We start from the raw sequence: 70,811 nt of genomic DNA, 5'->3' as shown, positions 1-70,811 counted from the left end.
GTTGCAACTTTGAGGGTTCTATGAATGTGGACCCCAAGATCTCTCTGTTCCTCCACACTTCCAAGAATCCTGCCTTTAACCCTGTATTCAGCATTCAAATTTGACCTTCCAAAATGAATCACTTCACATTTATCTAGGTTGAACTCCATCTGCCACTTCTCAGCCCAGCTCTGCATCCTGTCAATGTCCTGTTGCAACCTGCAACAACCCTCAACACTATCTACAACTCCACCAACCTTCTTGCCAGCGGCAAACTTATTAACCTACCATTCCACTTCCTCATCCAAGTCATTTATAAAAACCACAAAGAGCAGAGGTCTCAAAACAGTTCCTTGCGGGACACCACTGATCACCGACCTCCAGGTGGAATACTTTCCATCCACTACCATTCGCTGTCTTCTTTCGGCGAGCCAATTCTGTATGCAGACAGCGAAATCTCCCTGTATCCCATGGCCCTTAACTTTCTGAATGAGCCTACCATGGGGAACTTTATCAAATGCCTTACTGAAATCCATTGGAGCTGCCTTACTGAAATTTCATTGCAGCTGCATTCATCCAGGGGAGAGTATTCCATCACACTATAACTGGGACTGCAGAATTACCACCATATGACCTGTTCTTATGGCTGGTCCAGTTATGTTTTTGGCCAATATAACCCCCCCCCCCCCCGCACCCCCTTGCCCCCCCCCCCCCCCCCCCCAGGATGTTGATAGTGAACAATTTAGTGATAGTCAAGGGTAGATAGTTTATTGTCTTTTAGTGGAGCTGATCATTGCCTGGCATTTGTATGGTGCAAATGTTACTATATGATTAACCAGTTTTATAATGTGAGGCCATCCATTTTGGTAGGCATAACTGCAAAATGGACTATTATTTAAATGGTACAAAATTGCACCATGCTACTGTGCAAAGTTGGTTTGCAGGTGCAGCAGGTAATTAAGAAGGCAAATGGAATGTTGTCCTTCATTGCTAGAGGGATGGAATTTAAAAGCAGGGAGGTTATATTGCAGCTACATAGGGTGCTGGTAAGGTCACACCTGGAGTATTGTAGACAGTTTTGGTCTCCTTACTTGAGAAAGGATGTACTGGCACTGGAGGAGGTGCAGAGGAAATTCACTAGGTTAATTCCGGAGTTGACAGAATTGAAGAGAGACTGAGTAGACTGGGACTACACTCATTGGAATTTAGAAGAATGAGGGAGAATCTTACAGAAACATAAACAATTATGATGGAAATGATTGAAACAGAAGCAGGGAGGTTGTTTCCACAGGTGGGTTAAATTATGGGGAGAAGATTTTGGACTGAGTTGAGGAGGTACTTCTTCACCCAAAAGGTTGTAAATCTGGGGAACTCCCTGCCCAGTGAAGCAGTTGCGGCTACCTCGTTGAATATTTTTAAGGGAAAGATAGATTTTTGAACAGTAAAGGAATTAAGGGTTATGGTGAGTGGGCGGGTAAGTGGAGCTGAGTCCACAAAAAGATCAGCCATGATCTTATTGAATGGCGGAGCAGGCTCGAGGGGCCAGATTGCCCACTCCTGCCATTAGTTCTTATAACAAAGAACAAAGAAAGGTACAGCACAGGAACAGGCCCTTTGACCCTCCAAGCCTGCGTCGACCATGCTGCCCATCTAAACTAAAATCTTCTACACTACCGGAGTCCGTTTCCCTCTATTCCCATCCCATTCATGTATTCGTCAAGATGCCCCTTAAACGTCACTATCGTCCCTGCTTCTACCACCTCCTCCGGCAGCGAGTTCCAGGCACCCACTACCCTCTGTGTAAAAAACTTGCCTCGTACATTTCCTTTAAACCTTGCCCCTCCCACCTTAAACCTATGCCCCCTAGTAATTGTCCCTCTCTATCCTGGGAAAAAGTCTCTGACTATCGACCCTGTCTATGCCCCTCATAATTTTATAGACTTCTATCAGGTCGCCCCTCAACCTCCTTTGTTCCAGTGAGAACAAACTAAATTTATTCAACCTCTCCTCATAGCTAATGCCCTCCATACCAGGCAACATCCTGGTAAATCTCTTCTGCACCCTCTCTAAAGCCTCTACATCCTTCTGGTAGTGTGGCGACCAGAATTGAACACTATACTCCAAGTGTGGCCTAACTAAGATTCTATACAGCTGCAGCATGACTTGCCAATTTTTATACTCAATGCCCCGGCCACTGAAGGCAAGCATGCCAAATGCCTTCTTGACTACCTTCTCCACCTGTGTTGCCCCTGTCAGTGACCTGTAGACCTGTACACCTAGATCTCTCTGACTGTCAATACTCTTGAGGGTTCTACCATGCACTGTATATTCCCTATCTGTATTAGACCTTACAAAATGCTGTTCTTATTATGTTCTTAGCAAATTACACTTTCCTCACTATATTCATTTACAAACATATGAATAAGGAGCAGGAGTAGGCCTTTTAGCCCTATATCATGCTCCGCCATTTAATGGCTGATCTGATATTCAGCTCGATTCTGCATCCCGCATATCTCCAATAACCTATCGCCATCTTGCTTATCAAGAATCTACCTACTCTGAGAGATTCTATCGATCGGATTCTTTCAAGAGAGGTCTTCAGCTACATAGTTACCTAGAGCTGACAGCACTGAATCAAGCCACCTGGCCCAATCGAGCAATGTCAGTGTTTACTTCCTGTAACCCATCAGCAGATCCTTCCAATCGCTTCTCTCTCATGAGCTTATCGAGTTTCCCTTTCAAAGCACCTGGTGCATTTATCTCAATAGCGCCTCATGAGATGAGCATCTCTCTAGATACAGATAAAATCAAATTACTGCGGATGCGGTAATTTGAAACAAGAACAGAAAATACTGGACAATCTCAGCAGGTCTGACAGCATCTGTTGAGACAATGCTAATATTTTGTTTCTGGATGACTCTTTGTCAAAGAGCTCTGGATAGAAATGTTGTCCCTGAATTCATTGTTACATTCCTTGGAAATTATCTTATATTTACAGCCTTCGTTTCGGTCTTCCAAGTAGAAATATCTCTATCCCTACCGCATCAGATCGATTCATAGTTTGAAAGATCTCTTACCAGGTCATTCAGTGTTTTCTGGTATAAGAGGAAAAAATCCCAGCCTGTTCTGCTCCTCTTCCTGTGTTCTGGTATCATCAGTATGAATCTAGTGCCTCCATATCTTTTTTAGAATATGGAGCACAAAACTGGGCATACTAACTAATCTGCGTGTGGTTTAATCAAGGTTCATACAAGGTTAATGTTCATCTCTCTGCTTTTCAATTCTATCACTCCAAAAATTAATCCCTGTTAATGGTTTCATTTTTTTATGGTGGTATTAATCTGTGTTGCTACCTTTAGTGATCATGGGCCGCACGGTAACACAGTTGTTAGCACGGTTGTTTCACAGCGGCAGGGTCCCGGGTTCGATTCACGGCTGGGTCACTGTCTTATGTGTAGAGTCTGCACGTTCTCCCCGTGCCTGCATGGGTTTTGTCCGGCAGCTCCGGATTCCTCCCACAGTCTAAAGATGTGCAGGTTAGGTGGATTGGCCACGCTAAATTGCCCTTAGTTCCAAAAAGGTTAGGCGGAGTTACTGGGATGGGGTGGAGGTGTGGGGCTTAAGTAGGGTGCTCTTTCCAAGGGCCGGTGCAGACTCGATGGGTCGAATGGCCCCCATATGCCCTGTAAATTCTATGTTCTATGTTTTATCTGTACCTCTAGATCCCTTATCTCCTCTCCGCCCATGTGGGTGTTTTATGTGTTCTCCTTACTCTAACTACCATAAAACAACAACCCTGGTGCAATTCCAGCCTTGGGTGACTGTCTGTGTGGAGTTTGCATGTTCTCCCTGTGTCTGCGTGGATTTCCTCCGGGTGCTCCGGTTTCCTCCCACAGTCCAAAGATGTGCAAGTTAGGTGGATTGTCCATGCTCAAATTACCCCTTAGTGTCCAGTGATGTGACGATTAGGTGGGGTTACGGAGATAGGGCAGGGGAGTGGGCCTGGTTAGGGTCACTCTTTCAGAGGGTCGGTGCAGACTCGTTGGGCCGAATGGCCTCCTTCTGCATTGTAGGGATTCTATGATTCTATCTCATACACATGTATATGGAAATTATTTTCCTACCTATACAAGGATTCTACAAGTTTATTATTGTCTTCTGGTATTTTGACATAGTCACTAACAGGTTCAAAAACACACTCCTGAATGACCCTCTTATCGACTGACCTGATCTCCCCATGCATCTTCTCTACTGTGTTGCACTATACTCCGTATGCTCCACCCGATGTCTATGTCTATGTATTTACATTGCGAATCTATCATATGACTTATGTTTTGCATGTATGGAAAAATCTATGTGGACTCTACGCAGAACAATACTTTTCACCGTACCTCGGTACACATGAATCCAAATCCATACTAACATACGAACAAGGAGCAGTAGTAGGCCATTCAGCCCCTCAAGCCTGTTCCGCCATTCAATGAGATCACGGTTGATCTGATAGTCACCTCTAATCTGCATCCTGCCCCCCCAATAGCTTACCAACCCTTGCTGGCCAATAATCTATCCCGCTCCGCCTTAAATATATTCAAACACTGTGCTTCCACCACCATTTCACAAAGAGTTTCAAAGTCTCACTGTGAAACCTAAATCCTGATTTAACGTAGGTATATGGCATTAATTTGTATAAAATAGTTATTTTAAAATACCTGTGCGGATGGGCAAGGAGAATTCTCTTTTCTAATCTATTTCACAAGAGTCACTCTGGAAATATAATTCTGCGGCTAATATTCTTCCATTTATAGGTAATCAATCTCTGTAAAAATTAGAGAAGATGCTGCAGATATTTAGTTAACCATGTCCTTCGGGAAAAGAGAGATATACTATGTTGGAAAGAGGTGTCATCATTAATTTATTTTGTGCTATCTATTTCTATTTACAAACCCAGCAAATGTGCAGTAAGTGTTGACATTGTTAGTAATGCTTAAAACTCCAAGGAACTGGGACAACTCATTCCTTCAGGAAAAACACTAGTTAAGCATATTCAGCCCTACAGATGAGGAAATTAACCACCAGCTGATATTGTCTGTCAAAATATTGTTGGGCTGTAGGGATTTGCTCCACCAGAGTTAAGCAGCCCATATTTTAACGCAACTCCCTCCAGAGAAGTGGCTGAATCCTCCCTGACATCGGCAACATTAATCACAAAAATTATTCTCATGATGTAATCAGATTTGTGATGGTTAAATCCTCGCATTTTTTATTCATTAATGTTAATTGGACGCACATACCATAGCAAACTTACATTTATATATCGGCCGGCATTCTCCAGCTGATGGTATTCCCTGTTCTTCCCAGCAGGGCACCCCCATTTGCGGGTTTCCCAAAGGCATGGGGTGGCTTCAATGGGGAATTCCATTTACAAGCGGCAGTAGTAGTGAATCCCGCCACCAGTGAAAGGCGGGCTGCCAAGAAACTCACGCGGCTGGAGGACCAGAGAATCCAGCCCAATCATGTTTAACATAATAAACCATCTCAAGACACTTTGCAGATTTGGGGCAGGATTCTCTGATGCCCGACGCTGATATCATAATCGGTGATTGGGCGGAGAATCCTTTCCAATGCGCAAATCGGGGGCTGCACGGTTTGACGCGATTTTCGAGTCTCCACCCCCACCGAAATGGCATCACCATGTCGCGCGCCGCATGCCATTGCAATGCCATTGGCACGTCATCAGCAGGCCCTCCCATGATGCTCCACCCCCGATGGGCCAGGGTCCGTGCCGCTGGTCAGGGAGGGACTTCTGCGAGGACTGGGGGGACTGGTGGGGATGGCCAGGGGGTGTCCTGTGGGGTCGCAGATGCCGTGTCGGGTCCACGCACGACCGGCGCCATGTTGTATGGCGCGACCGCTGCAGGTCATCACCGTGCACAGGCGTGGCCAGGGACTCTGGCCATTTTCAGCACGGGAACCGGGAGTTTCAGACAGCGCCGCTGCTAGCCCCTCACCAGTCCCGGAATTGGTGAGCATTCGGTGCCAATTATGGCGTCATAAAACGCCCGCGAATTGGCTGTTACAGCCGGCACTTAGCCGCTGAAACGGAGAAGCCAGCCAGTTACATAAAAGAGAATTAAGAACAGGTGACCAATAGCTTGATCAAAGTGGTACGTTTTAAGGAGAATTTTAGAGCAGAGAGAAGTGAGGAGTTTTGGGACAAGGATTCCAGAACACAGACAAGTTTCTCCGTCCTACCGCACCAGATTTCTGTGCGGCACGCCGTTGGGATTATCTGTTTCGCGGCTGGTCAATGGGGTTTCCCATTGTGGGGCAGCGTTACACCATCGCGAAACCCCCTGTCATAATATACACCAGTATATCATGGTGCAGATACACACACACTGATGGACACACAGCGAGACCAATCAACACACACAACACCGCAGCCAATCACCAGTTAGAGCACATGCACTATAAAGACAGGCGGCATCAGAGTTCCCGCTCATTCGAGTAGCAGCTAGCAAAGAGGACAGAGCTCACAGCCTGCAGCACAGACATTCACCATGTGCTGAGTGCATCGACTGGTTAGGACAAGGCAAAGGTCTTTAGTTATAGCTAATATCGTGTTAACCCACAGTGAATGTTAAACAGTTAATGACTCAATAAAATAGTGTTGCACCATTTTAAGTGTTGGTGACCTGTATGTGTTCCACGGATCCAGAGCGCCCAACACAACATGATACCAGGAGTTGAGGGATATTAGTACTTCTGTGAACTATCTGCAAGTGATCTGCCTTCCGCCAGCATTCCGTCATCCTGCAACATGGACAACATCTGCCCGCCGCCGCCGCTCCGCATCACCAGTAACCTAGGGGCCAACTGGAAGATATTCAAACAGCGCTCCCAGCTCTTCCTTGAGGGCACAGACAGGGAGGACGCCTCGGATACCAGGAAGATTGCTCTCCTCCTATCCAGGACGGGGACCATGCCATCCACATTTTCAATTCTCTCACCTTTGCGGATGATGAAGATAAAACAAAGTTCAAGACGGTCCTCCTCAAGTTTGACACTCACTGCAGCGTAGAGGTGACTGAAAGTTTCGAGCGCCACATGTTCCAACAGCGTTTGCAGGGTAAGGGTGAACCTTTCCAATCCTTTCTCACTTACCTCCGCATCCTTGCGCAGTCTTACAGCTACGGGCCCACCTCCGACTCCATGATACGCGACTAGCTCATTTTCGGTGTTCAGTTGGACCCCCTACGACAGCAGCTCCTCAAAGTAAAGCAGCTCACCCGAGCAACCGCCATTGAGTCCTGTGTCCTACATGAAAACGGCACAAGTCAGTATTCCTACATCCAAGTGGTTGAAATGGCGCGCCAAGGTCCCCACGAGGCGGAATGGGTCCGAGCAATTGAGCAAGTCCAGGGCCTCAGCCTGAATGAGGGCGGCCATTTCACGTGCTTTTCGCGGACTCCCGCACTTGTGCGCTCCAAACGAGGGGACGGCGACGTCGAAGGACGTAATGCGCAGGCACGCACCACGCACGACCGCAACACGCATGCGCGGTGGCGTAGCGAACGTGCTGACGCTACGATGTGCGGCAACTGTGGCTCCGCCAATTTAAAACGGCAATGCCCTGCCAAATCTCGACAATGCCTAAGATGTGGCAGACTTGGCCACTATGCTGCTTGCTGCCGAGCAGCTCAGCCTGCCAATTCATATCGCTTTAGCCAGCCTCGTAGGAATGTCCGGGCAATTCAACCCACGGTCACCGAGTCTGGTGCGGTCCTCCCACACAACCGAGCACCCGAAGGCGCCTTTTCGAGTCGGCATTGTGACAAAAAACAGGGTGTCCCCGAAGCAAAGACACCAGCCGCTGTCGGTATACAGCCTTGATCCAGACGATGAGTGGTGTGCCACCCTGACGGTCAACTGGTCCCAAATATGATTCCGCCTGGTCACTGGTGCCTCCGCTAATCTCATTGTCAAACCAGCCATCCTTCCATCAACCTGCCAGCTATTGGATTACAATGGCAATGCCATTGATGCCAGCGGCTCATGCCAACTTGAAGTGACGCACAGGTCACGCAAAGCCATCCTTCCTTTTGAAATCGTGGGCTCCTCGAAAGCCTCCCAGCTTGGCGCACAGGCATGCAAGCTGTTGAACCTAGTTCAGAGAGTTCACTCTCTCTCTCTTGATGACACGTCTGCCTTTCAGGACACTGACTTCAGGGCGCAGCTCAACGCCATCATCGACCAGCACCACGACGTCTTTGAAGGCATGGGCACGCTCCCATACACCTACAAGATCTTATTGAAACAGAATGCCACGCCTGTGGTGCACTCACCTCGCAGGGTCCCAGCACCCCTTAAGGACAGCCTCTAGCAGCAGCTGCAGGACCTCCAGAACCAAGGAGTGATTTCCAGAGTCACGGAACCAACCGACTGGGTCAGTTCCATGGTATGTGGAAAAAAGCCTTCCGGCGAATTGAGAATTTGCATTGATCCCAAGGATCTAAATCGCAATATCATGAGGGAGCATTATCCAATTCCCAAGCTCGAAGAGATCACATGCGAGATGGCTCGCGCCAAGCTCTTCACCAAACTCGACGCCTCAAAAGGATTCTGACAAATCCAGCTCACAAATCCAGCAGGAAACTGTGTACATTTAATATCCCCCTTTGGCAGATATTGTTACAACAGGATGCCGTTTGGGATCATATCTGCTTCAGAAGTGTTTCATAGGATTATGGAACAAATGATGGAAGGCATTGAAGGTGTCCACGTCTATGTCGACGACATAATCATTTGGTCCACCACCCCGCAGGAGCATGTCAGTCGCCTCCAGCGCGTATTCAAAAGTATATGTGAGCAGGGCCTCCGCCTCAACAGGGCCAAATGCTCTTTTGGTCAGATGGAACCACATCTCCCAGTTGGGTGTGCGGCCGGATGCGGACAAGGTGGCTGCTATCACAGCCATGAAAACGCCAGAGGACAAGAAGGCGGTCCTCTGATTTCTGGACATGGTCAACTTTTTAGGAAAGTTCATCCCTAACCTCGCCTCTCGTACCACGGCTCTCAGGACCCTGGTCAGGAAGACGACAGACTTACAATGGCTCCCTGCCCATGAGCGCGAATGGAGAGAAATCAAAACCAAACTCACCACGACCCCGGTCTTAGCTTTCTTTGATCCAGCAAAAGAGACCAAACTTTCAACTGATGCCAACCAATCCGGCATTGGGGCAGTGCTCCTGCAATGTGATAAGGCCTCATCATGGGCCCCCGTTGCATATGCGCCATGCGCCATGACCCCCACGGAGCAGCGCTACACGCAGATAGAAAAGGAGTGCCTGGGCCTTCTGACCGGTGTGTTTAGGTTTCACGATTATGTGTACGGACTTCCTCAATTCACCATTGAGACCGACCATCACCCGCTGGTCAATATAATGCAGAAAAACTTGAACGACGTGACACCTCGCCTCCAGCGTATTCTTCTCAAGCTCCAACGATATGACTTCCAGCTGGTATATACCCCAGGCAAAGACCTCATCATTGCTGACGCTCTCTCCAGGGCAGTCAACACTCCATGTGACCCAGCGGGATTCGTCTTCCAGGTTGACGCCCATGTGGCCTTCGTGACCTCCAATCTACCTGCCACGGATGAACGCCTCGTCCAAATTCGCCGCGAGATGGCGGCTGACCCCTTGCTACAGCATGTCATGCGTCACCTAACGGACGGGTGGCTCAAGGGCCAATGCCCTCAGTTCTATAATGTCAGAGATGATCTGGCGGTAGTAGACAGGGTTCTTCTGAAACTGGACCGCATTGTCATCCCGCATAGCATGCGCCAGCTCATCCTGGAACAGCTACACAAGGGCCACCTTGGCGTGGAAAAGTGCCGCCAATGGGCCCGAGAGGCAGTGTACTGGCCCGGTATTAATGAAGACATAGCCAACATAGTGCTCAACTGCCCCACTTGTCAGCGCTTCCAGCCGGCCCAACCATGTGAGACCCTGCAGCCCCATGAGTTGGTCATGTCACCTTGGTGTATATTATGACATCGACCTGTTACACGTGCTGGGTAGAGACTATGTCCTGATCGTGGACTACTTTTCAAATTACCCGGAGGTGATACGGTTGCACGATATCACATCGTCTGCAGTCATCCGTGCCTGTAAGGACACCTTTGCTCGACACGGCATCCCACTCACGGTTATGTCGGACAATGGCCCCTGCTTCGCAAGCCAGGAATGGTCCAACTTTGCCAGACGGTACAATTTTGCCCATGTGACATCCAGTCCCCTGTACCCCCAATCCAACGGCAAAGCGGAGAAGGGAGTACATATAGTCAAACGGCTCCTCTGCAAGGCTGCCGATGCTGGGTCCGATTTCTACCTCGTCTTGCTGGCCTATCGCTCCGCCCCACTGTCCACTGGCCTGTCGCCAGCCCAGCTGCTCATGGGTCGTACCCTGAGGACGACGGTCCATTCATGTCCCAGACCTCGACCACGTTCCGGTCCTTCGACAGATGCAGCTGTCTCGTGCACAGCACAAGGCGGCTCATGACTCCCGTGCAGCTGATCTCCCTGCTCTGGCTCCAGATGACAATTTCCGCATCCATCTTCCGGATGGTGGCTGATCTGCAACCGCTGTTGTCCTTCGGCAGGTGACCCCCGCTCGTTCCTGGTTCGTCTACCGGGTGGCTCCATTCGGCGCCGCAATCGACGCGCCCTTCGTCTCGTTCCACGCTTGCTACGTGATCCTCCACTGTCGCCTCGCTCTCCTGCTGACCTTGCCATGGACTATGCAGAGATCCTGGTCACTGCATCCTCCTCACTCTGATGCAGTCCAGCCCACTCCTCAGCCGGCGGCTCCCGACCCACCCTTGAGGCGGTCAACCAGAATTCGTCGCCCACCTCAGAGACTTAATTTGTGAACTTTGTGGACTTATAGACTTTCTGAATTGTTTTGTTCTTCCGTTTAATCATTTCCAGGGTTTGTATATAGTGTTCATCTCGACTGTTTTTCTGCACCAGGCACCTTCCCATGTATATAGCTTAGTTCTCATGTACATATTCCCATAAATATGTCTTTCTCACACACGTAGTTAGGGACATTCTCACCATACACTATTTATTGCCACACATGTACATTCTTTTATAAAAGGGGGGATGTCATAATATACACCAGTATATCATGGTGCAGACACACACACTGATGGACACACAGTGGGACCAATCAACACACACAACACCGCAGCCAATCACCAGTTAGAGCACATGCACTATAAAGACGGAGGGTATCAGAGTTCCCGCTCATTCGAGCTGCAGCTAGCTAGGAGGACAGAGCTCACAGTCTGCAACACAGACATTCACCATGTGCTGAGTGCATCGACTGGTTCGGACAAGGCAAAGGTCTTTAGTTAAAGCTAATATCGTGTTAACTCACAGTGAGAGTATGTTAAACAGTTAATGACTCAATAAAATAGTGTTGCACTATTTCAAGTGTTGGTGACCTGTATGTGTTCCACAGATCCAGAACACCCAACACAACACCCCTGGGCTAAAAATGGAGAATCTCGACTTTGGACAATTAAGTCCTTAGCCACCAATGTTTGGGCAACAGGAATCGGGGATACACAACGTGCTAGAACTAGAGGAACACAGAATTCTTGGAGGGTAGTAGGATTGGAGAAGTTACAATGAGGAACATGGAGGAACATGAGGAAGTTACATGGAGGGATTAGGAAACCCGGATGGGAATTTTAAATTTGAGACATCGCTGGACTGGAAGCCAACATGGGTCATTGAGTACAGGGATGGCATATGAAGAGAATCACAGAATAATCCAGTGCAGAATAGGCCCTTCAGCCCATCGAGTCTGCACCGACGCATGAAAAACACCTGACCTCTCTACCCGATCCCATTTGCCAGCACTTGGTCCATAGCCCTGAATATTATAGCAGTATGTGAAGCCACCCGCCTCTACCACCCTCCCAGGGAGTGCATTCCAGACCGTCACCACTCTCTGGATAAACAGATTTTTCCTGAAATCCCTCCTAATCCTCCTGCCCCTAACCTTGAACTTATGTCCCCTCGTAACTGACCCTTCAACTAAGGGGAACAGCTGCTCCCTATCCACCCTGCCCATGCCCCTCATAATCTTGTACACCTTGATCAGGTCACCCCTCAATCTTCTCTGCTCCAACAAAAACAACCCAAGCCTATCCAACCTCTCTTCATAACTTTAATGTTCCATCCCAGGCAACATCCTGGTGAATCACCTCTGCACCCCTCCAGTGCAGTCACATCCTTCCCATAATGTGGTGACCAGAATTGCACACAGTACTCCAGCTGTGGCCTCACCAAAGTTCTATACAACTCCAACATGACCTCCCTGCTTTTGTAATCTGTGCCTCGATTGATAATGGCAAATGTCCCATATGCCTTTTTCACTACCCTATCACCTGCCCTTCTGTCTTCAGAGATCTGTGAACAAAGACTCCAAGGTCCTTTTGTTCCTCGGAACTTCCAAGTGTCTGTCCATTCATTGAATTCGTCCTTGTCACATTACTCCTTCCAAAGTGCATCACCTCACACTTTTCAGGGTTAAATTCCATCTGGCACTTTTCTGCCCATTTGACAACCCGCTTATATCTTCCTGTAACCCAAGACTCTCAACCTCGCTGTTAACCACCCGGCCAATCTTTGTGTCATCCGCAAACTTTCTGATCTTACCACCCCCCCCCCCCCCACATAGTTATCTATGTTGTCCATATAAATGATGAATAATAGGGGACCCAACAGAGATCCCTGCGTTTCCAGTCACTAAAGCAGCCATCTGTCATCACCCTCTGTCTCCTACAGCTAAACCACTTTTGAATCCACTTTATCAAGTTACCCTGTATCCCATATGCACTTGCCTTTGTTTTAAATCTCCCACATGGGACCTTGTAAAAGGCTGTGCTGAAATCCATGTAAGCTACATCAACTACACTACCCTCATCTACACACCTGGTCACACGCTGAAAATATTCAATCAAATTTGTTCGGCATGACCTCCCTCTGACAAGATGTGGAGATGCCTGCATTGGACTGGGGTGGGCACAGTAAGAGGTCTCACAACACCAAGTTAAAGTCCAACAGGTTTATTTGAAATTACAAGCTTTCGGAGTGCTGTTCCTTCATCAGTCAAACCCATGCTGACTATTCCTGATCAACCCTTGCCTCTCCAAGTGGAAATAGATTCTCTCCTTGAGAATTTTCTCCAATAGCTTCCTACCACTGACGTGCGACTTACTGTAGTCACTGTAGTTCCCTGGCTTATCTCTACTTGATGGAGGACTTGGTGTGAGCAACAGAGCTTTAGAGGACCTCAAGCTTAAAAAGGGAGGAAGGAGAAAGGCTGGTCAAGGAGGTTTTTGAGAAATCAAATCTGGAGGAACCAAAAGCCCAGCTGAGTGTTTATGCGGTAGTTGAGGTAGTAATGCAGATGGGTTATATCATGGAGGGGAATCTGAGGGCCTTGGTGATGAGGAGGACATGAGCTTGAAGCTCAGCTAAGGATAAATAGGATGCTGAAGTTACAAACAGTCTGATTCAGCATCACCCAGTGGCTGGAGGAAGATTGAATCTGTTGCGTGAGAATGGGGATTCAGGCAGGTGTGAAAACAATTTGATCGTCCCAAGAGTTGATGGGAAGGAATTTCTACTCATATAATACTTTATAATTAGTTAGTGTAGGGAGGTACCGACTAGACTCCAGATTCTGTAACTAGTTAGTGTAGGAAGCTACCGCCAGGACTCCAGGATCTGTAATTAGTTTGTGTAGGGAGGTACCAACTAAACTCCAGAATCTGTAACTAGTTAGTGTAGGGAGCAACCGACTAGACTCCAGGCTCTGTAGCTAGTTAGTGTATGAAGGCACCGACAAGATTCCAGACTGTAACTAGTTATTGTAAGGAGGCACATAGTAGACCGCAGGCTCTGTATCTAGTCGGTGTAGGGAGGAAGAGACAAGATTCCAGATCCTGTAACTAGTCGGTGTAGGGAGGTACAGAGTAAACTGCAGGATTTGTAACTAGTAAGTGTGGGGAGTGTGACAATATGGATAGTGTATGGTAAACGAAGGGTAAACAATTTTATGGAAATACATCTAACCATCAGATGGTGATCAAGAGCAGTCATGTAAATCACGTGACACCCTTGATTGCGGGAGAAGGTGTTTAGGCTTGAGGGACAATAGTCGTCTGTTGGACCTGTAGATAGTATTGTAGCATAGTTTCAATAACAAGCTTTGTACCTTAGTAAGACGTTCAAATCTAGTTATAAGTAGAGTTAATAAATTAGCTTTGTTCTTTGTTGAACACTACACATCAAAGCCATCCTTATCAAGAAAGCAGAGAACATCACAGGGAGGTACAGCCTAGACTCAGGCTCTGTAACTAGTTAATGTGGGAAGATACCAACCAAACTCCAGATTCTCCCATTAGTTGGTGCAGGGAGGCACAGACTAGATTCCAAACTCTGTAATTAGTTGGCAGAGAGAGGTACAGACAAGATTCCGCGCTCTGTAACTAGTTTGTGTAGGGAAGCACAGACTAGATTCAAGATCCTGTAAATAGTTAGTGTAGGGAGGTACCGACTAAACTCCAAGCTCTGTAACTAGTTAGTGTAGGGAGGTACCGACTAAACTCCAAGCGCTGTAACTAGTTAGTGTAGGGAGGTACCGACTAAACTCCAGACTCTGTAACTAGTTGGTGTGGGGAGATACAGACTAAACTCCAGATTCGGTAACTACTTAATGTAGGGAGCTACTGGTTAGACTCCAAGCTCTGTAACTAGTTAGTGTGGGGAGGTACAAACTAGACTCCAGGCTCTGTAACTCGTTAGTGTAGTGAGATACTGTCGAGACTCCAGGCTCTGTAACTGGTTAGTGTAGGGAGGTACTGTTGAGATTCCAGGCTCTGTAACTAGTCAGTGTACGGAGGTACAGACTGAACTCCAGACTCTGTAACTAGTTAGTGTAGGGAGGTACAGACTGAACTCCAGACTCTGTAACTAGTTAGTGTAGGGAGGTACAGACTGAACTCCAGACTCTGTAACTAGTTAGTGTAGGGACTTACCGACTAGACTCCAAGCTCTGCATCTAGTTAGTGTAGGGAGGTACAAACTAGACTCCAGGTTCTCTATCTAGTTGGTATAGAGAGGTACAGATAAACTCCAAACTCAGTAACTGGTTAGTGAAAGGAGACAGGGACTACACTCCAGGCTCTGTAACTAGTTAGTCTAGGGAAGTGCAGACTAGAATCCAGACACTGTAACTAGTTGGTGTGAGGAGTTACCAACTAGACGCCAGGCTCTGAAACTAATTAGTGTAGGAAGGTACCTACCTGATTCCAGGCTTTGTAACTCATTAGAGTAGGGAGGTACTAACTGTAGGCAGGCATGGTAGCACTGTGGTTAGCACCGTTGCTTCACAGTGCCAGATACCCGGATTCGATTCCCAGCTTGTCTGTGTTGAGTTTGCTCATTCTCCCCGTGTCTGCGTGGCTTTCCTCCGGGTGCTCCGGTTTCTTCCCACAAGTCCTGAAAGACGTGCTGTTAGGTGGATTGGACATTCTGAATTCTACCTCAATGTATCTGAACAGACGCCGGAGTGTGGCGACTAGAGGATTTTCACAGTAACTTCATTGCAGTGTTAATGTAAGCCTACGTATGATACGAATAAAGATTTTTATTATGATTATTATTATTAGGTTCCTGATTACTAACTAATTCCAGGCTCTATAACTAGTTAGAACAAAGAACAAAGAACAATACAGCACAGGAACAGGCCCTTCAGCCCTCCAAGCCTGTACTTGGTCAAAACCGTCAGCACTTCCTGGTGCCGCATCCCTCTATACCCAGCCTATCAATGTATTTGTCAAGATGCCCTTTGAAAGCCGTTAATGTATCTGTTTCCACAACTTCTCATTGCAGAACGTTCCAGGCACTCTCCATCCTCTGTGTAAAAAAACCTGCCTCGCACATGACCTCTAATCTTTGCCCCACGGACCTTAAACATATGCCGCCATTAATGTAGGGAGGTACAAACTAAACTCTAGTTTCTATATCTAGTTAGTGTAGGGAGGTACAAACTAGACTCTAGTCTCTGTATCTAGTTAATATAGGGTGGTACAAACTAGACTCTAGTCTCTGTATCTAGTTAGTATAGGGTGGTACAAACTTGACTCCAGGCTCTGTAACTAGTTAGTGTAAGGAGGTACTAACTAGGCTCTAGTCTCTATCTAGTTAGTATAGGGTGGTACAAACTAGACTCTAGTCTCTGTGTCTCGTTAGTGTAAGGAGGTACAAACTAGACTCTAGTCTCTGTATCTAGTTAGTATAGGAGGTACAAACTTGACTCCAGGCTCTGTAACTAGTTAGTATGCGGAGCGAAGGATCTCTGCGTCTATTCGTATACCTGTAATGCCATACCATATTCCAAATAACAGAAATTCAAGCATGGCTTCTTGGGTTAAAACAATTTGCAACTTTCATTTTGTCAGCTAGTAGTGTCTATTTGGTAAGCTTCAATTTTCAAGTACAAAATTTAGGACTTTCCGACTAGCCCTGCAGCAAGCTAATCAGAATGATTGTCTTTCGCAAATATAGATTGTTGAATTCAAAATACAAACACAGCTCGTGGTAATTTCTTCAAATCAAGATACACAGTACAAAAGGACTATGCAGTTTAAAATAGAATAAAATAGCAGTTTTACAAAGCAAGCTGATAGAATAGGTTTCAGAGGATAGGTTGAATTGATTCTAGAATGGCTTTCTCATCTCGATACCTGAACTTTTAAGTCGATTACTATTTTCAAAGTTTCGTCTTTTTTACATCTGTGATTGGGTTTGACTAATCTATAATTCATTGAATTCGGCCAAAGTGTCCGTCTGTCAAATTAAGAGATTAAAGATTTCAGTATTTTTCCATACTGAAACACATTTCCCACCAAAGATTCTCACTGTGAGATGACTTGTTGTTACCATGGACACGGAACTGGGATATCAGCCCAGCTCTCTAACACAAAGAGTCTTTCTGCCAGTTTGGCCTTGCAAACTCTTGCAGTTTGCTTATATCATCAATTCACAAGCAGTCTGCCTTTTCTTACTGTTATGGTTAATATATTATGTGAGAGTACTTTTAAGACATGGATGTTTAATCAATGTACCTTTAAGAAAACAGTGATGTCAGAGAGTGGGTGGAGCTGGGCTTTAGGTCAGCCATTTTGCAGGTTTTTAGCTTCAGTTTAGAAAGCAGTTTGTGTGTGTCTGTGTGTTTCCAGAGAGCTGCAAGTTTTGAAAAGAGCTGTGTGTGTGTCTGTGTTTTGCAGTGAGCCAAATCTCTCCCAGGAAAGACTATCTCTGGATCATTTGGGTGATTTAAACTTATAATAGTGAAGCCTTTAACCTGATGTGATTTTGTTTAAAGGTGTTAAGTCTCTTGGAAGTTTGAAGGAACATTTTAAGGAATAATTTACTGTTGCAATATTTTCTGAGTTAGCTTTGAAGTAAGGGATTGTTGCTTTTCCGGTGTGGTATTTTAGTTTAAGTGGGGAGAGAACAATGGCTCGTTCAGAGGCTCAGAAGTTTTTGGGGGTGGAGAAGGTCACACCTCGTACTTTACGGACAGAAACGAAAAACAGACTGTTAGATTTGGCAAGAAAATTGCAATTAACATTACCTGATAAAATGCGAAAAGATGAGGTAATTATGGCGCTGGTTAAGCATTTAAAGTTGCCTGAGATAGAGTTTGACTCATTCGAAATGGCAAAAATTCAATTGCAAATTAAACAAATGGAACATGAGAAAGAATTAAAGCGGCTGGAATATGAGAGTGAGAGAGAGGAAAAAGAAAGAGAAAGAGAGAGAGAGGAAAAAGAAAGAGAAAGAGAGAGAGACGAAAAAGAAAGAGAGAGAGAGGAAAAAGAAAGAGAAAGAGAGAGAGAGGAAAAAGAAAAGGGGAGAGAAGAAAGGAGAAAAGAAAGAATAGCCCAAGCAGAACAAAACGAAAAAGAAAGGGAGATGCAACTTCAGAAAATGGCCATGAAACATGACAATCAATTAAAATTGGCAGGTGTAAAGGGAAACGTACAGTTGGATGAAAGTGATGAGGATAATGAGAAAGAGGGTCATAGTCGAAGGCTTGGTGGGAATCTATTTAAATATGTCCAAGCATTGCCAAGGTTTGACGAGAAGGAAGTGGAAGCCTTTTTCATTTCATTTGAGAAAAGGTAGCTAAACAAATGAAATGGCCACAGGACATGTGGGTGTTACTGATTCAAACAAAGCTGGTAGGTAGAGCTAGTGAAGTGTTTGCATCACTACCGGAGGAGGTATCTGGGACGTATGAGGAGGTGCAGAAATCCATCGTAAGTGCATATGAGCTAGTACCTGAAGCTTACAGATAAAGGTTTAGAAATTTAAGGAAAGAATTTGGTCAAACATACATGGAGTTTGAAAGGCTCAAACAGAGTAATTTTGACCAAACGTATGAAGGTCTCAGAGAAATTATACTTTTGGATGAGTTTAAAAATTCAATTCCTGATGTAGTGAGAACTCATGTGGAAGAACAGAGGGTTAAAACTGCGAGATTAGCAGCGGAAATGGCAGATGATTATGAATTAGTTCATAAATCAAAGATTGGTTTCCGACATCAGTTTCAGCCGGTGGGGATAGAAACTGGGGACATGAGAAATACTCAAGTGGTAAAGGTAAAGGTGATCTGATGGGAGACAATAAAGAGAGTGTACCTCAGATTTAAAAAGAAATCCAGGAGGGTGGAAAATAAATGAAAAGTTTCAAATGTTTTCACTGTAATAAACTAGGCCATGTAAAGTCACAGCGTTGGTGGTTGAAGAAAAGCACTGGGAAGGCTGATGTGGAAAAACAGGATAAGACAGTGGGGTTTGTTAGAGCGGTAAAGGAAAGCCCAAGGGAAGCAAAGGAGGTGCAAATGATTGTACAGCCTGTTCAAGAAGTAATTGTTAAGAAGGTGCCAGATGTCTTTAAAGAATTTACTTGTGTATGTAAAGTTTACTCATGTGTATCAGGAGGAGCAGGTAAAGAAGTCACAATTTTAAGAGATGTAGGGGCTAGTCAATCTTTAATGGTAAGAGATGAGGAATTATGTAGTTTGGGAAGTATGTTGCCAGAAAAGGTGGTGATATGTGGAATTCAGGGTGAGAGGAGTAGCGTTCCATTATATAAGGTGAGGTTGGAAAGTCCAGTGAAGAGTAGTGAAGTGGTAGTAGGAGTAATAGATAAACTATCTTGTCCAGGAATATAGTTTATCTTGGGTAATGATATAGCTGGATTGCAGGTGGGAGTGATGCCTACTGTGGTTGATAAGCCAGTGGAAAATCAGTAAACTGAAGTGTTGAAGGACAAATATCCTGGGATTTTTCCGGATTGTGTAGTAACAAGGTCGCAAAGTCACAGGTTAATACAAGAGGCGAAGTCAAAGAGTGAAGATGAAGTTGAAGTGCAATTATCAGAAACGATTTTTGATCAGATGGTTGAAAAAGAACAAGAACAGGTGGAGGATGAGACGGATCTTTTTAGTTCAGGAAAATTGGCAGAGTTACAACAGAAAGCTGTAGAAATAAAACGGATATATCAGAAAGGATATACGGAAGAGGAATCTGAGAGTATACCAGAGTGTCATTACCGAAAAAATGATGTCTTGATGAGAAAATGGAGACCTGTACATATGCAGGTGGATGAAAAGTGGGCAGAAGTTCATCAAGTAGTATTGCCGGTAGGGTATAGAAAGGAGGTGTTGCGAGTTGCACATGAGGTACCAGTGGGAGGTCATTTGGGAATAAGGAAAACGTAAGCTAAAATCCAGAAACATTTTTATTGGCCTGGACTACATAAAGATGTAGTTGAATTTTGTCAATCATGTCACACATGTCAAGTGATTGGGAAACCTCAAGCAGTGATAAAACCAGCGCCCTTAATACCCATTCCAGCATTTGATTTGATTTGACCGTTTACAAGAGTCCTAATCGATTGTGTAAGACTGCTTCCTAAAACAAAAAGTGGGAATCAATATCTTTTGACTGTAATGGATGTGTCTACTAGGTTTCCAGAGGCCATTCCAGTATGTAATATTACAGCTAAAAGGATTGTGGAGGAGTTACTTAAATTCTTTACTAGATATGGACTACCCACAGAAATTCAATCGAATCAAGGAATGAATTTTACTTCAAAGTTATTCAAAGAAGTTATGGATATCTTAGGAATAAAACAATTTAAATCAACTGCGTACCATCCAGAATCGCAGGGAGCATTACAAAGATGGCATCAGACATTAAAGACAGTGTTGAGGGTGTATTGTCAAGATTATCCAGAGGATTGGGATAAAGGAATTCCATTCGTATTGTTTGCAATCAGGGATGCACCTAATGTGTCGAACAAATTTAGTCCTTTTGAACTAATTTTTGGCCATGAGGTAAGAGGACCACTTAAATTGAGTAAGGAAAAATTGGTGGGTGAGAAATCAGAAATTACACTATTGGATTACGTGCCAAATTTTAGGGAACGATTAAATAAAGCAGGTGAATTGGTCAGACAACATTTGAAAGTTGCACAAAATGTGATGAAACGGGTAGCGGACAAGAAATCCAAAGTTTGTAGCTTTGCCAGTGGGGAAAAAGTTTTAGTGTTGTTACCAGTGGTAGGGGAGCCTTTAAAAGCTAGGTTTTGTGGACCATATCAGATTGAAAGGAAATTAAGTGAGGTGAATTATGTGGTGAAAACACCAGAGAGAAGGAAGACTCACCGAGTGTGTCATGTGAATATGCTTAAAAGGTACTTTGAAAGGGAAGGAGAGAAAAAGGAGGTTTTAATGATTCTAACTCAAAGTGTCGAACCAAATCCAGATGACTGTGAATTTGACATACCTCAAATTAAATTGGAAAATGAGGATGTTCTTAAAAATTGGGATGAATTGTTAAGTTACCTTCCAGAGGAAAAACAAACTGACCTGAAAGAGTTATTGATATCACATGGGCAAGTTTGTAGAAATAAATTGGGAAGTACTAAAATGGCTATACGTGATGTAGATGTGGGAAATGCTGTTCCTATCAAACAACATCCATATAGACTTAATTCTTTGAAATTGGCACAGGTTAACAGAGATTGAGAGAATGCTGAAGAATGGCATAATTGAAGTGGATTGCAGCCACTGGAGCTCACCCATAGTGATGGTACCTAGACCAGACGGTACCCAATGGTTGTGTGTGGACTATCGAAAGGTGAATGCAGTTACAAGAATGGACTCTTATCCTGTCCCACCATTGAAGGATTGCATGGAGAAAGTGGGATAATCTGCTTTTATTTCCAAGTTCCAGACATGGAAAGAACATTTAAAACATCGTATGGAGTTCTTCGATCGACTTCTGGAGGCGGGTTTGGTGATGAACATAGCCGAAAGTGAATTTGGAGAAGCCCGAATCACTTCCCTTGCGGAGTTTCCGTTATCCTCAAGACAAAGGGAAATAAGGCGATTTCTTAGCATGAGTTGATTGGATCGAACAGCTGTGCAAAGGTTTTGTGGTGTGATTAGTCCACTGATGGAATTGCTGAAGAAACGTAAAAAAATTCATTGGCAGCGGATTTTCAACAGGCATTTGACTGCCTGAAAGCTGTGATCACCAATGCTCCTGTATTGGAGAATTGCAAGGGACTCTGTGGTCAGATTGAACTAAATTATCTGATTCTGAAGAGAAATGCCGAGGAGTAGAGGAATGAAATGAAATGAATGAAAATCGCTTATTGTCACAAGTAGGCTTCAAATTAAGTTACTGTGAAAAGCCCCTAGTTGCACATTCCAGCGCCTGTTCGGGGAGGCTTTTACGGGAATGGATGGATCATGCAGAGACTTTGTTCAAAGAGACTGTCAATCGAGAAGGATTTCGGTTGGAGGAAGAAGAACAAAGAAAAATGGACTATATTATTATACCTGTTTGCATGTGTTGTTTTTTTAAAAAAAACGAAAAGGTATATTTACTGTGTACATTTCTTACTGGATGGTGCAAAAGTGAAAAATGAAACCATCTTGAAGTTGATGGTTTATTTTTTTTTCTTGGGGGGAGGTGTCATGTGAGAGTACTTTTAAGACATGGATGTTTAAGCAATGTACCTTTAAGAAAACTGTGATGTCAGAGAGTGGGTGGAGCTGGGCTTTAGGTCAACCATTTTGCAGGTTTTTAGTTTCAGTTTAGAAAGCAGTTTGTGTGTGTCTGTGTGTTTCCAGAGAGCTGCAAGTTTTGAAAAGTGCTGTGTGTGTGTGTCTGTGTTTTGCAGTGAGCCGGATCTCTCCCATAAAAGACTATCTCTGGATCATTTGGGTGATTTAAACTTATAATAGTGAAGCCGTTAACCTGATGTGATTTTGTTTAAAGGTTGGAAGTCTCTTGGAAGTTTGAAGGAACATTTTAAGGAATTATTTACTGTTGTAATATTTTCTGAGTTAGCTTTGAAGCAAGGGGTGTTAAGAGATCCAATGTTTATTTAAGATGTTAAATTGAGTTCATGGAATAAACAGTGTTTTGTGTTTAAAAACCCACATGTCCATAATTGTAATCCCACACCTAGGGAAAGAGCCGTGTGCTAGGAAAAGCAACAAATCCATTAAAGGGAGAGGTTGGTTGAACTCCATGATACATTTTGGGGTTCTGAAAACACCTTGCCCATAACAATATATTGATTTAAAATTTTTGTTAATCTGATTTCTTTAAATAATTTCTTCCTCGAAAGCTTTTTACCTATAATAAAAGGTTGGTTTCTCTCAGGGAGGTACAAACTAGACTCTAGTCTCTGTATCTAGTTCGTATAGGGAGGTACAGCCTAGACTCAGGCTCTGTAACTAGTTAATGTGGGAAGATACCAACCAAACTCCAGATTCTCCCATTAGTTGGTGCAGGGAGGCACAGACTAGATTCCAAACTCTGTAATTAGTTGGCAGAGAGAGGTACAGACAAGATTCCGCGCTCTGTAACTAGTTTGTGTAGGGAAGCACACACTAGATTCAAGATCCTGTAAATAGTTAGTGTAGGGTGGTACCGACTAACCTCCAGACTCTGTAACTAGTTGGCCTGGGGAGGTACAGACTAAACTCCAGACTCTGTAACTAGTTGGTGTGGGGAGGTATAGACCAGACTATAGGCTCTTTAACTAGTTAGTGTGCGGAGGTACAGACTAACCTCCAGACTCTGTAACTAGTTGGCCTGGGGAGGTACAGACTAAACTCCAGACTCCGTAACTAGTTGGTATGGTGAGGTACAAACTAGGCTCCAAGCTCGGAAACTAGTTAGTGTGGGGAGGTACAAACTAGACTCCAGGCTCTGTAACCCGTTAGTGTGGGGAGGTACTGTCAAGACTCAAGGCTCTGTAACTAGTTAGTGTAGGGAGGTACTGTCGAGACTCCAGGCTCTGTAACTAGTTAGTGTAGGGAGGTATTGTCGAGACTCAAGGCTCTGTAACTAGTTAGTGTAGGGAGGTACTGTCGAGACTCCAGGCTCTGTAACTAATTAGTGTAGGGAGGTATTGTCGAGACTCCAGGCCCTGTAACTGGTTAGTGTGGGGAGGTACTGTCGAGACTCCAGGCTCTGTAACTAGTTAGTGTAGGGAGGTACTGTAGAGACTCCAGGCTCTGTAACTGGTTAGTGTGGAGAGGTACTGTCGAGACAAAAGGCTCTGTAACTAGTTAGTGTAGGGAGGTACTGTCGAGACTCAAGGCTCTGTAACTAATTAGTGTGGGGAGGTACTGTCGAGACTCCAGGCTCTGTAACTAGTTAGTGTAGGGAGGTACTGTTGAGACTCCAGGCTCTGTAACTAATTAGTGTAGGGAGGTACTGTTGAGACTCCAGGCTCTTTAACTAGTTAGTGTAGGGAGGTACTGTTGAGACTCCAGGCTCTGTAACTAGTTAGTGTAGGGAGTTACTGTCGAGACTCCAGGCTCTGTAACTAATTAGTGTAGGGAGGTATTGTCGAGACTCAAGGCTCTGTAACTAGTTAGTGTAGGGAGGTACTGTCGAGACTCCAGGCTCTGTAACTAGTTAGTGTAGGGAGGTACTGTAGAGACTCCAGGCTCTGTAACTGGTTAGTGTGGGGAGGTACTGTCGAGACTCCAGGCTCTGTAACTAGTTAGTGTAGGGAGGTACTGTTGAGACTCCAGGCTCTGTAACTAATTAGTGTAGGGAGGTACTGTTGAGACTCCAGGCTCTTTAACTAGTTAGTGTAGGGAGGTACTGTTGAGACTCCAGGCTCTGTAACTAGTTAGTGTAGGGAGTTACTGTCGAGACTCCAGGCTCTGTAACTAATTAGTGTAGGGAGGTATTGTCGAGACTCAAGGCTCTGTAACTAGTTAGTGTAGGGAGGTACTGTCGAGACTCCAGGCTCTGTAACTAGTTAGTGTAGGGAGGTACTGTAGAGACTCCAGGCTCTGTAACTGGTTAGTGTGGGGAGGTACTGTCGAGACGCCAGGCTCTGTAACTAGTTAATGTAGGGAGGTACTGTCGAGACTCAAGGCTCTGTAACTAATTAGTGTAGGGAGGTATTGTCGAGACTCAAGGCTCTGTAACTAGTGTAGGGAGGTACTGTCGAGACTCCAGGCTCTGTAACTAGTTAGTGTAGGGAGGTACTGTCGAGACTCCAGGCTCTGTAACTAGTTAGTGTAGGGAGGTACTGTCGAAACTCCAGGCTCTGTAACTAGTTAGTGTAGGGAGGTACTGTCGAGACTCCAGGCTCTGTAACTAGTTAGTGTGGGGAGGTACTATCGAGACTCCAGGCTCTGTAACTAGTTAGTGTAGGGACGTACTGTCGAGACTCAAGGCTCTGTAACTAATTAGTGTAGGGAGGTATTGTCGAGACTCAAGGCTCTGTAACTAGTTAGTGTAGGGAGGTACTGTTGAGACTCCAGGCTCTGTAACTAGTTAGTGTAGGGAGGTACTGTTGAGACTCCAGGCTCTGTAACTAGTTAGTGTAGGGAGGTACTGTTGAGACTCCAGGCTCTGTAACTAGTTAGTGTAGGGAGGTACTGTCGAGACTCTGTAACTGGTTAGTGTAGGGAGATACAAACTTGACTCTATTCTCTGTATCTAGATAGTGTAGGGTGGTACAAATGACTCCAGGCTCTGTAACTAGTTAGTGTCGGGAAGTACAGGCTAAACTCCAGGCTCTGTATCTAGTTAGTATACGGAAATACAAACTAGACTCTAGTCTCTGTATCTAGTTAGTGTAGGGTGGTACAAACTAGACATCAGTCTCTGAAACTAGTTACTGTGGGGAGGTACAAACTAGACTCTAGTCTCTGTAACTAGTTAGTGTAGGGAGGTACCGAGTTTCCAGACTCTCTCACTAGTTTGTATAGGGAGGTACAGCCTAGACCACAGGCTCTGTAGCTAGTTAGTGTAGGGAGGTACAGCCCAGACTCCAGGCTCTGTAACTCGTTAGTACAGGGAGGCACTGACTAAACCTCGGGCTCTGTAACTAGGTAGTATAGGGAGGCATTGACTAGTCTCCAGGCTCTGTAACCAGTTAGTATAAGGAGGCACCCACTAAACCCTAGGCTCTTTAACTAGTTAGTATAGTCAGGCACTGACTAAACTCCAGGCTATGTAACTAATTAGTATAGGGAGGCACTGAATAAACTCTAGGCTCTGAAACTGGTTAGTGTAGGGAGGTACAGACTTGACTCCAGGCTCTGAAACTAGTTAGTATAGGGAGGTACAGACTTGACTCCAGGCTCAGTAACTAGATAGTATAGGGAGGTACCGAATCTCCAGACTCTCTCACAAGTTGGTGTAGGGAGGTACAGACTAGACTCCAAACTCTGTATATCAATGGATTGGAAGATTGAGAAATTAAAGTTTGGAGGATCTGTAGCTCATTTTTGATGACAGTTCACAGAGTGAAATATTAACTCTCACTGACACTGTGTGCTGCATAATCCCAACATAATCTGTTTTTATTCCCAACTTTTTGATTGTTCCTGACAAAGCAGGATGTAGGACAGCACACTGTGCATGGATACCCTAACTCAAAGAAACAGAAGCAGAACACTTCAGTTAAAATATTTAATTACATCAAAACAAAATCCAACAGGGATTGTACCAAAGACATTTATGTTAAATTCTGACGTGGAAACTCAAGATTCATTCCGCACTAGTCATTTTTAAATAGAGAACTTAAAAAAACATAGAATATTTGAAACATTTGTGCACTAAACGTGCGTTATCTACATGCAAACAATATACTTTTTTCTAATTTTCCACAATGTTTTTTTTACAGCAGAACCTATCTGCACATGAATTCGAAATATCATTGGAACAACAGCATTGTAGATGTCACAAATTGTCAGTTTTAACATTAATGTCCGAACTTCAACCTTGTTAACTATTGTTAAGTTCCAGAAAATGACATTCTAGCAAAACTTGTTTAAGTTAAAATTCCCCTGGAAATTTCAATCTGAAATCTAACAGGTTCCTGTTTTGAGAGCCAGTCAGCTCTGGGTTCAGTTGATGATCTGGAAGCTCTCCTGGTTGAAGGGGAAGATTCTGTCTGTGTAACATTGATCCTTCTGGGCTGCCTGCCCCAGGTACGCCGGGATGTCCTCGCTGGCCTCGATGTGTCCATACTGGATGTGAATCCAGCGCGTGTCGCTGTTGCAGCGCTCCGCCTCAGTCAGAATCCGGGTCAGGGCCATGATGTAGCTCAGGGCCATCTGCAGAGTCTCGTACTTGGAAAGTTTTTTGTCTTGCCCCCACTGTGGCACCACTTTCCGGAGGCGGTCAAAGGCGGTGTTAAGTCCCTGCATGCGCCTCCTCTCCCGGGCGTTCGCTGCCATTCTCCTGCGGACACAGCTCTGCACCCTCTCCACAGGGCACCCGTTTGATTCAGGACCTGGGGCAGCTCCCGAGGTGGAGGCAGGCAGACTGGATTTCATTGCTGCGTGGATCTAAGGCAGCTTTCCTCCTGTAGCCTTGGCTTCTCAGTCTGCAGCTGAAGACTTTCTTGGAGGGGAGGAAGATGCCTTCCTCCTTCTCTCTGGTTCTCCCTCTTTTCCACCTGTTCTGTTTGAGCTTTAACTCCTGAAGCACATGTCTCAATCACACGCCAAAGTTTCTGGTTTAAACAACAGCAAAAAAACCTGCAAAAAGCCAACGCTGTCTTGGGCACTTCCCAAGGAGCGAATGATGAGCTTTTACTGAAAGAGGTTTGCGTCTCTCTCTCCAGCAAATCCTCGGCCAAGTCACCACCTTTCTCAGCCCCCGGGAAGCTCCAGGCTGTAAGCGATGCTCAAGCATGGGGAGCGGGGGTGGAGGGAGCAATAGTCCCCCCCACTCAGCCTGGGGAAGGGGTTGAAGCAGCAGCTCCGGCGCCCTGGATGCTGTGTTGGGGTTTGAGTGTGAGGAGGATGCTGCTCGCTCGCTGCAGCCGCTGTGTTTTATATATAGCCCCCGGGCTGCGCCTGAACAGGTGGCAACAGGTGGAGAGAGCGCGTCCCCAGCCCCAGTCCCAGCGCCGTTCCTCTGTGGGAATATCTGGAGCCACAGCCTCATCCGCTTGCCTCCTCCCTGCCAACACTCCGTTTGCAGCATGGGGCTCTTAGCATCTGGTCTAAATGCACCTCGTGTGGGAAATAGGCGAACATTGATTAATGTCCAAAAAAAAAGGGCGATTAGCACAAATTCCCAACGTGGATTTGCCCTGTTCCCAGGATCACAGATTCAAAGAGAATTGGGCGGTTTGCACACAAAAGAAAATAGCCGATTGGACATTGCAGATTGTGGAGTAAACTCTGACAACCTGACAGACACTCGAAAGTCAAACTGTTTCCACGGTGAGGTCAGTTTGTTTAATCCAACGGTGCTAAAAGCTGCGGATGCTGGAATCTGAAACAAAAACGGTAAAATGCTGGGCAATCTCAGCAGGCCTGACAGCATCTTTGCAGAGAGAGAGGGCAGCTTTAACTTTAATGCTAGCTCCATTCTCACTCCATTCTCACTGCTGAGATTGCCCAGTATTCTGACTGTTTTTGTTTAATCCAACCTGAAATTTGGGGATTAATTCCACTCACGTTTGTATCAAAGGCAGAACATTAGCATTAGTGATAAAATGTATACATTTCACACAAGGTTTTTCCTGAGTAAGTTCTTCAGTGTGAAGGAGTTTGTGGACAAACAGCTGCCCACGGTTCAGTTCACCTTGCTTTGCAATTGTGGAAATACTGATGAGCTTTATCAGTGTTTGGATCTTCCTGCCTTGCTCGCTCGCCCCTCCCTCCGCCCCATCCCTCCTTACTCTGTAAGATTTCGGAAGATTGTTAGAATTCGATGCTTTAAGCTCTGTCACACAGTGTCCATCAATGTGTGAACACAGCCTTATGTCTCACTGCATTGCCTCCCTCTGGAAGATTTTAAGCACGCGTCTTTCCACTGACCAATCTTCAGCTGAACCACAATTCCATCAAACATTCATTCAGTCCAAGCTTAGGAGAAAACTTCAGTGAACAATGATGAGTGAACTGGAGCACTTTCTTATTCTATCTGGAGTTTAAACAGCATCATTTGCAATTTAAAAAAAAGTTGCAATAAGCAATAAAATTTAGAAAGGATGGCATCATTCTTTTCACAGTAAATACAACTTGGATTCATGATGTGGAGGTGCCAGCGTTGGACAGGGGTGAGCACAGTAAGAAGTCTTACACCACCAGGTTAAAGTCCAACTTGTTTGGAATCACTAGCTTTCAGAGCACAGCTCCTTCCTCAGGTGATAAAGAAGCTACGCTCCGAAAGCTTGTGATTCCAAATAAACCTGGTTGACTTTAACCTGGTGTAATAATTGTCACAATTATATTAACTTATATTAACACTGCAATGAAGTTACTGTGAAAAGCACCTAGTCGCCACATTCCAGCACCTGTTCGGGGACACGGAGGGAGAATTCAGAATGTCCAAATTACCTAATAGCACGTCTTTCGGGACTTGTGGGAGGAAACCGGAGCACCCGGAGGAAACCCACGCAGACACAGGGAGAACGTGCAGACTCCGCACAGACAGTGACCAAGCCGGGAATCAAACCTGGGACCTTGGCGCTGTGAAGCAACAGCGCTAGCCACTGTGCTACCGTGCCGCCCAAAGACTTCTTAACGTAGTCAAATTGAGAATCAGAGTGTACTTGCAGCACCACCTCTGCACAATGCGTCCTGGAGTGAAAGCTAGAAGCTGAATTCAGTGGCAGTTTAACCAATCTAATGTTGATGCTTTATACTTGGGAACAATATGTTTGGTTGTGATTTCATATTTCATTCCCCAAACCCAGCTTGAGTTGTTTGGGTGTAATGTGATGTTCACAAAACTCAGCTCCTAATCATTCCTGATTGGAGGAATATGAATGAGACAGCAGAGATGCTGAAATCTCCTGACCAGCTGGTGTCAGAAGGACTGCCTTGTTGGTGAAAGATTTGCTGAAGCTTTGCGGTCTGAGAAATCTCGGTGAATGAGGGGCCAGTTCAGTTTGGGATTGATACCTTGGTGAAAGTCGTCTAATCCACACTGCTTGAGGATCACTTTAAAGGCAGATTTAAAACACTGGGTTAAATGTTTTGTGCTATTTATTGAGCAGTGACCGGACTGTCACTCTCTACAGTGATTAGTGACATGGAATCAATCTCTACAGTGCAGAAGGAGGCTATTCCGCCCATCAAGTCAGCACCAATCCTCTGAAAGAGCATCCTACCTAAGCTTCCTCTCCTTATCCCTGTAACCCTACCTAACCTCTACATCTTTGAACACTAAGGAGCGGTTTTAGCATGGCCAATCCACCTAACCCGCACATCTTTGGACACAAAGGGGCAATTTTAGCATGGCCAACCCACCTAACCTGCACATCATTGGATTGGGGGGGGGGGGGGACGGACGGACCGGAACGCCTGGAGGAAACCCACACAGACACGGGAGAACATGCAAACTCAACACAGTCACCGAGGTCTGAATCGAACCCGGGTCCCTGGTGGTGAAGCAGCAGTGCTAACCAGTGTGCCACCATGTCACAAGGCCTATATTCTATGTCAGAGAATTTTCTTTCAAGTCCCTCTTTAAAGAAAAATGAAGATGATTTTAGGTTAAGGAACCTAAGGTCAAGTATTGTAAAGGGAAACAGAATGGAGGGGAAGCAGCTGTGGCCAAAGACCAACTCAGTATTTGTACAAAGATTAGCACACAGTGGTTAGCACTGCTGCCTCACATCTCCAGGGTCCCAGGTCTCTGGCCTTGGGTGACTGTCTGTGTGGAGTTTGCACTTTCTCCTCGTGTCTGCATGGGTTTCCTCCAGGTGCTCCAGTTTTCTCCCACAGTCCAAAGATGTGCAGGTTAGGTGGATTGGCCATTTTAAATTGCCCCTTAGTGTCCAAAACGTAGGTGGGCCTACTGGGTTACAGGGATAGGGTGGAGGCAGGGGCTAAAGTGGGGTGCTCTTTCCAAAGTTTTGTGCAGACTTGATGGGCCGAATGGCCTCCTTCTGCACTGTAAATTCTATGATTCACTGACCCCCTTTAAATTGTGAAGTGTTTATATATATAAACATATGAAGAGAGATAGATACATTAAACACATGAGCCCTATTTTAAATGATTAATGAACTAAGTAAATAACCAGTGGGGTACTGTCACTTGGGCTTTGAGTATAGTCAATGATAATAACATGCAAAATTCATGTTTTACAGCCAACTGCATCTTTAATGTCAAAAGAAAGAGAGAAAAAAGTTGTTATAGGGGCTTAACTGGGTAGCTTGACTCTTTTGTCAACTCTGATGAATCCCATTACTTTCGGAAACCATCTGTCCACTAAAAACATACAGGTATGTGACCTATGGACTGAAGAGAATGGTAATGAATACCAGCGAATGATCAGGTTGAGAGAAAGTAACTGTTTCATTGGTAACAGAGGAATCAAAGGGGGGGGGAAGGATGTCTGAGAGATTTTCTAGCTCCAGAAATATCGCTAGAAGTGAAGGATCTGAGAGTTAGGGATTTGAAAATTCTCTGACATAGAGTAGGGACTATGTCATCAATTAGTGTAGCAAGTGACAGACCAGCTACTGCTCAAGAAATAGCACAAAACTTTAACCTAGTGTTTGAAGTCTGAGATGATATTTGTATCATTTAAACACATTCATCACCTTCCCGGGGCAGGAGCGCCGAAGTGACGTGTAGGACATCCAATAAATTTCAGAGTCCGATTTAATTGAATTGCAAATATTTGATTTGATTTATTGTCACGTGTACGCAAGTACAGTGAAAAGTATTAGTTCTGCGCACGGTCCGGACAGCCTGGTATGGCAACTGTTCGGCCCAAGACCGCAAGAAACATCAGAGTCGTGAACACCGCCCAGTCCATCACACAAATCCGCCTCCCATCCATTGACTCCATCCATGCCTCCCCCTGCCTGGGGGAAGCGGGCAGCATAATCAAAGACCCTCCCACCCGGCTTACTCACTCTTCCAACTTCTTCATCGGGCAGGAGATTCAAAAATCTGAGAACATGCACGAACAGACTCAAGAACAGCTTTTTCCCCACTGTTGCCAAACTCCTAAATGACCTACTAATGGACTGACCTGATTGATACTACACTCCTGTATGCTTCACCTGATGCCGGTGTCTATGTATTTACATTGTGTACCTTGTGTTGCCCTATTATGTATTTTCTTTACTTTTCATGTACTAAATGATCTGTTTGAGCTGCACGCAGAAAAATACTTTTCACTGTACCTCGGTACATGTGACAATAAACAAATCCAATCCCATCCATATATGAAAAAACATAGGACATATGATAAGCACACAATGTAAATACAAAGGCACAGGCATCGGATGAAGCATACAGTGTGTAAAAAGTGTCCAAAAAGGTTAGGTGGGGTTACTGGGTTACAGGGATAGGGTGGAGATGTGGACTTACGTGGGGTGCTCTCTCCAAGGGCTGGTGTAGACTCGATGGGCCGAATGGCTTCCTTCTGCATTTTAAATTCTATGACTGAACTCTTTTCTTGAAGGAATCCGATCAATAGAATCTCTGAGGGTATGAGGGAGAGGGATGTGCCTAGACTTGAACATTCTTCGACTGGCAGACTGACGTTATTTTGAAAAAACCTTCGAATACAATTGTCCTCAAAACGTAACTGTTGTTCTGGGGGTCCAGTACATCTCTAATTTTGAATTAAGGACACACTTGGGATCAATATTAATCCATGAGAGGTACAGAGTTAGGATTTGAAGTACTTATTTATGATCTAAAAGGGAAGTTCATTTGGAGAGTGGGGTAAGAGATGAGTTTGCAGACAATGAATGTACACAAGTTGAACTGTTAGATGAGCAATAGCCCCAAAAATTGCTGTACCCTTTGGGATAAACATTTCTTTAAAGATTTAAACACACATATGGGTGGCACGGTGGCACAGTGGTTAGCATTGTTGTCTCACAGTGCCAGGGACCCGGGTTCAATTCCAGCCTGGGATGTGGAGTTTGCACCCTGTGTGGAGTGTGCACTTTCTCCCCATTTTTCTGCGATGATTTGTATTTTGGACAGCATGGTAGCATTGTGGATAGCACAATTGCTTCACAGCTCCAGGGTCCCAGGTTTGATTCCGACTTGGGTCACTGTCTGTGCGGAGTCTGCACATCCTCCCCGTATGAGCGTGGGTTTCCTCCGGGTGCTCCGGTTTCCTCCCACAATCCAAAGATGTGCAGGTTAGGTGGATTGGCCTTGCTAAATTGCCCTTAGTGTCCAAAATTGCCCTTAGTGTTGGGTGGGGTTACTGGGTTATGGGGATAGGGTGGAGGTATTGATCTTGGGTAGGGTGCTCTTTCCAAGAGCCGGTGCAGACTCGATGGGCCGAATGGCCTCCTGCTGCACTGTAAATTCTATGATCTATGTCGAGGGGCTGGTTTAGCACAGTGGGCTAAACAGCTGGCTTGTAATGCAGAACAACGCCTGTGGCGCGGGTTCAATTTCCGTACCGGCCTCCCCGAACAGGCGCCGGAATGTGGCGACTAGGGTTTTTTCACAGTAACTTCATTGAAACCTACTTGAGACAATAAGCGATTATTATTATTATGTCTGCGTGGGTTTCCTCCGGGTGCTCGGGTTTCCTCCCACAGTCGAAAGATGTGTAAGTTAGGTGGATGGCCATGCTCAGGGTTACGGAAATAGGGCAGGGCAATAAGCCCAAGTAGAGGGTTCTTTTTGAGGGTCAGTACAGACTTGATGGGCCGAATACCCTCCTCCTGGTGGTGAAAAACATAACTTCAGTATTCAAAGGAGCTTCAACACTGTAATATTAATGTGAGCCAACAAAAATATACAAACACATTGAAATAGATATTGGAACTTTCAAAATGTTCTCCTTGAAGTATTTTCTTTCCATTTGCTTTATCTCCCATTCATCTCCCGACCTCCAGAACAGTCGATTTCAGCCGGAGCGGAGCAGGTTAGTCAATTTCAGCGGGAGCAGTGCGCAAGTGATTTCTGGGAGGTAAGTCTCTCCTTTAAAAACACTTGTCTTTGCAGGAGCAGGCCAGTCGATTTCAGCGGGAGCGGAGCAGGTTAGTCAATTTCAGCGGGAGCAGTGCGCAAGTGATTTCTGGGAGGTAAGTCTCTCCTTTAAAAACACTTGTCTTTGCAGGAGCAGGCCAGTCGATTTCAGCGGGAGCGGAGCAGGTTAGTCAATTTCAGCGGAAGCAGTGCGCAAGTGATTTCTGGGAGGTAAGTCTCTCCTTTAAAAACACTTGTCTTTGCAGGAGCAGGCCAGTCGATTTCAGCGGGAGCGGAGCAGGTTAGTCAATTTCAGCGGGAGCAGTGCGCAAGTGATTTCTGGGAGGTAAGTCTCTCCTTTAAAAACACTTGTCTTTGCAGGAGCAGGCCAGTCGATTTCAGCGGGAGCGGTGCGTTAGTGATTTCTGGGAGACCTTCACAGGAGCAGGCTAGTCTGGGTAAACACTTTCAGCTGGTAAAAACTTACCTGGTCCCGTTTTCGGTCCCTCTTTGCTGTGTTTTTAAAAAAAAATTTAGTGTTTAAGGCGGGAACAGGAAGTTCGACCCGCGGACTTCTGGGAAGACCCTCACCAATAAATTCTGGTGGAGAGGAAACCTGAGACACTACACGTGTAGTGTCTCCCACCCGCCCTCCTCCTCTAACCTAATAATAAAACCCATTGGTGTGAGGTAAGTACCATATTTTATTATTATTATTATTTTTTGAAATTTTTTTAAATTTAGTTGATAGCCAGATCTTGGTAGAAAGTTAGAGGGATGGCAGGGAAGGGAGTGCAATGTTCCTCCTGCAGGATGTTTGAGGTGAGGGATGCCGTTAGTGTCCCTGCTGATTTTACCTGCAGGAAGTGCTGCCCTCTCCAGCTCCTCCAAGACCGAGTTAGGGAACTGGAGCTGGAGTTGGAAGAACTTCGGATCATTCGGGAGGCAGAGGGGGTCATAGATAGCAGCTTCAGGGAATTAGTTACACCAAAGATTGGAGATAGATGGGTAACTGTAAGAGGGACTGGGAAGAAGCAGTCAGTGCAGGGATCCCCTGCGGTCGTTCCCCTGAGAAACAAGTATACCGCTTTGGATACTTGTGGGGGGGGGGACTTACCAGGGGTAAGCCATGGGGTACGGGCCTCTGGCACGGAGTCTGTCCCTGTTGCTCAGAAGGGAAGGGGGGAGAGGAGCAGAGCATTAGTAATTGGGGACTCGATAGTCAGGGGCACAGATAGGAGATTTTGTGGGAGCGTGAGAGACTCACGTTTGGTATGTTGCCTCCCAGGTGCAAGGGTACGTGATGTCTCGGATCGTGTTTTCCGGGTCCTTAGGGGGGAGGGGGAGCAGCCCCAAGTCGTGGTCCACATTGGCACTAACGACATAGGTAGGAAAGGGGACAAGGATGTCAGGCAGGCTTTCAGGGAGCTAGGATGGAAGCTCAGAACTAGAACAAACAGAGTTGTTATCTCTGGGTTGTTGCCCGTGCCACGTGATAAGTGAGATGAGGAATAGGGAGAGAGAGCAATTAAACACGTGGCTACAGGGATGGTGCAGGTGGGAGGGATTCAGATTTCTGGATAACTGGGGCTCTTTCTGGGGAAGGTGGGACCTCTACAGACAGGATGGTCTACATCTGAACCTGAGGGGCACAAATATCCTGGGGGGGGAGATTTGTTAGTGCTCTTTGGGGGGGTTTAAACTAATGCAGCAGGGGCATGGGAACCTGGATTGTAGTTTTAGGGTAAGGGAGAATGAGAGTATAGAGGTCAGGAGCACAGATTTGACGTCGCAGGAGGGGGCCAGTGTTCAGGGAGGTGGTTTGAAATGTGTCTACTTCAATGCCAGGAGTATACGAAATAAGGTAGGGGAACTGGCAGCATGGGTTGGTACCTGGGACTTCGATGTTGTGGCCATTTCGGAGACATGGATAGAGCAGGGACAGGAATGGATGTTGCAGGTTCCGGGGTTTAGGTGTTTTAGTAAGCTCAGAGAAGGAGGCAAAAGAGGGGGCGGTGTGGCGCTGCTAGTCAAGAGCAGTATTACGGTGGCGGAGAGGATGCTAGATGGGGACTCATCTTCCGAGGTAGTATGGGCTGAGGTTAGAAACATGAAAGGAGAGGTCACACTGTTGGGAGTCTTCTATAGGCCTCCAAATAGTTCTAGGGATGTAGAGGAAAGGATGGCGAGGATGATCCTGGATAAGAGCGAAAGTAACAGGGTAGTTATTATGGGAGGCTTTAACTTTCCAAATATTGACTGGAAAAGATATAGTTCGAGTACATTAGATGGGTTGTTTTTTGTACAGTGTGTGCAGGAGGGTTTCCTGACACAATATGTTGACAGGCCAACAAGAGGCAAGGCCACGTTGGATTTGGTTTTGGGTAATGAACCAGGATTTGGAGGTAGGAGAGCACTTTGGGGACAGTGACCACAATTCGGTGACGTTTACGTTAATGGTGGAAAGGGATAAGTATACACTGCAGGGCAAGAGTTATAGCTGGGGGAAGGGCAATTATGATGCCATTAGACGTGACTTGGGGGGGATAAGGTGGAGAAGTAGGCTGCAAGTGTTGGGCACACTGGATAAGTGGAGCTTGTTCAAGGATCAGCTACTGCGTGTTCTTGATAAGTATGTACCGGTCAGGCAGGGAGGAAGGTGCCGAGCGAGGGAACCGTGGTTTACCAAAGAAGTGGAATCTCTTGTTAAGAGGAAGAAGGAGGCCTATGTGGTGTGAAGTTTCAGTTGGGGCGATGGATAGTTACAAGGTAGCGAGGAAGGATCTAAAGAGAGAGCTAAGACGAGCAAGGAGGGGACATGAGAAGTATTTGGCAGGTAGGATCAAGGAAAACCCAAAAGCTTTCTATAGGTATGTCAGGAATAAGCGAATCACTAGGGAAAGAGTAGGACCTGTCAAGGACAGGGATGGGAAGTTGTGTGTGGCGTCTGAAGAGATAGGCGAGATACTAAATGAATATTTTTCGTCAGTATTCACGCAGGAAAAAGATAATGTTGTGGAGGAGAATGCTGAGACCCAGGCTAATAGAATAGATGGCATTGAGGTACGTAGGGAAGAGGTGTTGGCAATTCTGGACAGGCTGAAAATAGATAAGTCCCCGGGTCCTGATGGGATTTATCCTAGGATTCTCTGGGAGGCCAGGGAAGAGATTGCTGGACCTTTGATTTTTATGTCATCATTGGCTACAGGAATAGTGCCAGAGGACTGGAGGATAGCAAATGTGGTCCCTTTGTTCAAAAAGGGGAGCAGAGACAACCCCGGCTACTATAGACCGGTGAGCCTCACGTCTGTAGTGGGTAAAGTCTTGGAGGGGATTATAAGAGACAAGATTTATAATCATCTAGATAGGAATAATATGATCAGGGAAAGTCAGCATGGCTTTGTGAAGGGTAGGTCATGCCTCACAAACCTTATCGAGTTCTTTGAGAAGGTGACTGAACAGGTAGACGAGGGTAGAGCAGTTGATGTGGTGTATATGGATTTCAGCAAAGCGTTTGATAAGGTTCCCCACGGTAGGCTATTGCAGAAAATACGGAGGCTGGGGATTGAGGGTGATTTAGAGATGTGGATCAGAAATTGGCTAGCTGAAAGAAGACAGAGGGTGGTGGTTGATGGGAAATGTTCAGAATGAAGTTCAGTTACAAGTGGAGTACCACAAGGATCTGTTCTGGGGCTGTTGCTGTTTGTCAGAAGGGTGGGTGAGTAAATTTGCAGATGACACTAAAGTCGGTGGTGTTGTCGATAGTGTGGAAGGATGTAGCAGGTTACAGAGGGATATAGATAAGCTGCAGAGCTGGGCTGAGAGGTGGCAAATGGAGTTTAATGTAGAGAAGTGTGAGGTGATTCACTTTGGAAGGAATACCAGGAATGCGGAATATTTGGCTAATGGTAAAGTTCTTGAAAGTGTGGATGAGCAGAGGGATCTAGGTGTCCATGTACATAGATCCCTGATAGTTGCCACCCAGGTTGATAGGGTTGTGAAGAAGGCCTATGGAGTGTTGGCCTTTATTGGTAGAGGGATTGAGTTCCGGAGTCAGGAGGTCATGTTGCAGCTGTACAGAACTCTGGTACGGCCGCATTTGGAGAATTGCGTACAGTTCTGGTCACCGCATTATAGGAAGGACGTGGAGGCTTTGGAGCGGGTGCAGAGGAGATTTACCAGGATGTTGCCTGGTATGGAGGGAAAATCTTATGAGGAAAGGCTGATGGACTTGAGGTTGTTTTCGTTGGAGAGAAGAAGGTTAAGAGGAGACTTAATAGAGGCATACAAAATGATCAGGGGGTTAGATAGGGTGGACAGTGAGAGCCTTCTCCCGCGGATGGAAATGGCTGGCACGAGGGGACATAGCTTTAAACTGAGGGGTAATAGATATAGGACAGAGGTCAGAGGTAGGTTCTTTACGCAAAGAGTGGTGAGGCCGTGGAATGCCCTACCTGCAACAGTAGTGAACTCGCCAACATTGAGGGCATTTAAAAGTTTATTGGATAAGCATATGGATGATAATGGCATAGTGTAGGTTAGATGGCTTTTGTTTCGGTGCAACACCGTGGGCCGAAGGGCCTGTACTGCGCTGTATCGTTCTATGGTCTATGTTCTATGTTCTCACATCCATTATATGTCCTTAAGGTTGTAAAATATTTTGAGGCCGTTTCCAATAATGGATGAAATGGGCAATAGAAAATGTAGGAGACAGCTGGTAAAAGGTTTGGGAAATAGATGATTTGTAAAGGAGCAGTGTGGGGCAGCGTGGGGTACTGTGGAGCAGTGTGCAGTATGGAGCCGCGTGGGACAGTGTGCAGTGTGGGGCAGTGTAGAACAGTGTGCAGTGTGGGGCAGTGTGGAACAGTGTGGGGTACTGTGGAGCAGTGTGCAGTATGGAGCAGTGTGCAGTGCGAAGCAGTGTGAGGACGTTTGGAGCAGTGTGGAGCCGTGTGGTGCAGTGTGGGGCCGTGTGGGGCAGCGTGGAGCAGTGTGGGGCAGTGTGGAGCAGTGTGGGTCAATGTGGGGCCGTGTGGGGCAGCGTGGAGCAGTGTGGGTCAATGTGGGGCAGTGTGGGGCAGTGTGGAGCCATGTGGAGCAGTGCGCAGTATGGAGCAGTGCGCAGTATGGAGCAGCGTGGGGCAGTGTGCAGTGTGAAGCAGTGTGGGGCAGCATGGAGCCATGTGGAGCAGTGCGCAGTATGGAGCAATGTGGGGCAGTGTGCAGTATGGAGCAGTGCGCAGTATGGAGCAGCGTGGGACAGTGTGCATTGTGAAGCAGTGTGGGGCAGTGTGGAGCAGTGTGCAGTATGGAGCAGTGTGGGGCAATGTGGAGTCGTGTGGGGCAGTGCGCAGTATGGAGCAGTGTGCAGTATGGAGCCGCATGGGACAGTGTGGAACAGTGTGCAGTGTGGGGCAGTGTGGAACAGTGTGGGGTACTGAGGAGCAGTGTGCAGTATGGAGCAGTGTGGAGCTGTGTGGGGCAATGTGGAGTCGTGTGGGGCAGTGCGCAGTATGGAGCAGTGTGCAGTATAGAGCAGTGACGCACCACCGGTCGTATCCATTCACCAGATTAGTGGAAATTTCCCCTCAATGTGCAAGGCTGGAACTTGTAACCCCGTATACATCACCGTAAAACACCAGGGGCGAAATTTACCCCCAACGGCGCGATGTCCTCCGACTGGCGCCAAAAACGCCAGTTGGGGCAGCACGGTAGCCTTGTGGATAGCACAATTGCTTCACAGCTCCAGGGTCCCAGGTTCGATTCTGGCTTGGGTCACTGTATGTGCGGAGTCTGCACATCCTCCCCGTGTGTGCGTGGGTTTCCTCCGGGTGCTCCGGTTTCCTCCCACAGTCCAAAGATGTGCAGGTTAGGTGGATTGGCCATGATAAATTGCCCTTAGTGTCCAAAATTGCCCTTAGTGTTGGGTGGGGTTACTGGGTTATGGGGATAGGGTGGCGGTGTTGACCTTGGGTAGGGTGCTCTTTCCAAGAGCCGGTGCAGACTCGATGGGCTGAATGGCCTCCTTCTGCTCTGTAAATTCTATGATAATCTATGAAAAACGGCACCAATCAGACGGGCATCGCGCCGGCCCAAAGGTGCGGAATGCTCCGCATCTTTGGGGGCCGAGCCCCAACATTGAGGGGCTAGGCCGGCGCCGGAGGGATTTCCGCCCCGCCAGCTGGCGGAAATGGCATTTGGTGCCCCGCCAGCTGGCGGAAATGGCGTCTTTTGCCCCGCCAGCTGGCCGCCGACAGTTTCCCGCGCATGCGCAATGGGGAGAGTCTCTTCCGCCTCCGCCATGGTGGAGGCCGTGGCGGAGGCGGAAGGGAAAGAGTGCCCCCACGGCACAGGCTCGCCCGCGGATTGGTGGGCCCCGATCGTGGGCCAGGCCACCGTGGGGACACACCCCCGGGGTCAGATCGCCCCGCGCCCCCCCAGGACCCCGGAGCCCGCCCACGCCGCCTGGTCCCGCCGGTAAATACCAGCTTTGATTTACGCCGGCGGGACAGGCAATTTCTGGGCGGGACTTCAGCCCATCCGGGCCGGAGAATTGAGCGGGGGGTCCCGCCAACCGGCGCAGCCCGATTCCCGCCCCCGACCAATCTCCGGTACCGGAGACTTCGGCGGGGGCGGGATTTACGGCGGCCAATGGCCATTCTCCGACCCGGCGGGGGGGTCGGAGAATGACGCCCCAGATTAGTGGAAATTATTATACATTGTATAGTCAATTTTTGCTGTAGTTTTGTCATGTTATTGAACAGTTCAGGATTCAGTGTCTTTGCAACCTTATCTTAAATGGTTCCTCAGTGGCCTCCACATGCCATTGTTCCTGTTCCGGTGGTGATTTCACGGGTCCCTTCATTCTGCTGTAATGAGTCCAACCTTTTTCCGCGGTTCGTATGGCAGTCTCTGTGGTTAACAAAACCAGGAACGGTCCGTCCCAAGTGGGTTGAAGCTTGGTTTCTTTCCACGATTTCACCAGTACCCAATCTCCTGGTTTAAATTTGTGGACTGCGAATTCAAGGGGAGGTGTCGGCGCTAGCAGTCCTTGTCTCCTGAGGAATGATAATGAGGAACAGTGCCAGTATATATTTCTTCACATAGATATCTTTACATTCTGTAATGGGCAATTCTCCCATTGTTCCAAGGTATGGCAATCCAAACAACATTTCGTATGGGGACAACCCCAAATCTTTTCTTGGAGCCGTTCGGATTCTTAGAAGGGCTATCGGTAAGCATTTTGTCCAGGGGAGCCTAGTTTCTAGTATTATTTTTGACAAATGATTTTTAAGGGTTTGATTCATCCTTTCCACCCTTCCTGATGAGGGGGGGTGCCAAGGAGTGTGGAAGTCTCAATTTATCTCCAAACGTCTCATGGTTTCTTGTAAGACCTTAGAGGTAAAGTGACTTCCCCTGTCCGAGTCTATATATTCTACCAACCCGTATCGGGGAACTATTTGCTCTAGAATGATTTTCGAAACTCCGCCTGCGGTGGCGGTGGTTGTAGGGTAAGCTTCTACCCAACCCGTAAGGTGGTCTACCAGGACTAACACGTATTTCAGCCTTCCCACGGGTGGGAGTTCAGTATTTGCAGCCTTCTCTGTAACAAACTGTCTCTCTCTCTTTGTCTCTCTCTGTCTCTCTCACTCTCTGTCTCTGTCTCTTTCTGTCTCTTTCTGTCTCTCTCTCTCTCTCCCTGTCTCTCTCACTCTCTGTCTCTGTATTGAAACACTGACTCCCGGCATGTTGCAGCCTTCTCTGTAACAAACTGTCTCTCTCTCTCTCTCTCTCTCTGTCTCTCTCTCTCTGTATTGAAACAGTGACGCCAGGCATGTTGCAGCCTTCTCTGTAACAAACTGTCTCTCTCTCTCTCTAGCTCTCTCTGTCTCTATCTCTCTCTCTGTCTCTCTCTGTATTGAAAGTGACGCCAGGCATGTTGCAGCCTTCTCTGTAACAAACTGTCTCTCTCTCTCTCTAGCTCTATCTGTCTCTGTCTCTCTCTCTGTATTGAAACAGTGACTCCAGGCATGTTGCAGCCTTCTCTGTAACAAACTGTCTCTCTCTCTCTCTGTCTCTCTCTGTCTCTCTCACTCTCTCTCTCTCTCTCTATCTCTGTCTCTCTCTCTAATTTCGAAGGCTTTATTTAGATTATGTGCCTTGGGCACCGCTTCCCTTATGCCCTCAATGATAACATTTCTCAGATCTCTCATTCGATCTCTATGGCCCCGTGACTGATGGTCCCAGCCTGGATCCTAATTGGGGTACTTTTCTTCTGCTGTTGGTTCGCTTCCCCCTGGCGGGTGTTTATTCTCCCACAGTCCCATGCCTGCTCTTCTAATCATACCCCTTTCTACCCCCGTGAATAGGATACTCATAATGGACATTAATTCGGTTCATGTGTGTATATTAGGACCTAAGAACTGATCGAATTGTTCTGCCAGTCCTAAGGGGTCTTCCATTAACGTCTTCATCTCTTTTTTTGAATGCTCTGACTTCTCCTGAATTTAAAGGAGAATTTACAAATCCTACATCCCTCTCCCCAATAGGGACTTCCCGAAGGGGGTTCATTTTTGTTATTTCTCTTTCCTCTCCCTGCCCTTTCCTGGGTCTTAATTGCCTTTTGTTCTCTCCTTCTTTTTCAGGGACTTTCTCTGATTTGCCTTTATTCATTTGTTGGTCATTTGACGAGTCATCGTCGTTTGTCTTTTTCTTATAGGGGGGTGGCAAATTATCTAGGATATCCCATTGTCTCAGAGGGGCAGTGGGAACGTCTTCGCCCTGTGGGATTAATGGATATATTCGGGTGGCGTTCCTGCTAGGAAGCCAACAACTCGCGTAACTTACTTCTTTATCGGAACAGGGTCTTTTATCATTGACATATATATTCAAAATTTGGCACGCCCAATCTTCGTCCGAACCGTATTTCGGCCAAAAGACTGAGGGTTTACGGATTGCTTCTTCTATCCATATGAAGCAACAACATTTTATCATAGTTTTCCTGTCCTTATTTTTTTGTACAACTCTCAAAATCCCAATTCACTAACATCCGACCCACTGGACTTTCTGGTGGGATATTCTTAGGGATTTTCTTATCGGCGCCGTCTCCTTGTTTCGAGTTTTTACTTCCCATTGTAATGTACTCAACTTTCACTTATTTCTAAGTAAAGTGTCTAGTTATGACTGGTCCGTCAAAACAATCACAATTTTGAAAGTACTTATATCATCAATCCGCCCATACACTTATACGGATGCCTAGATATGAACTCAAGTCAACAAGGTAATACTTCAAAGTCATTTTTCTTACCTTGCTCCGTGCACAGAGTTGCCTGACTTCACTCAGGGCGTGCCTGCCACTATATTTCGTTATTTACTTCTTCAGAATGACTACCCTACGAACGTGTTCAGTTGACCGTGGATGACTACCCAAGACGAAGTACGAGACCGTTTAAATAACGGGACGAGTCTTCTCGGTTCCTCTTGAGCCGCCCCCTCGATCAATAAAGACTATCCCAGACGAGCCCCCTATTGTGAGAAACACCACTCACTTGATAATAATTTACACTTAGCCAAATTCTGAAGAAGTATTTTATTCAGTCGATCTTGCAAGAACGGGTGCCGTCTGTCGACATTAGCAGGCCACCGAGCAAGCACAGCATTATTTCGTATATACAATCTGAGAAACACACCCCGCCCTCTGCCTCGCCTAGCAGTTATTCCTTATTTAGACTTACATAGAACATAGAACATAGAAAATACAGCACAGAACAGGCCCTTCGGCCCACGATGTTGTGCCGAACCTTTGTCCTAGATTAATCATAGATTATCATTGAATTTACAGTGCAGAAGGAGGCCATTCGGCCCTTTGAGTCTGCACCGGCTCTTGGAAAGAGCACCCTACCCAAACTCAACACCTCCACCCAACACCAAGGGCAATTTGGACATTAAGGGCAATTTATCATTGGCCAATTCACTTGTTATGTTCACTTTAGCTTCCGCCTTGCTTCGCCTTGCAAGCAGTTATTCCTGTGAGCTCCTTGTAACATCCTTGAACCATCAGCTAAAATGATTTAGAATGAGGCCCCTATCCCCACCTGCATCTTGTTATTGCCAGTTCTGTTCATCCCGAAGGTCAGTCACGTACACAGTTACAAAACTTTGGCACTTCAGTTTACACAAAACTCCACTTGACATCCTATTTCCCATCAAGCACTATGTTTTGTGAGCCAGAGTTATTCATGTGAAAACAACATAAAATGCTCATTTCTCATTTCTGGGGCAGTGTGGAGCAGAGTGGAGCAGTGTGGAGCAGAGTAGAGCAGTGTGGGGCAGAGTGGAGCAGTGTGGAGCAGTGTGGGGCAGTGTGGGGCAGAGTGGAGCAGTGTGGTCAATGTGGAGCAGTGAGGACAGTGTGGAGCAGTGTGGTCAGTGTGGGGCAGAGTGGAGCAGTGTGGAGCAGAGTAGAGCAGTGTGGGGCAGAGTGGAGCAGTGTGGAGCAGTGTGGGGCAGAGTGGAGCAGTGTGGTCAATGTGGAGCAGTGAGGACAGTGTGGAGCAGTGTGGTCAGTGTGGGGCAGAGTGGAGCAGTGTGGGGCAGAGTGGAGCAGTGTGGGGCAGTGTGGAGCAGTGTGGTCAGTGTGGGGCAGAGTGGAGCAGCGTGGGGCAGAGTGGAGCAGAGTGGAGCAGTGTGGGGCAGTGTGGAGCAGTGTGGTCAGTGTGGGGCAGTGTGGAGCAGTGTGGAGCAGTGTGGAGCAGTGTGGGGCAGTGTGGAACAGTGTGGGCAGTGTGGAGCAGTGTGGGGCAGTGTGGGGCAGTGTCGTCAGCGTGGGGCAGTGTGGTCAGTGTGGGGCAGTGTGGGTCAGTGTGGTCAGTGTGGGGCAGTGTGGGGCAGTGTGGAGCAGTGTCGTCAGTGTGGGGCAGTGTGGTCAGTGTGGGGCAGTGTAGAGCAGTGTGGGGCAGTCTGGAGCAGTTCCTTTTTAACAAGGGGTGAATGTGGTGGTATGTATTAGGGGTCATGTGGGACTGTGAAGCCGTGATGCTATTGGCTGACAGATCCCGGGTCCTGGTTGGCTGTTGACTCCTGGCTCCGCCCTGAAGGCGGAGTATAAGAACCCGAGCTTCTCCCCGCCGCTTCATTCTGTTGCTGAACTGCTGGGGACAAGTCACGCTTAATAAAGCCTCATCGACTTCATCACTACTCGTCTCTCTCGTAAGTCATTGTGCGCTACCCCCACACTGCTCCACACTGCTCCACACTGCCCCACACTGCCCCACACTGCTCCACACTGAAAACGCTGCCCCACACTGCACACTGCCCCACACTGCCCCACACTGCCTCACACTGCTTCACACTGCCACACACTGCACACTGCTCCACACCGCACACTGCCCCACACTGCACACTGCCCCACGCTGCACACTGCCCCACGCTGCCCCACACTGCCTCACGCTGCCCCACACTGACCACACTGCTCCACACTGTCCCACGCTGCTCCACACTGCTCCACACTGAAAACGCTGCCCCACACTGCACACTGCCCCACACTGCCCCACACTGCTTCACACTGCCACACACTGCACACTGCTCCACACCGCACACTGCCCCACACTGCACACTGCCCCACGCTGCACACTGCCCCACGCTGCCCCACACTGCCCCACACTGCTCCACGCTGCCCCACACTGCCCCACGCTGCCCCACGCTGCCCCACGCTGCCCCACACTGCACACTGCCCCACGCTGCCCCACACTGCTCCACGCTGCCCCACGCTGCCCCACACAGCACACTGCTCCACACTGCTCCACACCGCCCCACACAGCACACTGCTCCACGCTGCTCCACGCTGCCCCACACTGCACACTGCTCCACACTGCTCCACACTGCCCCACACTGCTCCACACTGCCCCACACTGCTCCACACTGCCCCACACTGCCCCACACTGCTCCACACTGCCCCACACTGCCCCACACTGCTCCACACTGACCACACTGCCCCACACTGCTCCACACTGCCCACACTGCACCACGCTGCCGCACACTGCTCCACGCTGCCCCACACTGCACACTGCTCCACACTGCCCCAATGTGGTAGTATGTATTAGGGGTCATGTGGGACTGTGAAGCCGTGATGCTATTGGCTGACAGATCCCGGGTCCTGGTTGGCTGTTGACTCCTGGCTCCACCCTGAAGGCGGAGTATTAGAACCCGAGCTTCTCCCCGCCGCTTCATTCTGTTGCTGAACTGCTGGGGACAAGTCTCGCTCAATAAAGCCTCATCGACTTCATCTCTACTTGTCTCTCTCGTAAGTCATTGTGCGCTACAATATATTGAGCGAGCTTAAAGGGCTATGGAGCACCTGATTGCCCCGAAATGCCTGCGGATCAGCCCCCGCGCAGCGAACTCGGCAGCAGTTTTTAAACACTGGCAAGCTTGTTTCGAAGGCTACCTCCGAACTGCCCCCGGCCGGATCACAGAAGACCAGAAAATGCAGGTCCTGCATTCGAGGGTAAGCCCGGAAATTTACCCTCTCATAGAAGACGCAGAGGATTTCCCGACGGCGCTCGCAGCACTGAAGAGCATTTACGTTCGCCCCGTGAACCAGGTCTACGCACGCTACCAACTCGCAACGAGATGGCAAAGTCCCGGAGAATCGCTAGAAGAATTCTACGCCGCGCTGCTAATTTTGGGACGGGGCTGCAGCTGCCCGCCGGTGAACGCGATAGAACACACGGACATGCTAATTCGCGATGCGTTTGTGGCAAGTATTAACTCTCCCCAAATCCGCCAAAGACTTTTAGAAAGAGAGTCGCTAGGCACGGGCCATTGCAGCTTCCCTAGATGTGGCCTCGCAAAACGCCCGCGCCTACGGCCCCGACCGCGCGGCAGCCCCTTGGGCTCCGTGGACCCCCATCGCGACAAACACCCCCCCTCCCTCACAGGCTTGCGCGGTTAAAACGCCAGACCATCCCGGGGGGGCCCGCTGCTATTTCTGCGGGCAAGTGAAACACCCCCGGCAGCGCTGCCCGGCCCGCGCAGCTATTTGTAAAAGCTGCGGCAAGAAGGGCCATTACGCGGCTGTGTGCCGGTCCCGGGGGGTCGCCGCAATCCCCGGAGAAGAACGAGCCCAGCATAGCCCAAACACTCCCCAACCCCCCAGCGCCCCATGTGCGACCCGCGGGCGCCGCCATTTTGGGTCCCGGGCACCACGAGGGGAGGATGGGCGCTGCCATCTTGTGACCCCCCCAGCCACGTGCGATTCATGGGGGCGGCCATTTTGTCCACCCCCGACCACGTGCGATCCATGGGGGCGGCCATTTTGTCCACCCCCGGCCACGTGCGATTCATGGACGCCGCCATCTTGGATGACAACAAAGGACCCCAGCATCGACGGCTCCACGGGGTCCGAAGAAGACGCCGCGACACTACGACCACGACTGGCTTCGGTGACTCTGGATCAATCACGGCCCCGGATGCTCCAGACGACGTCAACAGCGGTGCTGATCAACGGACACGAGACATCATGCTTGATCGACTCCGGGAGCACCAAAAGTTTCATTCACCCAGAAATTTTGGGTTTTGCCCCGCAGTGCATTATCGAACATGAAGGCTACCGACCGTTGGTCGGTGAGGAGAGTGAATCTCCTGCTGGCCAGGTAATGCCTCCAATGTCGCACAGCTTCCACTATGGCTTGGGCTTCCTTTTCCACTGAGGAGTGGCGGGTTTCTGAAGCGTGGAGGGTTCGGGAGAAAAAGGCCACGGGTCTGCCCGCTTGGTTAAGGGTGGCCGCTAGAGCTACGTTGGAGGCGTCGCTCTCGACCTGGAAGGGGAGGGACTCGTCGATGGCGCGCATCGTGGCCTTTGCGATATCCGCTTTGATGCGGCTGAAGGCCTGGCAAGCCTCTGTTGACAGAGGGAAGGTCGTGGTCTGTATTAGGGGGCGGGCCTTGTCTGCGTTCTGGGGAACCCACTGGGCGTAGTATGAAAAAAACCCCAGGCAGCGTTTCAGGGCTTTTGAGCAGTGCGGGAGGGGAAATTCCATGAGGGCGCGCATACGTTCGGGGTCGGGGCCTATTATCCCATTGCGCACTACGTAGCCCAGAATGGCTAGCCGGTTGGTGCTAAACACGCACTTGTCCTCGTTATACGTGAGGTTCAAGGCTTTGGCGGTCTGGAGGAATTTTTGGAGGTTGGCGTCGTGGTCCTGCTGGTCGTGGCCGCAGATGGTTACATTGTCGAGATACGGGAACGTGGCCCGCAACCCATGTTGATCAACCATTCGGTCCATCTCCCGTTGGAAGACCGAGACCCCGTTTGTGACACCAAATGGGACCCTTAGGAAATGGTATAATCGCCCGTCTGCCTCGAAGGCTGTGTACTTGCGGTCACTTGGGCGGATGGGGAGCTGATGGTAGGCGGACTTGAGGTCCACGGTGGAGAAGACTTTATATTGGGCAATCCGATTGACCATGTCGGATATGCGGGGGAGAGGGTACGCGTCTAGTTGTGTGTACCTGTTGATGGTCTGGCTATAATCTATGACCATCCTTTGTTTCTCCCCTGTCTTCACTACTACCACCTGTGCTCTCCAGGGACTATTGGTGGCCTGGATTATGCCTTCCTTTAGTAGCCACTGGACTTCGGACCGAATGAAGGTCCGGTCCTGGGCGCTGTACCGTCTGCTCCTAGTGGCGACGGGTTTGCAATCCGGGGTGAGGTTCGCAAACAAGGACGGGGGTATTGGGCCGCCGAATTTGAACGTAAGGCTCTGTAGATTGCACTGGAAATCTAATCCCAGTAATGTGGGGGCGCAGAGTTGGGGAAGGACATGTAGTTTGTAGTTTTTGAACTCCCTCCCCTGCACCGTTAGGGTAACTATGCAGAAACCTTGGATCTGTACGGAGTGGGATCCTGCAGCTAGGGAAATCTTTTGTGCGCTTGGATAGGTGGTCAAGGAACAGCGTCTTACCGTGTCGGGGTGGATAAAGCTCTCCGTGCTCCCGGAGTCGACTAGGCATGGTGTCTCGTGCCCGTTTATTAGCACCATTGTCGTCGTCGTCTGGAGTGTCTGGGGCCGAGCTTGATCGAGCGTAATTGAAGCGAGACGTGGTTGTAGTAGTGGAGCGTCTTCCTCGAACCCCGTGGAGCCATCGACACTGGGGTCCATTGTTGCCGTCCAAGATGGCGTCGGGGATGAACAAAATGGCTGCCCCCATACATCGCACATGGCTGGGGGGTCACAAGATGGCGGCGGGGTGGACAAAATGGCCACCCCCACGCGTTGTACAGGTCTGGGGTGGTCCAAGATGGCGGCGCCCTTCCTCCCCTCGTGGTGGCCGGGACCCAAAATGGCGGCGTCTGCGGGTCGCACATGGGGCGCTGGGGGGGTTGGGGAGCGTTAGGACCGCGCGGGGCTCCCTCATCTCTGGGGACAGCGGTGGTCGGGACCCAAATTGGTAGCGCCGGCGGGTCATACGTGGGGATGGGGGGGGACGGGGGTTGGGGAGCATAAGCGGCGTGCAGGGCTCCCTGTTCTCCCGGGACCGCGGTGGTCGGGACCCAGAGCGGCTGCGCCTGCGGGTCGTACATGGGGCGTTGGGGGGGTTGGGGTGCGTAAGCGGCTTGCAGGGCTCCCTGTTCTCCCGGGACAGCGGCGACCTCGCGGGACCGGCACACAACCGTGAAATGGCCCTTTTTCCCGCGGCTCTTGCAGGTTGCTGCGCGGGCCGGGCAGCGCTGCCGGGGGTGTTTCGCCTGGCCGCAGAAATAGCAGCGGGCGCCCCCGGTGCGACTTGGCGTTTCGACCGCGCAAGCCTGTGGGGTGTCCGGGGGGGGGGTGGGTTTGTCGCGACGGGTGCGTACGGAGCCCAATGGGCTGCCGCGCGGTCGGGGCCGTAGGCGCGGGTATTACGAGCGGCCACGTCTAGAGAGGCTGCTAGGGCCCGTGCCTCCGAGAGTCCTAGCAACTCTTTTTCTAGAAGTCTTTGGCGGATTTGGGAGGAATTAATACCTGCCACAAAAGCATTGCGCATTAACATGTCCGTGTGTTCATTTGCGTTCACCGAAGGGCAGCTGCAGACTCGTCCCAAAATCAACAGCGCGGCGTAGAATTCGTCCATCGATTCTCCGGGACTTTGCCGTCTCGTCGCGAGCTGGTAGCGAGCGTAGATTTGGTTAACTGGGCGAACGTAGAGACTTTTCAGTGCTACGAACGCCGTCTGGAAATCCTCCGCGTCTTCGATGAGGGAGAAAATCTCTGTGCTTAACCTCGAGTGCAGGACCTGTAGTTTTTGGTCTTCTGTGACCCGGCCGGTGGCCGTTCTGAGGTAGGCCTCAAAACAAGTCTGCCAGTGCTTGAAGGCTGCTGCCGCGTTCACTGCGTGGGGGCTGATCCTCAGGCATTCCGGGATGATCCTGAGCTCCATAGTCCTTTTTAGGCACGCTTAATAATGTAGCGCACAAAGACTCCATGAGACGAATAGAGTGAAGTCGATGAGGCTTTATTAAGCGTGTCTGTTCCCCCGCAGCTCGATAGTAGACTGGCCTGCGGGGGAGGACTCCGGCTTCTTATACTCCGCCTTCAAGGCGGAGCTAGAGGTCAACGGCCAACCAGGACCCGGGATCTTTCAGCCAATGACATTAGGGCTTCCAGTCCCACATGACCCCCAATACATACTACCACATAGCGCACAATGACTTACGAGAGAGACGAGTAGTGATGAAGTCGATGAGGCTTTATTAAGCGTGACTTGTCCCCAGCAGTTCAGCAACAGAATGAAGCGGCGGGGAGAAGCTCGGGTTCTTATACTCCGCCTTCAGGGCGGAGCCAGGAGTCAACAGCCAACCAGGACCCGGGATCTGTCAGCCAATAGCATCACGGCTTCACAGTCCCACATGACCCCTAATACATACCACCACATTCACCCCTTGTTAAAAAGGAACCCGGCGGGGTGGTGGTTCGCATGGTGGTAGGGGTTTACAAGGCTGGTCCTGGGAGGAAAATTACGGGCATGTTACTACAGTTTTAGCCCTACACTGGGCTATGTACAAAGTTTGTGAAACTATTTACAATATTAGTAAGAGAAAATTTTTTTTTTGTTACAATCCAACAACATTCTCGGTGTCACGCCGATGCCACGAGTCGAGTGGACGGTCTGGTCTTCCTCGTCGATCGCCTCAGTCCCGGTGGTGGTGCAGGTGCTTGTTCAGGCGTTGTCGTCTCCGGGAGCGTTTCGGTGTTTGTTCCTGTTTCACTCCTGGGCGGACACGGGAGGAGGACCGATCCTCCCGGAAAGGGGGTGGTCGCGGGGTGCGCCGGTGGCAGGGAGGGGATGATCGGTGTCGGGGGGGTGTGTGTGTTGCCGGCGGGCGCCAGGTCTCTCAGGGAGACCGTGTCCTGTCGGCCGTCGGGGTACGATAGGCGTACTGCGGATTCGCGTGGAGGAGGTGAACCCTCTCGACCAACGGGTCCGACTTGTGCGCCCGCACATGTTTCCGGAGCAAGATGGGTCCTGGGGCTGCCAGCCAGGTCGGCAGCGACGTTCCGGAGGCGGACCTCCTGGGGAAGACAAGGAGGCGCTCATGAGGCGTTTGGTTAGTGGTGGTACACAGCAGCGACCGGATGGAGTGGAGAGCGTCCGGGAGGACCTCCTGCCACCGGGAAACTGGGAGATCCCTGGACCGTAGGGCCAGTAGGACGGTCTTCCAGACCGTGCCGTTCTCCCTCTCTACTTGCCCGTTCCCCCGGGGGTTGTAGCTGGTCGTCCTGCTCGAGGCTATGCCCTTGCTGAGCAGGAACTGGCGCAGCTCGTCACTCATGAAGGAGGACCCCCTGTCGCTATGGATATATGCGGGGCAACCGAACAGTGTGAATATGGTGCCAAGGGCTTTAATGACTGTGGCCGCTGTCATGTCGGGGCAGGGGATGGCGAAGGGGAAACAGGAGTACTCGTCCACCACGTTCAGGAAGTATGCGTTGCGGTCGGTGGAGGGGAGGGGCCCTTTGAAATCCAGACTGAGGCGTTCAAAGGGGCGGGAAGCCTTGATCAGGTGCGCTCTATCCGGCCTGAAATAGTGTGGTTTGCACTCCGCGCAGATCTGGCAGTTCCTGGTGACTGTACGGACCTCCTCCACAGAGTAGGGGAGGTTGCGGGACTTTATAAAATGGTAGAACCGAGTGACCCCCGGATGGCAGAGGTCCTCGTGGAGGGTTTGGAGATGGTCTATTTGTGCGTTGGCACATGTGCCGCGGGATAGGGCATCGGACCGCTCGTTCAGCTTTCCGGGACGGTACAAGATCTTGTAGTTGAAGGTGGAGAGCTCGATCCTCCACCTTAAGATCTTGTCATTTTTAATTTTGCCCCGCTGTGCATTATCGAACATGAAGGCTACCGACCGTTGGTCGGTGAGGAGAGTGAATCTCCTGCCGGCCAGGTAATGCCTCCAATGTCGCACAGCTTCCACTATGGCTTGGGCTTCCTTTTCCACTGAGGAGTGGCGGATTTCTGAGGCGTGGAGGGTTCGGGAGAAAAAGGCCACGGGTCTGCCCGCTTGGTTAAGGGTGGCCGCCAGAGCTACGTCGGATGCGTCGCTCTCGACCTGGAAGGGGAGGGACTCGTCGATGGCGCGCATCGTGGCCTTTGCGATATCCGCTTTGATGCGGCTGAAGTCCTGGCGAGCCTCTGTCGACAGGGGGAAGGTAGTGGTCTGTATTAGCGGGCGGGCCTTGTCTGCATACTGGGGGACCCACTGGGCGTAATATGAAAAGAACCCCTGGCAACGTTTCAGGGCTTTGGAGCAGTGGGGGAGGGGAAATTCCATAAGGGGCGCATGCGTTCGGGGTCGGGGCCTATTATCCCATTGCGCACTACGTATCCCAGGATGGCCAACCGGTTTGTGCTAAAAACGCACTTTTCCTCGTTGTATGTGAGGTTCAAGGCGTTAGCGGTCTGGAGGAATTTTTGGAGGTTGGCGTCGTGGTCCTGCTGATCGTGGCCGCAGATGGTTACGTTGTCGAGATACGGGAACGTGGCCTGCAACCCGTGCTGGTCAACCATTCGGTCCATCTCCCGTTGGAAGACCGAGACCCCATTCGTGACACCAAATGGGACCCTTAGGAAGTGGTATAGACGCCCGTCTGCCTCGAAGGCTGTATGCTTGCGGTCACCTGGGCGGATGGGGAGCTGGTGGTAGGCGGACTTGAGGTCCACGGTGGAGAAAACCTTATACTGGGCAATCCAAATTACCATGTCGGATATGCGGGGGAGAGGGTACGCGTCTAGCTGTGTGTACCTGTTGATCGTCTGGCTATAGTCTATGACCATCCTTTGTTTCTCCCCGGTCTTTCCTACTACCACCTGGGCTCTCCAGGGACTATTGCTGGCCTGGATTAAGCCTTCCTTCAGCAACCGCTGGACTTCAGACCGAATAAATATCCGGTCCTGGGCGCTGTACCGTCTGCTCCTAGTGGTGACGGGCTTGCAATCCGGGGTGAGGTTTGCAAACAAGGACGGCGGTTCAACCTTGAGGGTTGCGAGGCCGCAGATAGTGAGTGGGGGTATTGGGCCGCTGAATTGAAATGTTAGGCTCTGCAGGTTACACTGGAAGTCTAATCCCAGTAATGTGGGCGCGCAGAGTTGGGGAAGGACGTAGAGCCTGTAGTTTTTCAACTACCTTCCTTGCACCATTAGGTTCGCGATGCAGAACCCTTTGATCTCTACGGAGTGGGATCCTGCAGCTAGGGAAATCTTTTGCGTACTTGGATGGATGGTCAGAAAACAGCGTCTTACCGTGTCTGGGTGAATGAAACTTTTGGTGCTCCCGGAGTCGATCAAGCATGATGTCTCGTGTCCGTTGATCAGCACCGCTGTTGTCGTCGTCTGGAGCGTCCGGGGCCGTGATTGATCCAGAGTCACTGAAGCCAGTCGTGGTCGTAGTGTCGCGGCGTCTTCTTCGGACCCCGTGGTGCCGTCGATGCTGGGGTCCTTTGTTGTCATCCAAGATGGCGGCGTCCATGAATCGCACGCGGCCGGGGGTGGACAAAATGGCCGCCCCCATGGATCGCACGTGGTCAGTGGTGGACAAAATGGCCGCCCCCATGAATCGCACGTGGCTGGGGGGGTCACAAGATGGCGGCGCCCATCCTCCCCTCGTGGTGCCCGGGACCCAAAATGGCGGTGCCCGCGGGTCGCACATGGGGCGCTGGGGGGTTGGGGAGCGTTTGGGCTATGCTGGGCTCGTTCTTCTCCGGGGATTGCGGCGACCCCCCGGGACCGGCACACAGCCGCGTAATGGCCCTTCTTGCCGCAGCTTTTACAAATAGCTGCGCGGGCCGGGTAGCGCTGCCGGGGGTGTTTCACTTGCCCGCAGAAATAGCAGCGGGACCCCCCCAGGATGGTCTGGCGCTTTAACGCGCAAGCCTGTGAGGGAGGGGGGGGGGGCTTGTCGCGATGGGGGTCCACGGAGCCCAAGGGGCTGCCGCGCAGTCGGGGCCGTAGGCACGGGCGTTTTGCGAGGCCACATCTAGGGAAGCTGCAATGGCCCATGCCTAGCGACTCTCTTTCTAAAAGTCTTTGGCGGATTTTGGGAGAGTGCATACCTGCCACAAACGCATCGCGAATTAGCATGTCCGTGTGTTCTATCGCATTCACCGGCGGGCAGCTGCCGGCCCGTCCCAAAATTAGCAGCGCAGCGTAGAATTCTTCTAGCGATTCTCCGGGACTTTGCCGTCTCGTTGCGAGTTGGTAGCGTGCGTAGACCTGGTTCACGGGACGAACGTAAATGCTCTTCAGTGCTGCGAGCGCCGTCGGGAAATCCTCTGCGTCTTCTATGAGAGGGTAAATTTCCGGGCTTACACTCGAATGCAGGACCTGCATTTTCTGGTCTTCTGTGATCCGGCCGGGGGCCGTTCGGAGGTAGCCTTCGAAACAAGCTTGCCAGTGTTTAAAAACTGCTGCCGAGTTCGCTGCGTGGGGGCTGATCCGCAGGCATTCCGGGGCGATCCCGAGCTCCATAGCCCTTTAACCTCGCTCAATAAATTGTAGCGCACAATGACTTACGAGAGAGACGAGTAGAGATGAAGTCGATGAGGCTTTATTGAGCGAGACTTGTCCCCAGCAGTTCAGCAACAGAATGGAGCGGCGGGGAGTAGCTCGGGTTCTTATACTCCGCCTTCAGGGCGGAGCCAGGAGTCAACAGCCAACCAGGACCCGGGATCTGTCAGCCAATAGCATCATGGCTTCACAGACCCACATGACCCCTAATACATACTACCACATTGGGGCAGTGTGGAGCAGTGTGCAGTGTGGGGCAGCGTGGGGCAGTGTGCGGCAATGTGGGGCAGTGTGGGCCAGCATGGTGCAGTGTGGGCAGTGTGGAGCAGTGTCGGGCAGTGTGGTCAGTGTTGAGCACTGTGCAGCAGTGTGGGGCAGTGTGAGGCAGTGTGGAGCAGCGTGGAGCAGTGTGCTGTGTGGGGCGGTGTGGAGCAGTGTGGAGCAGTGTGGAGCAGTGTGGAGCAGTGTGGTCAGTGTGGAGCAGTGTGGTCAGTGTGGAGCAGTGTGGGGCAGTGTGGGGCAGTTTGGAGCAGTGTGGTCAGTGTGGAGCAGTGTGGGGCAGTGTGGGGCAGTGTGGAGCAGTGTGGGGCAGTGTGGGGCAGTGTGGAGCAGTGTGGTCAGTGTGGGGCAGTGTGGAGCAGTGTGGGGCAGTGTGGAGCAGTGTGGAGCAGTGTGGGGCAGTGTGGGGCACTGTGCAGTGTGGAGCAGTGTGGGGCAGCGTGGAGCAGTGTGGAGCAGTGTGGTCAGTGTGGAGCAGTGTGGGGCAGTGTGGAGCAGTGTGGTCAGTGTGGAGCAGTGTGGGGCAGTGTGGGGCAGTGTGGTCAGTGTGGGGCAGTGTGGAGCAGTGTGGGGCAGCGTGGGGCAGTGTGCAGTGTGGGGCAGTGTGGGGCAGCGTGGTCAGTGTGGTCAGTGTGGAGCAGTGTGGAGCAGAGTGGGGCAGTGTGGAGCAGTGTGGGGCAGTGTGGTCAGTGTGGGGCAGTGTGGAGCAGTGTGGGGCAGCGTGGGGCAGTGTGCAGTGTGGGGCAGTGTGGGGCAGCGTGGGGCAGTGTGGGGCAGCGTGGGGCAGTGTGCAATGTGGGGCAGTGTGGGGCAGTGTGGAGCAGTGTGGGGCAGTGTGGGGCAGTGTGCAGTGTGGGGCAGCGTGGGGCAGTGTGGAGCAGTGTGGGGCAGCGTGGGGCAGTGTGGAGCTGTGTGGGGCAGTGTGCAGTGTGGGGCAGCGTGGGGCAGTGTGCAGTGTGGGGCAGCGTGGGCAGTGTGCAGTGTGGGGCAGTGTGTAGTGCGGAGCAGTGTGGGGCAGTGTGGGGCAGTGTGGGACAGTGTGGGACAGTGTGGGACAGTGTGGGACAGTGTGGGACAGCGTGGGGCAGCGTGGAGCAGCGTGGAGCAGTGTGGAGCAGTGTGGGACAGTGTGGAGCAGTGTGGGGCAGTGTAGAGCAGTGTGGGGCAGTGTGGGGCAGTCTGGAGCAGTGTGGGGCAGCCTGGGGCAGTGTGGAGCAGTGTGGGTCAGTGTGGAGCAGTGTGGGGCAGCGTGGGGCAGTGTGGTCAGTGTGGGGCAGTGTGGGTCAGTGTGGGGCAGTGTGGGGCAGTGTGGTCAGTGTGGGGCAGCGTGGGGCAGCGTGGAGCAGTGTGGAGCAGTGTGGGGCAGTGTGGGGCAGTGTAGGGCAGTGTGGGGCAGTGTGGGGCAGTGTGGAGCAGTGTGGAGCAGTGTGGGGCAGTGTGGGTCAGTGTGGAGCAGTGTGGGTCAGTGTGGGTCAGTGTAGGGCAGTGTGGAGCAGTGTGGGGCAGTGTGGGGCAGTGTGGAGCAGTGTGGAGCAGTGTGGGGCAGTGTGGGGCAGTGTGGGTCAGTGTAGGGCAGTGTGGGGCAGTGTGGAGCAGTGTGGGGCAGCGAGGGGCAGCGTGGGGCAGTGTGGAGCAGTGTGGAGCAGTGTGGGGCAGTGTGGAGCAGTGTGACGCAGTGTGGCGCAGTGTGGGCAGTGTGGAGCAGTGTGGGGCAGCATGGGGCAGTGTGGTCAGTATGGAGCAGTGTGGAGCAGTGTGGGGCAGCCTGGAGCAGTGTGCTGTGTGGGGCAGCGTGGGGCAGTGTGGTCAGTATGGAGCAGTGTGGAGCAGTGTGGGGCAGCCTGGGGCAGTGTGCTGTGTGGGGCAGCGAGGGGCAGCGTGGGGCAGTGTGGAGCAGTGTGGTGCAGTGTTGGGCAGTGTGGGGCAGTGTGGAGCAGTGTGGCGCAGTGTGGCGCAGTGTGGGCAGTGTGGAGCAGTGTGGGGCAGCATGGGGCAGTGTGGTCAGTATGGAGCAGTGTGGAGCAGTGTGGGGCAGCATGGGGCAGTGTGGTCAGTATGGAGCAGTGTGGAGCTGTGTGGGGCAGCGTGTGGCAGTGTGGGGCAGTGTGCAGTGTTGGGCTGCGTCGGGCAGTGTGGGGCAGTGTGGAGCAATGTGGGGCAGTGTGGGGCAGTGTCGTTAGTTTGTAGCAGTGTGGGGCAGTGTGGAGCAGTGTGAGGCAGCGTGGGACAGCGTGGGGCACTGTGGGGCAGTGTGGTCAGTGTGGAGCAGTGTGGGTCAGTGTGGGGCAGTGTGGAGCAGTGTGGGGCAGTGTGGGGCAGTGTGGGGCAGTGTGGAGCAGTGTGAGGCAGCGTGGGACAGCGTGGGGCAGTGTGGGGCAGTGTGGAGCAGTGTGGGGCAGTGTGGTCAGTGTGGAGCAGTGTGGAGCAGTGTGGGGCAGTGTGGGGCAGTGTGGAGCAGTGTGAGGCAGCGTGGGACAGCGTGGGGCAGTGTGGGGCAGTGTGGTCAGTGTGGAGCAGTGTGGGTCAGTGTGGAGCAGTGTGGGGCAGTGTGGGGCAGTGTGGAGCAGTGTGGGGCAGTGTGGAGCAGTGTGGTGCAGTGTGGAGCAGTGTGGTGCAGTGTGGGGCAGTGTGGGGCAGTGTGGGGCAGTGTGGGGCAGTGTGGAGCAGTGTGGCGCAGTGTGGCGCAGTGTGGCGCAGTGTGGGCAGTGTGGAGCAGTGTGGGGCAGCCTGGAGCAGTGTGCTGTGTGGGGCAGCGTGGGGCACTGTGGGGCAGTGTGCAGTGTGGGGCTGCGTGGGGCAGTGTGGGGCAGTGTGGAGCAGTGTGGGGCAGTGTGGAGCAGTGTGGGGCAGTGTGGGGCAGTGTCGTTAGTTTGGAGCAGTGTGGGGCAGTGTGAGGCAGTGTGGAGTAGTGTGAGGCAGCGTGGGACAGCGTGGGACAGCGTGGGACAGTGTGGAGCAGTGTGGGTCAGTGTGGAGCAGTGTGGAGCAGTGTGGGGCAGTGTGGGGCAGTGTGGAGCAGTGTGGGGCAGTATGGGGCAGTGTGGAGCAGTGTGGGGCAGTGTGGGTCAGTGTGGAGCAGTGTGGAGCAGTGTGGGGCAGTGTGGGGCAGTGTGGGTCAGTGTAGGGCATTGTGGAGCAGTGTGGGGCAGTGTGGGGCAGTGTGGAGCAGTGTGGGGCAGTGTCGTTAGTGTGGAGCAGTGTGGAGCAGTGTGGGGCAGTGTGGGGCAGTGTGGGGCAGTGTGGAGCAGTGTGGGGCAGTGTGGAGCAGTGTGGGTCAGTGTGGAGCAGTGTGGGGCAGTGTGGAGCAGTGTGAGGCAGCGTGGGACAGCGTGGGGCAGTGTGGGGCAGTGTGGTCAGTGTGGAGCAGTGTGGGTCAGTGTGGAGCAGTGTGGAGCAGTGTGGGGCAGTGTGGAGCAGTGTGGGGCAGTGTGGAGCAGTGTGGAGCAGTGTGGGGCAGTGTGGGGCAGTGTGGGTCACTGTGAAGCAGTGTGGAGCAGTTTGGGGCAGTGTGGAGCAGTGTGGGGCAGTGTCGTTAGTGTGGAGCAGTGTGGAGCAGTGTGGGGCAGTGTGGGGCAGTGTGGGTCAGTGTGGAGCAGTGTGGGTCAGTGTGGAGCAGTGTGGAGCAGTCTGGAGCAGTGTGGAGCAGTGTGGTCAGTGTGGTTAGTGTGGTCAGTGTGGAGCAGTGTGGGGCAGTGTGGTCAGTGTGGGGCAGCGTGGGACAGTGTGGAGCAGCGTGGAGCAGTGTGGGGCAGTGTGGAACAGTGTGGGTCAGTGTGGAGCAGTGTGGGTCAGTGTGGGTCAGTGTAGGGCAGTGTGGAGCAGTGTGGGGCAGTGTGGGGCAGTGTGGAGCAGTGTGGGGCAGTGTGGGGCAGTGTGGGTCAGTGTAGGGCAGTGTGGGGCAGTGTGGAGTAGTGTGGGGCAGTGTGGAGCAGTGTGGGGCAGCGAGGGGCAGCGTGGGGCAGTGTGGAGCAGTGTGGTGCAGTGTGGGGCAGTGTGGGGCAGTGTGGAGCAGTGTGGCGCAGTGTGACGCAGTGTGGGGCAGCATGGGGCAGTGTGGTCAGTATGGAGCAGTGTGGAGCAGTGTGGGGCAGCCTGGAGCAGTGTGGTCAGTATGGAGCAGTGTGGAGAAGTGTGGGGCAGCCTGGAGCAGTGTGCTGTGTGGGGCAGCGAGGGGCAGCGTGGGGCAGTGTGGAGCAGTGTGGTGCAGTGTTGGGCAGTGTGGGGCAGTGTGGAGCAGTGTGGCGCAGTGTGGCGCAGTGTGGGCAGTGTGGAGCAGTGTGGGGCAGCATGGGGCAGTGTGGTCAGTATGGAGCAGTGTGGAGCAGTGTGGGGCAGCCTGGAGCAGTGTGCTGTGTGGGGCAGCGTGTGGCAGTGTGGGGCAGTGTGCAGTGTTGGGCTGCGTGGGGCAGTGTGGGGCAGTGTGGAGCAATGTGGGGCAGTGTGGGGCAGTGTCGTTAGTTTGTAGCAGTGTGGGGCAGTGTGGAGCAGTGTGAGGCAGCGTGGGACAGTGTGGGGCAGTGTGGAGCAGTGTGGAGCAGTGTGGGGCAGTGTGGGGCAGTGTGGGTCAGTGTGGAGCAGTGTGGGTCAGTGTGGAGCAGTGTGGAGCAGTCTGGAGCAGTGTGGAGCAGTGTGGTCAGTGTGGTTAGTGTGGTCAGTGTGGAGCAGTGTGGGGCAGTGTGGTCAGTGTGGGGCAGCGTGGGACAGTGTGGAGCAGCGTGGAGCAGTGTGGGGCAGTGTGGAACAGTGTGGGTCAGTGTGGAGCAGTGTGGGTCAGTGTGGGTCAGTGTAGGGCAGTGTGGAGCAGTGTGGGGCAGTGTGGGGCAGTGTGGAGCAGTGTGGAGCAGTGTGGGGCAGTGTGGGGCAGTGTGGGTCAGTGTAGGGCAGTGTGGGGCAGTGTGGAGCAGTGTGGGGCAGTGTGGAGCAGTGTGGGGCAGCGAGGGGCAGCGTGGGGCAGTGTGGAGCAGTGTGGTGCAGTGTGGGGCAGTGTGGGGCAGTGTGGAGCAGTGTGGCGCAGTGTGACGCAGTGTGGGGCAGCATGGGGCAGTGTGGTCAGTATGGAGCAGTGTGGAGCAGTGTGGGGCAGCCTGGAGCAGTGTGGTCAGTATGGAGCAGTGTGGAGAAGTGTGGGGCAGCCTGGAGCAGTGTGGTCAGTATGGAGCAGTGTGGAGAAGTGTGGGGCAGCCTGGAGCAGTGTGCTGTGTGGGGCAGCGAGGGGCAGCGTGGGGCAGTGTGGAGCAGTGTGGTGCAGTGTTGGGCAGTGTGGGGCAGTGTGGAGCAGTGTGGCGCAGTGTGGCGCAGTGTGGGCAGTGTGGAGCAGTGTGGGGCAGCATGGGGCAGTGTGGTCAGTATGGAGCAGTGTGGAGCAGTGTGGGGCAGCCTGGAGCAGTGTGCTGTGTGGGGCAGCGTGTGGCAGTGTGGGGCAGTGTGCAGTGTTGGGCTGCGTCGGGCAGTGTGGGGCAGTGTGGAGCAATGTGGGGCAGTGTGGGGCAGTGTCGTTAGTTTGTAGCAGTGTGGGGCAGTGTGGAGCAGTGTGAGGCAGCGTGGGACAGTGTGGGGCAGTGTGGTCAGTGTGGAGCAGTGTAGGTCAGTGTGGGGCAGTGTCGTTAGTGTGGAGCAGTGTGAGGCAGCGTGGGACAGCGTGGGGCAGTGTGGGGCAGTGTGGTCAGTGTGGAGCAGTGTGGGTCAGTGTGGAGCTGTGTGGGGCAGTGTGGAGCAGTGTGGGGCAGTGTGGGGCAGTGTGGAGCAGTGTGGGTCAGTGTGGGGCAGTGTGGGGCAGTGTGGAGCAGTGTGAGGCAGCGTGGGACTGCGTGGGGCAGTGTGGGGCAGTGTGGAGCAGTGTGGTCAGTGTGAGGCAGCGTGGGGCAGTGTGGAGCAGTGTGGGGCAGTGTGGTCAGTGTGGAGCAGTGTGGGTCAGTGTGGAGCAGTATGGGGCAGTGAAGGGCAGCGTGGGGCAGTGTGGAGCAGTGTGGTGCAGTGTGGGGCAGTGTGGGGCAGTGTGGAGCAGTGTGGCGCAGTGTGGCGCAGTGTGGCGCAGTGTGGGCAGTGTGGAGCAGTGTGGGGCAGCCTGGAGCAGTGTGCTGTGTGGGGCAGCGTGGGGCACTGTGGGGCAGTGTGCAGTGTGGGGCTGCGTGGGGCAGTGTGGAGCAGTGTGGGGCAGTGTGGAGCAGTGTGGGGCAGTGTGGAGCAGTGTGGAGCAGTGTGGGGCAGTGTGGAGCAGTGTGGGGCAGTGTGGAGCAGTGTGGGGCAGTGTGGAGCAGTGTGGGGCAGTGTGGGGCAGTGTGGGGCAGTGTCGTTAGTTTGGAGCAGTGTGGGGCAGTGTGGAGCAGTGTGAGGCAGTGTGGAGTAGTGTGAGGCAGCGTGGGACAGCGTGGGACAGTGTGGGTCAGTGTGGAGCAGTGTCGTTAGTGTGGAGCAGTGTGGAGCAGTGTGGGGCAGTGTGGGGCAGTGTGGAGCAGTGTGGGGCAGTGTGGGGCAGTGTGGGGCAGTGTGGAGCAGTGTGGGTCAGTGTGGGGCAGTGTGGGACAGTGTGGGTCAGTGTGGAGCAGTGTCGTTAGTGTGGAGCAGTGTGGAGCAGTGTGGGGCAGTGTGGGGCAGTGTGGAGCAGTGTGGGGCAGTGTGGGGCAGTGTGGAGCAGTGTGGAGCAGTGTGGGGCAGTGTGGAGCAGTGTGAGGCAGCGTGGGACAGCGTGGGGCAGTGTGGTCAGTGTGGGTCAGTGTGGAGCAGTGTGGAGCAGTGTGGGGCAGTGTGGAGCAGTGTGGGGCAGTGTGGAGCAGTGTGGGGCAGTGTGGGTCACTGTGAAGCAGTGTGGAGCAGTTTGGGGCAGTGTGGAGCAGTGTGGGGCAGTGTGGTCAGTGTGGTCAGTGTGGAGCAGTGTGGGGCAGTGTGGTCAGTGTGGGGCAGCGTGGGACAGTGTGGAGCAGCGTGGAGCAGTGTGGGGCAGTGTGGAACAGTGTGGGGCAGTGTAGGGCAGTGTAGGTCAGTGTGGAGCAGTGTGGGTCAGTGTGGAGCATTGTGGGGCAGTGTGGGGCAGTGTAGGGCAGTGTGGGGCAGTGTAGGGCAGTGTGGGGCCGTGTGGAGCAGTGTGGAGCAATGTGGGTCAGTGTGGGGCAGTGTGGAGCAGTGTGGGGCAGTGTGGGGCAGTGTGGAGCAGTGTGGGTCAGTGTGGAGCAGTGTGGAGCAGTCTGGAGCAGTGTGGAGCAGTGTGGTCAGTGTGGTTAGTGTGGTCAGTGTGGAGCAGTGAGGAGCAGTGTGGGTCAGTGTGGAGCAGTGTGGAGCAGTGTGGGGCAGTGTGGAGCAGTGTGGGGCAGTGTGGGGCAGTGTGGAGCAGTGTGGGGCAGTGTGGGGCAGTGTGGAGCAGTGTGGGGCAGTGTGGGGCAGTGTGGAGCAGTGTGGGGCAGTGTCGTTAGTGTGGAGCAGTGTGGAGCAGTGTGGGGCAGTGTGGGGCAGTGTGGTCAGTGTGGAGCAGTGTGGGGCAGTGTGGAGCAGTGTGGGTCAGTGTGGAGCAGTGTGGGGCAGTGTGGAGCAGTGTGAGGCAGCGTGGGACAGCGTGGGGCAGTGTGGGGCAGTGTGGTCAGTGTGGAGCAGTGTGGGTCAGTGTGGAGCAGTGTGGAGCAGTGTGGGGCAGTGTGGAGCAGTGTGGGGCAGTGTGGAGCAGTGTGGAGCAGTGTGGGGCAGTGTGGGGCAGTGTGGGTCACTGTGAAGCAGTGTGGAGCAGTTTGGGGCAGTGTGGAGCAGTGTGGGGCAGTGTCGTTAGTGTGGAGCAGTGTGGAGCAGTGTGGGGCAGTGTGGGGCAGTGTGGGTCAGTGTGGAGCAGTGTGGGTCAGTGTGGAGCAGTGTGGAGCAGTCTGGAGCAGTGTGGTGCAGTGTGGTCAGTGTGGTTAGTGTGGTCAGTGTGGAGCAGTGTGGGGCAGTGTGGTCAGTGTGGGGCAGCGTGGGACAGTGTGGAGCAGCGTGGAGCAGTGTGGGGCAGTGTGGGGCAGTGTGGAACAGTGTGGGTCAGTGTGGAGCAGTGTGGGTCAGTGTGGGTCAGTGTGGGGCAGTGTGGGGCAGTGTGGAGCAGTGTGGAGCAGTGTGGGGCAGTGTGGGGCAGTGTGGGGCAGTGTGGGTCAGTGTAGGGCAGTGTGGGGCAGTGTGGAGCAGTGTGGGGCAGCGAGGGGCAGCGTGGGGCAGTGTGGAGCAGTGTGGTGCAGTGTGGGGCAGTGTGGAGCAGTGTGGCGCAGTGTGACGCAGTGTGGGGCAGCATGGGGCAGTGTGGTCAGTATGGAGCAGTGTGGAGCAGTGTGGGGCAGCCTGGAGCAGTGTGGTCAGTATGGAGCAGTGTGGAGAAGTGTGGGGCAGCCTGGAGCAGTGTGCTGTGTGGGGCAGCGAGGGGCAGCGTGGGGCAGTGTGGAGCAGTGTGGTGCAGTGTTGGGCAGTGTGGGGCAGTGTGGAGCAGTGTGGCGCAGTGTGGGCAGTGTGGAGCAGTGTGGGGCAGCATGGGGCAGTGTGGTCAGTATGGAGCAGTGTGGAGCAGTGTGGGGCAGCCTGGAGCAGTGTGCTGTGTGGGGCAGCGTGTGGCAGTGTGGGGCAGTGTGCAGTGTTGGGCTGCGTGGGGCAGTGTGGGGCAGTGTGGAGCAATGTGGGGCAGTGTGGGGCAGTGTCGTTAGTTTGTAGCAGTGTGGGGCAGTGTGGAGCAGTGTGAGGCAGCGTGGGACAGTGTGGGGCAGTGTGGTCAGTGTGGAGCAGTGTAGGTCAGTGTGGGGCAGTGTCGTTAGTGTGGAGTGTGGTGTTGGGTGTTCTAACACACAGAAGAGCCAACACAGTTGCATATGGTACAACACTTGTTTATTTAAACTTGCTATTTACAACTTGGTCTTTGCACTCTGCACGTGGGGGGCTCCCTGCTTGTGGGGTTTCAACAGCTCTTTCATGCTTCCTTCTCCCCAGACCTACTGACCTCCAGGTGTCGTGCTCGTGCTTTTTATGTGGTTGGTGTTCTTGTCTGTGATTGGTTGTGGTGTTGTGTACTCTGATTTGCCTGTTAGTGTGTCCATCATGATGTGTGTGTTTGAATATCATGACATCCCCCCTTTTTACAAAGATATGTGCCTACGTGGTAATAAATATGATCGTGACGTGAGTGCATCTAAGAGTGTGTGTGTGTCGTGTGCAGCATGTGTCTATGACGGAACTATGTACATGGGGCGATGTCGAGTGCGTCACATGAATCCAGTTGTACCATAACATAACAGAAATGCGAACGAGAGAAGAAGAAAAAAAATTTTGAACAGTTGTCCAGTCAGACGACATCTGGAACGATAAACAACAACAGGTTATCATGTAAAATTGTCCAACTTATTAAACATATGAACTGTATTATAAGTCCATTCTAATGGGTTTGCGACGAATTCGGGTTGACCGCCTTAAGGGTGGATCAAGAACCACCGGCTGCTGTGCAGGCATGGCCATGGGTGGCGATGGAAAGGGCGTGATGTGCGGCAGCTCCACAAAGTCATCCTCGGAAGCCTGTTGAGGATCTGGCGTGTTGTGTGGCTGTGAACGTGGAAGTCGGCGAAGGGCGCGCCGATTGCGGCGACGCACGGAACCATCCGGCATGCGAACCAGGAACGAGCGGGGAGCCACTTGTCGGAGGACTTCGGCCGGTGCTGACCAGCCACCATACGGTTGATGGACGCGTACTTTGTCTCCGGAGGACAGGGGGGGCAGGTCCGTCGCTCGTGTGTCGTACCGACCTTTCTGGCGATCACGCTGCAGTTGCATGTCCCGAAGAACCGCCTCATGGTCTGTTGTCGGTGCCAGGACGGAAGGTACCGTCGTCCTGAGGGAGCGACCCATTAGTAGCTGCGCTGGCGAGAGGCCCGTGGATAACGGGGCCGATCGATAGGCCAGCAAGGCAAGGTTAAAGTCCGATCCGGCATCAGCCGCCTTGCACAGGAGCCGCTTTGCGATGTGGACACCCTTTTCAGCCTTCCCGTTCGATTGTGGATGCAGAGGGCTGGATGTCACATGAGTGAAACCATATGCTGCGGCAAAGGACGACCATTCACGGCTGGCAAAACAAGGTCCATTGTCTGACATGACAGTCCTTGGAATGCCATGGCGAGCAAACGTTTCCTTGCAGGCCCCAATGACTGCGGACGACGTCAGATCATGGAGAGGCATGACTTCCGGGTAGTTTGAGAAGTAGTCTATAATAACAATGTAATCTCTGCCGAGCGCGTGAAATAGGTCAACACCCACCTTCGCCCAGGGGGACGTCACCATCTCGTGTGGTAGAAGTGTTTCCGGAGGTTGCGCCGGCTGAAACCTCTGACAGGTTGTGCAGTTGAGCACCATGTTGGCTATGTCTTCATTAATACCCGGCCAATATACCGCCGCCCGGGCCCTTCGTCTGCATTTTTCGACACCCAAGTGGCCTTCGTGTAGTTGACGAAGAATCATCTGGCGCACACTGTGTGGAATGACGATCCTATGCGATTTCATAAGGACCCCGTCTATATTGGTGAGATCATCTCGCACATTGTAAAACTGGGGGCACTGCCCTTTTAGCCACCCTTCCGTCATGTGGCGCATCACTCGCTGCAGCAGAGGGTCAGTCGCCGTCTCTGCGCGTATGTGGGCCAGACAAGGATCATCAGCTGGCATATTTGCTGCTGTCAGAGTCACGTGTGCCTCAATTTGACGCACGAACCCCTCCGCATCTGGTGGTGTGCTCACTGCTCGGGAAAGAGTGTCCGCCACTATGAGTTCCTTCCCCGGAGTGTAGATCAGTTCAAAATCGTACCTCCTGAGTTTGAGTAAGATGCGCTGGAGGCGAGGAGTCATGTCGTTCAGGTCTTTGTTAATGATGTTGACCAGGGGGCGGTGGTCAGTTTCGACCGTGAATCGTGGCAGGCCATACACATAGTCGTGGAACTTGTCCAGTCCAGTTAACAAGCCCAGGCATTCTTTTTCGATTTGCGCGTAGCGCTGTTCGGTAGGGGTCATGGCTCGTGAGGCATACGCAACCGGGGCCCATGATGACGTGCTGTCTTTTTGCAGGAGTACCGCTCCAATACCAGATTGGCTGGCGTCTGTTGAGATCTTTGTAGGGCGAGTCGCGTCAAAGAAGGCCAGCACTGGTGCCGTGACCAGTTTGTGCTTGAGCTCCTCCCATTCCTGCTGATGCGACTGGTGCCAGTTGAATTCCGTCGATTTTTTTACGAGATGGCGCATGTTTGTTGTATGAGAAGCCAGGTTGGGAATGAACTTCCCAAGGAAGTTGACCATGCCCAGGAATCTTAAGACAGCCTTCTTGTCAGCCGGTCGTGGCATGGCTGTGATGGCGCTAACCTTGTCTGCATCGGGACGGACCCCGGACCTTGAGATGTGGTCCCCGAGGAATTTCAGCTCCGTCTGGCCGAAAGCACACTTCGCACGGTTGAGACGCAGGCCATTTTGCCGTATGCGGGTGAAGACACGTCGAAGACGATGCATGTGTTCCTGCGGAGTGGTGGACCAAATGATGATATCGTCCACATATACACGTACCCCTTCGATGCCTTCCATCATCTGCTCCATAATGCGGTGGAATACTTCAGATGCCGAAATGATGCCGAATGGCATCCGGTTGTAGCAGAATCTGCCAAAAGGGGTGTTGAATGTGCATAGTCTTCGGCTGGCCGGGTCCAGTTGGATCTGCCAGAATCCTTTGGACGCATCCAATTTAGTGAATATGTTGGCTCGCGCCATCTCGCTGGTGAGGTCTTCTCGTTTTGGGATGGGATAGTGTTCCCGCATGATGTTGTTGTTCAGATCTTTTGGATCTATACATATACGGAGCTCGCCAGAGGGCTTCTTTACACAGACCATGGAGCTGACCCATGGCGTGGGCTCCGTGACCTTGGATAGGACCCCTTGGTCCTGAAGAATCTGCAGTTGTGCCTTGAGGCGGTCTTTGAGAGGCGCAGGAACCCTGCGAGGTGCGTGAACGACAGGGATGGCGTCCGGTCTGAGTCGAATCTTGTACGTGTGTGGCAATGTCCCCATGCCTTCAAAAACCTCCTGGTTGTGAGCGAGGAGGGAATGGAGATTCGCGTGGAACTCAGCATCCGGGAAGTCGGATATCTCATCTGGAGAGAGAGACATGATGCGCTGTACCAGGTGAAGGACCTTACACGCTTGTGCGCCCAGTAACGAGTCCTTTGATGAGCCCACAACTTCGAAGGGGAGTGTGGCCGTGTACCTCTTGTGAGTCACCTGTAGCTGGCAAGATCCTACGGACGGGATAACGTTCCCGTTATAGTCAACCATCTTAAGCCGGGATGGTGTGATGAGTGGTTTGACCTTCATGGCCTGGACTGCAGAGTAAGCAATCAGGTTGGCGGATGCGCCGGTGTCCAGACGGAAGGCGACGCGCGATCGGTTGACCGTCAGGGTGGCACACCACTCATCGTCTGGATTGATGGCATTGACCTTGTTGACATCAATGACGGCAACTCTGAAGTCATCCTGGTCATCTGCATCACTTAACTGGAAGTCTTGATGCGTGGGCTGGACGGTCCTGACTCGTGTGCGAGGTTGTCGAGGATGCGCCGGATCCATGGGTTGAGCCGCACGACAGCGGGCTGCGTAGTGGCCTATCATGGCACATCTGTTGCACTGTTGGTATTTTGCAGGACATTGCCCTTTTAAGTGTAGACCTCCACACTTGCTGCACGTCATGACGTCACGGCGTTCGTTGCGCCACTGCGCATGCGCAGTGCGATCTTGCGGTGGGCGCGCCTGCGCAGTGCGTCCCTCGTTGTGGCCGTTATTCTTGGCGCGCACCTGCGCGGGAGACCGCGAAAAGCGCGGGAAGCGGCCGCTGTCGTCCGGGCCGTGGGGCGGGAAGAAATCGACGGCCTGGATGCGTTCAACGTCGTGGGCGGCCTGGCTTGCCGATTCGACGGCTGGGGACCCCCTCCGTGCCAACTCGGACGCCTGAAATCGGGCAAAACGGCAGGTCGCATTTTCATGGAGGACACAGGCTTCCACAGCAGACGCTAAGGTGAGGCTCTTTATTTTAAGAAGCTGCTGGCGTAGGCCACTGGAGGCAACGCCAAAAACAATCTGGTCCCTGATCATGGACTCTGTGGTGGTGCCGTAACCGCAGGACTGCGCTAGAATCCGGAGGTGCGTCAAAAAGGGTTGAAAAAGCTCCTCCTTACCTTGCAGGCGTTGCTGAAAGATGTATCTTTCGAAAGTTTCGTTTACTTCAGTTTGAAAGTGCTGGTCCATTTTGAGGATGACCGTGTCATATTTGGCCTGGTTTTCGCCTTCCTCGAACACCAGTGAATTAAAGACATCATTTGGGTGGGGGCCTGCGTAGAAGAGGAGCATTGCAATCTTCGAATCATCCGAGACATTCTGTTTTTCGGTGGCACGGATGTACAGGTCAAATCGCTGCCTGTAGAGCTTCCAGTTGGTGCCTAGGTTCCCCGTGACTTGCATCGGCTGCGGTTTGCCGGTGTGGTCCATGTCCAGAATGGCAGGTTGGTAGGCAGGTATCGATCCACTCCTGTACCATGTGGTGTTGGGTGTTCTAACACACAGAAGAGCCAACACAGTTGCATATGGTACAACACTTGTTTATTTAAACTTGCTATTTACAACTTGGTCTTTGCACTCTGCACGTGGGGGGCTCCCTGCTTGTGGGGTTTCAACAGCTCTTTCATGCTTCCTTCTCCCCAGACCTACTGACCTCCAGGTGTCGTGCTCGTGCTTTTTATGTGGTTGGTGTTCTTGTCTGTGATTGGTTGTGGTGTTGTGTACTCTGATTTGCCTGTTAGTGTGTCCATCATGATGTGTGTGTTTGAATATCATGACATGGAGCAGTGTGAGGCAGCGTGGGACAGCGTGGGGCAGTGTGGGGCAGTGTGGTCAGTGTGGAGCAGTGTGGGTCAGTGTGGAGCAGTGTGGGGCAGTGTGGAGCAGTGTGGGGCAGTGTGGGGCAGTGTGGAGCAGTGTGGGTCAGTGTGGGGCAGTGTGGGGCAGTGTGGAGCAGTGTGAGGCAGCGTGGGACAGCGTGGGGCAGTGTGGGGCAGTGTGGTCAGTGTGGAGCAGTGTGGGTCAGTGTGGAGCAGTGTGGGGCAGTGTGGAGCAGTGTGGGGCAGTGTGGGGCAGTGTGGAGCAGTGTGGGTCAGTGTGGGGCAGTGTGGGGCAGTGTGGAGCAGTGTGAGGCAGCGTGGGACTGCGTGGGGCAGTGTGGGGCAGTGTGGTCAGTGTGGAGCAGTGTGGGTCAGTGTGGAGCAGTGTGGGGCAGTGTGGGGCAGTGTGGAGCAGTGTGGGGCAGTGAAGGGCAGCGTGGGGCAGTGTGGAGCAGTGTGGTGCAGTGTGGGGCAGTGTGGGGCAGTGTGGAGCAGTGTGGCGCAGTGTGGCGCAGTGTGGCGCAGTGTGGGCAGTGTGGAGCAGTGTGGGGCAGCCTGGAGCAGTGTGCTGTGTGGGGCAGCGTGGGGCACTGTGGGGCAGTGTGCAGTGTGGGGCTGCGTGGGGCAGTGTGGGGCAGTGTGGAGCAGTGTGGGGCAGTGTGGAGCAGTGTGGGGCAGTGTGGGGCAGTGTGGAGCAGTGTGGGGCAGTGTGGAGCAGTGTGGGTCAGTGTGGAGCAGTGTGGAGCAGTGTGGGGCAGTGTGGGGCAGTGTGAGGCAGTGTGGAGTAGTGTGAGGCAGCGTGGGACAGCGTGGGACAGCGTGGGACAGTGTGGGTCAGTGTGGAGCAGTGTCGTTAGTGTGGAGCAGTGTGGAGCAGTGTGGGGCAGTGTGGGGCAGTGTGGAGCAGTGTGGGGCAGTGTGGGGCAGTGTGGAGCAGTGTGGGGCAGTGTCGTTAGTGTGGAGCAGTGTGGAGCAGTGTGGGGCAGTGTGGAGCAGTGTGAGGCAGCGTGGGACAGCGTGGGGCAGTGTGGGGCAGTGTGGTCAGTGTGGAGCAGTGTGGGTCAGTGTGGAGCAGTGTGGAGCAGTGTGGGGCAGTGTGGAGCAGTGTGGGGCAGTGTGGAGCAGTGTGGGGCAGTGTGGAGCAGTGTGGGGCAGCATGGGGCAGTGTGGTCAGTATGGAGCAGTGTGGAGCAGTGTGGGGCAGCATGGGGCAGTGTGGTCAGTATGGAGCAGTGTGGAGCTGTGTGGGGCAGCGTGTGGCAGTGTGGGGCAGTGTGCAGTGTTGGGCTGCGTCGGGCAGTGTGGGGCAGTGTGGAGCAATGTGGGGCAGTGTGGGGCAGTGTCGTTAGTTTGTAGCAGTGTGGGGCAGTGTGGAGCAGTGTGAGGCAGCGTGGGACAGTGTGGGGCAGTGTGGTCAGTGTGGAGCAGTGTGGGTCAGTGTGGGGCAGTGTGGAGCAGTGTGGGGCAGTGTGGGGCAGTGTGGGGCAGTGTGGAGCAGTGTGAGGCAGCGTGGGACAGCGTGGGGCAGTGTGGGGCAGTGTGGTCAGTGTGGGGCAGTGTGGAGCAGTGTGGGGCAGTGTGGGGCAGTGTGGGGCAGTGTGGAGCAGTGTGAGGCAGCGTGGGACAGCGTGGGGCAGTGTGGGGCAGTGTGGTCAGTGTGGAGCAGTGTGGGGCAGTGTGGTCAGTGTGGTCAGTGTGGAGCAGTGTGGGGCAGTGTGGAGCAGTGTGGGTCAGTGTGGAGCAGCGTGGAGCAGTGTGGGGCAGTGTGGAGCAGTGTGGAGCAGTGTGGGGCAGTGTGGGGCAGTGTGGAGCAGTGTGAGGCAGCGTGGGACAGCGTGGGGCAGTGTGGGGCAGTGTGGTCAGTGTGGAGCAGTGTGGGTCAGTGTGGAGCAGTGTGGGGCAGTGTGGGGCAGTGTGGAGCAGTGTGGGGCAGTGAAGGGCAGCGTGGGGCAGTGTGGAGCAGTGTGGTGCAGTGTGGGGCAGTGTGGGGCAGTGTGGGGCAGTGTGGGGCAGTGTGGAGCAGTGTGGCGCAGTGTGGCG

General features: G+C 51.5%; 1 protein-coding gene across 1 annotated transcript; it reads right to left on the bottom strand.

The window, feature by feature from the left end:
* Positions 1 to 26,541: 26,541 nt before the first annotated feature.
* Positions 26,542 to 26,874, bottom strand: LOC140392283 (transcription factor ATOH7-like). The gene has a single exon (XM_072477600.1). It carries the CDS (start codon positions 26,872 to 26,874, stop codon positions 26,542 to 26,544), a length of 333 nt encoding a protein of 110 aa, XP_072333701.1.
* Positions 26,875 to 70,811: the final 43,937 nt, after the last annotated feature.

This window comes from Scyliorhinus torazame, chromosome 16, assembly GCF_047496885.1.
Source record: "Scyliorhinus torazame isolate Kashiwa2021f chromosome 16, sScyTor2.1, whole genome shotgun sequence".
Lineage (NCBI taxonomy): Eukaryota > Metazoa > Chordata > Chondrichthyes > Carcharhiniformes > Scyliorhinidae > Scyliorhinus > Scyliorhinus torazame.
This window is presented reverse-complemented; position numbering and strand designations above follow the sequence as displayed.

Bases quoted from the DNA above. Each gene is read 5' to 3' on its own strand.
- LOC140392283 (XM_072477600.1), bottom strand. From the start codon at position 26,874: ATGGCAGCGAACGCCCGGGAGAGGAGGCGCATGCAGGGACTTAACACC.